Here is a 71,938-nt window from a genome sequence, read left to right as displayed (position 1 = left end):
TGTTGTCTCCTTCATAAAGGTGAACTTTTTCCAGTGCCTCTGAGTCATGCTATTGAGTCCTCCAAAACCTGAGCTGTGACAGAATTAGAGATCAAAGCTGAAGAGTGGCAGGTACACAGACTGAACCAATCGCTTTTTGTGCACCCAGGCACAGAACGGCAGGGTCATATGACCCAAGGAGCAATAATAGGAAGATTTACATCACTATGACAAGAGTGCAAAAATAAAATCTAAGACCATGGTGAAGACTCCAATAAATAAAAATATGATGTCATGCTTGTTGGCATATTACATACAAAGAGTCATCGGCCATCAGGCTGCACACGTTGTGTTTCCATTATGTAAGTGCACAGTCTTCTGCAACTGCTAACATTTCGGTGCTAATACTGTGTTTTCAGTGCTCTATACGTGTGTGAGTGCATGTTCCATTACAATCTGTACAGTCCAGCAAAAAGTGGATATAGAGAAACATCGAAATTGCGAGCAAAGCTCACATCAATCCAAACTACATAAAGAGTACCAATCACACAAAAGAATTCACACATGAAGACTTTTTATATTCAGTGCTGTCCCCTGGTGGTTAGACATGACATTACAGGATGAATTAGACCTTAACTGTTATGAAGGCAATAAACCACAAGGTGGAGGGAGATGACAGCATCAAAAAGATATTTGCCATGTAGCTGTCTGAATCTCTGCTAGCACAAAGGCAAAAGTGAATTGAATAATGATCACTGTGTTGTTTTTCTTTCACCCCAATCAATCAGATACAAAATCTCTGACACACTGATGGAGGGCTCCTATGAGGGTACTAAAGGGTTAGCTTGAGGTCACTTAAATATTCTGCCAATACAATGCATACACCATCACAGGAACGACACAACACACTGCTTCAGACTCTGCAGCAAATGTATGAGCAAAAGCTCCTCATCTTACATCTCCTTCATTATTAGTAGAGTCTGAGTCACTGGCAGAACAGGAGGCAGAGTTTCATACTCTGCTGACCTCTGTATTTATATGAAAGACAAAGCAGAAAGGTGCTTATATTCTAAGAAGTCAGCAGTATTAGGATATCTCCCATTCTATTCAGCACATTTGTCATAGTGGTAGTTTAATTTTTTATCTGGTACATTTTGATTCCAAAGAAATGATGGATGCATCTTAACATCCCATCGTTATGGGGCTCTGTACTGAAACTGACTACATTTTTTTTGTCAGCCAAAATGTGTTCACTAAAAAAAGGTTTTTATCCCTCAAAGTAAGGTGTTGAAAAAAGAACTGTATAGGTACTGTATCAGCACCAGCATAAAAACAACACCTCACCCTCCCTAAGACAAAATATACTTTAATATGTTGATTATATTTGAACAAACTACTTCCAACGAACTACATACAGGAACTAGCATTAAACAGACAATTAATCAGGTAGCTCATCAACAAAAAATTAATCTTTAACTATTTTGACAAAAATACCAGCAACTTTCTGGGCCCAGCTTTTCAAATGGGAAGATTTAATTCATTTATTTGTTGTACATGACAGGAAAGTGAATATCTTTGGGTTACGTAGTGTCGGTCAGAAAAAAACAAGACATAAAGATGTCACCTTGAGCTGACATCTTTAGAAGCCAATTATAAAAAGCTTTTCTAACATTTTATAAACAAAATAATTCATCAGTCGACCACGAAAATAATCAGCAGATGAATTGATAATGAAAACAATTGTTAGTTGCAGCCCTATTCGCAGGAGGCATCTGAATTCCCCTCGGACTATGATGAAGTGGCTTGTATAATTCATACTTCCGATCAGGCTCCAGGAGTGTGCAAAGTAGAGGAGGAAGTTGGCGAAGTCACGAGGTGCATTGTCTTGGTGTGTGTTTGCCAGACCCTGCTGTTTATATTTCCAATTTGTTGCAGACAGTTAACTTGTCTTGCTTGTGAGTATGCAAACATGAGTGTGTCTGTGAGTCTGTGTGTGTGTGTGTGTGTGTGTGTGTGTGTGTGTGTGTGTGTGTGTGTGTGTGTGTGTGTGTGTTAGGGGAGAAAGTGGGACTGTACTACAAGATTATGCTCTGCTTAGCGATTTTACTGCACTGAGACAGTTTGTTTATGTGTGCAGCATGTGTATAAATACACTAATGAACACCATCTGTGTTTCTGTGCCAGTGTCAGTGTGTTTTGAGGAGCTCATTTATTATGGCAGAGTCTGCTATGATGACAAGAGATGTTTCGCTGTCATGGGGGTGATTACCCAAAGGGTCAGGGTGACATGCATTTTAATCTTTCCATTGTGTGGTGTGTCCCTGTATGTGTGTCTATGTTAAAGTGAACTCTCTTGGTCTGGTTATGGTCTGAGTCTCACACACATCACATTTAGCTCTGCAAAGTGGTGGTCCCCCACAATGTTTCAACATTTCATAGACTAAACAATTAAATATTAACCCCCCCCCCCCCCCCCCCCCCCCCAAAACAAAAACTACAACAAGCTAAGTTGGCTAGCTTGTGAAGAAAGTCTAACATCGAGCTAGCAGCTAAAACGCCTATAGCCTAGAGCTAAAGTTATCTTGTAGGTTGAGAACAAAACAGGGATACATACAGAGCAAATACTGGACTTACGTTTATCAGATTTCAGAGAAGACGACTTCAATGGGATGATAAGGTTGCTCCATGTCTGCTCACTGGGTTGTTGAGTAGGAAAATGTTAGCTAAACGTTAGCTTAACAACTTCAAGAAAAGTCAGAGGCTGCGTTTCTTTCAGCTGATTTTGTTGGATTTGTCATGTCATGATCTGCCGCTTCTCTGGGTCCAGGCCCAGGTCGCGGGGGCGACTACCGCCCAGTCCACAATGCACCCAAATCCCACGGCACCTCCCACAGGTGGTGGACCCATGTGAGGCGGTGCCGCCCGGAGTGGCGTTCAAACCCACCACCCCGAGAAAGTGAGTCTCGGGCTCTACCAACTGAGCAAACCGGGCGGCATTTTGTTGGATTTGTTTGATTTAATTTTGTGTCTCTTATCTTCTCCTTTGCAATAAAGTGTTGAGGAGCTTGCATACAGAGTCTGTTTGGATCCCCCAAATCCTGCTTAACTTGGTCGTTTTTCCTTGTTTTTTCGTTTTAATCTGACCTCTAATCAGCTAAATCCTGTGGATTTGGAAAATATTCTGCCACCTCAGTAATTTAAAGATTTTTTCCCAAAACTTTTCCCACTGGCCCAAGCACTGGAACCTGTGGTGGGCCAGCAACCCTAAGCATTCTTGCTCTTGAATGTCATTGCATCAGCTTACCACACTGGAGGAATCAAAAGCACATTAAGGAAAGCAAAGTCTACTAAAACAGTATCTTCATCATGTTTATCAAGAAAGAAATAATCTTATATACCAGTGTTTTATTATTGAGTTGTTTGAGATGCCTCTTGCCAAGTGTCTTTGAACCCTGGACGCTGAATCACAGAACACTTACTTTTGGTTTATTGATAACCACTAAAATACAAATGTCTGTCCTGGAAGCCCCACATACTAACATATTCATCAGTTCACTATCTACTATCTACCCGTTCTGCTATATTTAAACACTTGGTGACAACTACAGTAAATGCTTTGTTTTTTTGCTCCTTGTCCTTCAAATTGGAACTTTGGTGTAATCTCCTCCACATTGAGATGGGAACATGTTCGATACTGAATAAGTTTTGGTGAGTTGGTTCTTATTTCTGAATATGGACTAAGATGCAGGATAAAACTAAGATTTAGCTCAGATTTTTCCCAGTAAATCAATTACACTTTGTTTACAAAAACAGACAGGTTTTAATTAAATACTCCAAATTTAAAAAAAGAAAAAGAAAATAGGCAAACAATTTCCATTTGTTCTCATTGTTTTAGTTTCTATTGCATTTGAATGACCATATTATCCACAGCATAAAGGCATTAATCTACATTTTAGTTCTATCTTTTTCTATCATTCACGCATGGCATTACAAACAATAAAGTGCTTTTTAAAATAACCTTCTCTTTAACCAATCTAACATCAACTGTCTCTTCAAGACAGTGGAATTTGTCACATACATGTCCAAGTACACATTTACACACATATACTCAATCCCACACATGAGCAGGCAATATTTTGATCCTGCAGTTCACATACAGTGTATGCTTAACTCTGTGCTTTATACTGTAAATGGTCTTAAGTGCACAGGTTGATTGAGATTATCTTTCTGCTAAGTACTGTTTAGTATAACTTTGTCATTTTTATTCTTTTTTTAAAATCATTATTATTATTATCTGGTGTTATCCATCTTTTCTGTGTTTGCATGTGTCTTTCTGGGCAGTTTTTTTTTTCCGACAGCGCCCACATTGCTGATAGATACTGTTTCCATCATGTTGAGAGCAGGTAAGAGTCAAGCTGAATCTGCATACAGGCATATGAGCATACACACACACACACACACACACACAAACACACACACATGCCAGCACACAAAACGCGCTCATCAAAACCTGTTTTGACCCCTGTCTCTGGACAGCTTGCCTCTTGTCTCAAGTGTGAGCCGTGTGTTTCAGTCAAACAGAAAGTATGCAGAAAAGCTTTGTGTACTCTAGGTTCAGTCTTGAAAATCTGCTATGCACATTATAACAACTTAAAAAAAAAGAAAGAAAGAAAGAAAAGAAACATTCATGCTGGATTCTCTGGGTTTTCGTGGCACTAACATTTAGAGGCTCCTGCAAAAGACTTTTTTTTATTCTTGAACAGATATAATAAAGTCCTAGAATAATACTTGAACTATACTTAGTGTGCTATACAGAGTAAAACTACAGTGTAGAGTTGTCCTCATGCACTGATTATAAATTGTGAGTACAGCCCTGTATTTTCAGGGTTAGTGCTTGAGCCAGGACTGACTTGAATGAGTGCCACTTTCCACTATATCATGGCCGAGAATCACTTGATGCCTTATGAGCAATTTCTTTTCTGAGTCTCTGTCTTTACACTGACCACACACACACACAACACACACTTGCCCACATCATGAGACAAGGGGACCATATCACAGCCCAGGGGAAATAAGGAATTTCAGAGACAACACAAATTGATTTCTACTCCTTGCACCCGTTTTCCCCACTGTCTGTCCACGGATGGATCATTTACGCTTCTTGTGGTTGAATTGAAAATGACACCAGGGTGGAGTAAAACAATGATTTCTCAATACATCACGACATCACTCTGATAACTGAACAGGTAAAACTGCAACAAAATAAAATTAAGGAGTCTGTTTTATTTTCAGTTAGTTGTCTTCATAGATGATTCAGTGAGACTGTCGAAGTTATTTTCATCTTCTTTCGCCATGACATGTAATTCTGATCTCACCTTTCCCATACAATCCAGCCCATTGTGCTCTATATCTGCCACATCTTTGATCAGCTGCCCAGTCCCATGGCAGGAAAACATTACATCACAGCCTGTGACGCGAATCTGACAGCTGGCAATGTAAGAGTGGCATGGCGCTGCAGAGATGACTGACAGTTTAACAGTGTCTCCCTTTATGATCACGAGGTCCATTAGCAGTTCAGGAAGGCACATAATATTTCAGAGTGCTCTCCAGTGATTAGATGAGATTTATGTCTTGCTGTTTTGAGTGACAGGCACTTGAACACCTTTCTGTCCTGTTGCTATGGACACAAGCATCATAAGAGAAAGAGATTATTAGACACATACAATATTAAGTTGCACCAAGTATAACCAGAGGCCATACAGTGCATAAACATGACAGGAAAGAAACCGATATGAGACGATGACTGTGAAGAAACATACCCAATCTGTATTTCTCTTTAGCCTCTGCTCTCTCTTTGGCATCAAAGTACCAGACTGTGATGGCATAGCTGTAAGGCACAAGAAAGGGAGAGAGAAATAAGGCTGAGACAAGAGCTAACATCTTTTTCAAATATATGATATAACTCCATTTCAGAAATGAAATATCTTCTACTCTAAGAAACCGACTGGGTTTTGGTTTGAGTCAAAAACGCCCTTGAAAGAGCCATCAGCTAGCTGTGATATAAAATATAAATATATAAAAATGACGCTGATAAGAAAAAAGTTTTGCATTTAAACGTCTCTGAAAGAAATAAAGCCACTGTTTCTGAGTCTAGTACTGACTAAGCCAATTTCTTTAAACTTCTCTGACTGAGAGAAATTGTCTGTCTTCATTATTCTGCTAAAGTGATGCTTGAATAATCTGTCAAATCAAAAAAAAGAAGAAAGACCCGAAAAACTCTTCTTAGTGATTACGTTTTAGATGCTAGTATGCAGCTGCTGGATGAAAACAAACATGGACAAAATACCCCCAAAACACATCAAAGGGTCAAATTTTGATTTTAAAAGGGTTATTTCTGACCCAGAAAGAGAGAGCAAATTATAAACAAAGTCTCATTAATCAGGTTGTAGTGAGTCAACAGCAGACTGGGCAGCAGAGAGTTAATTTCTACGGTTTCTAGTCTCTCCTGTGGGGCTGTGTTGTTTATTCCTGTCTCCCATGTCTGTGCCTCTCCAGCACGAGTCGTGCAATCGAACCTTCCTCCCCTCTCCCTCCCACCGACCCCTCAGGAAACACATACTTCCTGCCTCCGGCCCCACCTCGCCCCCCAGCAGTCAGATGGAGAGGAGAGGAGACGAGAAGAAATGCAGGAGTAAAAGGATATGCATTATACTCCCTCAGTGGAATATTTGGTGTTATAATTTACAAGTGCTTGTACCAGTGTGCTTACGTACAAAGCAGGTCTGTGAGATGGTTTTTCTATATGATTGTCAAATCAATTTTAATTCTACCTCTTTTTAACTGGCTGAATTTCTAAGAATGCAAACAACACTGTCAAAGTTTTTGAGTCTGGTGGTTTAGAGCAGGGAAGGCAGCAGAGAAATGGAAGGCGAGGCGCGATACTGAAACACAAACAGATTCTTCTTTGTCTCCTGCTCTGTTTGTGTCTGTTATCTTCATTTAACCCACTGAGCTTGTTTATTAAATATTTATAATAAATCTACTTGTGTTTTGTGGGCAAACAGTGTTCAATTATTCAAAAACTCACTGAGAGTTTATAGTAAATAATTTTAATGATGATAATAATCGTTTCGGTACTATGATTGTGCACATATTTGCAATTTTTGGCAATGTTGTGAGTGTGCCCTGTCTGTTTTTATACAATACAAAATCACAACCTTATAAGAATTTGTGTGGGTGTGTGCATGAACTGTGTAGACAGTAAAAGTGTTACTAACCGAGTGGAGTAGGCTGGCTTCACTTCATGTGGGTTCCTGCGGTCAGACCAGAAGATGAGCAGCCGGTCAAACAGAGGTTCGATGTTGGCTACAACATTTTTGCCTTCTGGGTAAATCTGCAACAACCCTCCTTGTTTCTACAAAGACAAATACACAGAAAACACACAATTCACTCTTACTTGCAACATACTTAAAGTATATATGTGAAGCCATATGAATTTTGGAAGGATAGTAAATACCTGCAGTTGACAATGAGTATTTTATTTCTTTTTGTTGTGCCACATTTTAATCAAGTTAAACTCAGTTACACTGAGAAGGCATAAAGTGTAATAAAACTGCACTGGACATACAGTTTTTGTAAAGATCCATATTTAGCTATATAAATTAAACTGATATTGATAATAAATGTACCTTCACATCCCAGTTCTTGTTAAGATAGTAGATACAAGTGATGCAGCGTCCATCACCGTTAGGGTTGTCAACATGGCGGACATACCCTGCTCCGTTACCTGGGTAACAGGCAACCATGGCCTAAAAACAGAGGAAACAGGACCATTAGTTGTGCATTTGTGTCAACTTTAGACCATGAAAAAACACTTTTGTGCAGCATCATGACAAAAAAAACACATGTTGACATTGACTTAAGTTATTTATTCTCTTTTCAAGATACTGGCTTTTATAAAAAGTGAATTGTGTCATGGATTATTTTACAAACACAGAAAGGAAAATGTGGGAGTCGAGTCCACCTGTCCTGAATGGCTACACTTTGAGGAACTACAGGTGATCATGAGTATGATGAGCTCGAGGTGACCAATCAGCATTTACAAATTTCAGTCAGTACAAGGGAAAAACAGCAGACACTTTGGTGACTGTCTGGTCTACATTCCATCTTTAGCTGGTCCATCTCTTGCCATTTGGTTTTCCCTCTACTCCACAGTAAACTTTTTTTCCCGGGCGGACTATTTGCATATTCAGTGTAACATCCCATAATGGAATTTGCAAAACACACACACAATCATGAGAGGGAGAAGCAGAGAAATGTGTCAGAGTTCAGCTGTTGTTCCCAGCTACGAAACGATCTGCAGATAGAGTATCCATGTTCAAACAATGGTCTCGCGCTGGTATTTCCCCTGCTTGACGTCTGTGTGTTGGAGGCTGTGAAGCCGGAGAGCGCTGCTTTCTCTGGAGAGTCCGAGGGAACCAAGACCTGCGTGAGAGCTCCTCAACCAATGCACACTGCAGGCCCGGGCCATTAGAAAGCCACGTGACTGTAGATGTACTGTAAGCTAAGAAACAAACCTACACCTGGGTCAAATGAAACGAGTACAAGACTAGGTCAGTTGAATCATGCTCACGTTTCAGGCTGCAGTTAATAGTTTATAAAACCGTCTTCATCAGCTCTAGCTTTCAGTTTCTGTCTCTTCAGTAAAGCAAGAAAAGTGTGCAGCTGATTCACTAACTGACATCAGCCTGTACTGACAGAGAGAGATTTTAGGTGATAATAGCTGGCAGCATGTAGAGTAATAACTTCTCTCTTATGTCTCCAGGCTGACTACAAAGGAAGATACTGTCACTCTCTTGACTTATATTGTTGTGCATGGGAAGCAAAAGTTACAATATCAGAGTCAGTGCATCACTTCAGCTCAGCTCTGGGACACTATCATTCATGACTAACAGGTTCTGCTCTGCTGCAGTATCGATTTAACTTGCCTGACGCTATCATTTAAGCTCTAGTACTACACCGTGAGAGTCTTAACCCTGAGGAAATCAAAGAGCACTCACATAGATTTCTAAGACAAACGCACCTGTCCTCGTGTAGTTTGTGAAACTCAAATAAAAGTGACGGTACGTTTTGTGTAGGAGGGCTGTGGTTAGAGAGCTCATTGCCATCCTCCTCCTCCTCCTCTTGTGGTATTTGCCTCTTCATTCACAGCCAAGTGAGTTTGGTTGTACTGTGTGTGACTCTGCTCAGCCGCCATTGTCAGCTCTCATTACTGACCAGCGCTCGCAGTCAGAGCTCATTAACCTCCGGACCTTTTGCTCCGGGCTCCAACTGACAACCAGACCTGCTGAGTCAAAATGAACCAAATGTACGTGAAGAAAAAAAAAAAGAAAAATATGTGTATGCACATAATGATCATTAGAAACATTAATGTAATCCGAATGTGATTTAGAGTAATTGGAACTTGTCACAGGAAACCAGCAAATCACATTGTGAGCCAGCTGTCAGTAATGGAGTTATTAAAAAAAAAAAAATTTATTCCTTTAATGTCAGAATTTTTGTCATTTTGTCTCTTCCTTTGTGTGTTTGTGTTTTGCACATGACTATGGATGTATTTCATATTAGCAGTTCGGATGAAGATACCCTGTGGATTTTTCTTTTAAGTAACAATACGGAGCAAAGTGATACATACAATGAATTTTGATGAGGAAAAGTGAATGTAAACATACATGCATTTGTTTACATTCACCTGCATTTGAACCGAGATGACAAAGAGAAAAAAATGCGAATTCTTGCCGACTATGCAATATCATCACAAGTTGTAGCAGGAAAAAGTACTACAGACAGAGGCTTGCTTTTAGATCACGTTTATATGTGACCTGCTGTTGTTCATCTTATACAATACTAATAACAGCTGATACACTGTCTTGTAGGGATTATAAAAATGTATGCAGATGTTCATTCTCAATATTTAAGAATCACAGTAAAATGCTATTTTCATATTTGTTTCAAAAACACACAAGGATAAATGTCCACTCTTATCATGTTTGCTGTCATGAAAATAAAACTTCTTTAGTATTAAAGTTCATTAGATTATTTCAATGCTTCCACATTACAAAATGTCAGTACTAAGGGTGAACAGGTTTTATTTTCATGCCAGAAATCATTGTATCAGAGTGAATATACAGGCATTTGACTCTTGAATATTGAGAGTGAACAATTCCATTAATCTTTTGTTAAATTAAACAAAAACAGTGTGGAAGGGCAGATTTTCTCTATGCACATATAAGGATGAGAGCAATTATTTTGGGTGTGCATGTATTCAAGGGGCTGTGTTTTCCCAGCAAATAGCTTTTTTCGAACTGGTAACAGTCTTAGCAACTGCAATTAACCACAATTAACATGTACTTTGCCACACCAGACAGATCAGCCCTAGCCTGCAGCATAAACACATCACACACACAAACACACACATAAACATATACAATGTCTATATCAAAGCTTACACAAGACAGGCAAACAATTTAGGAGGAAGGTTATGATATTTATTCTAAAAGCACGAATTAAAAAAAATAGACTTACTGCCACACGGTTTCAGTCTTCTATACACACACACACACATTCAGACTCAGACTCACACACACACACACACACACACACACACAAAATACTCAGGCACGCGGCGTGACACAGCATGTCTCGATCCTATCTGTCATTTCTGCCCTCCTCACTCCTTCATCTCTGCTGAGATCTGTGCCCACAGCAAGCTGAAGTCTAATTGGCACCAACCACCTGTCTGCCAGGCACCAGCATTAACGCCCTAATAGCAGCACTGGGTAGATACCCGGGCTGTCAAGGTGATGGCTGGGCAGGCAGAACAATCTGTTCTGGACAAGAGCAAAAATAAACTCCAATGCTGCACGCATTTTCTGATAAGAGGAATGATGGGGGTGTGAGGGGTGAGGAGGGGGAGAGGGGCTAGATAAGCCTGAACAAATACAGGCATTCGAAAGAATGAGAGAGAGGGAGAGAGAGAGAGTATGTATATGTGTGGGAGGGAGCTGGGGTTGAAACAGAGATGAGGATGTTGCTGGCAGACTGTGACAATGGCAGACAGCGAGGAGAATTTTAGAAACAAAATTTCTCAGTGTGGGGTTTCGGTGGCAGTTTTGGTTCTGTGATCATTCCAGGATTAGAACTGAGAAGTAGATATGGCAGTTTAAAGAACATCATATCTAACGCACACTACTGTCAAAGGGAGTTAAGATGTTAAGGTGGCTGTAGACTGTTGGTGAAATCTTGTTACTGAGGCACACAGAGGTGTTTCTATAATAAAACGAAGAGTTTATTGTTCTTTTGTGACGCTCGTAATTTTGTTTGATTAAATCAGATGAAAACAGATCAACATGACTTTGCGAAAACAGAACAAAGAGTTAGACAAAATGGTAATTTCATAAAGTTTGAGAGCGGTACAGCCCCGAGCCCTCGTGGGTTATTCGAAAGGTGCATCAAAGTCTGAGAGTCCAAGATCTTCCTCAAGGACAACTTTAGCACAACACAACAGATCTTTGTCATTTCCAGGGCTGAAACCAGTCAAGTCACTAATTGTCAAGCAGCACAGCCATCTTACTTAACTTCCACAGCTGATTACTCATACGCAGCCTGGATGACACAGGATGTGATTTAAAGCAGGATCTCTCATTATTAATAGTTTGTAACAGATTGAATTTGAGTGAAGCGAAGGAGATAAAGATCTTTGTGAATTAACTGAATTATGATGAACTGCTTTGTCACTCCCGGCTTATATCTGTGCGGTCCTTCCTGGTTCATGTCATTGCCCATTATTTCGCTAGGTTCACCTCTACATTATTGCTTCCATGGACTGGTTAATAGTTTTCTGGGCATAGGATATTCATTCCAAACTGACAATGGACTGTTTGTGTGTGAGATCTGGAGTGACCCTGGACTGGGTGAGGATATTTGATCCAAGTGACTCTATCACTTCAACGTCAGCTAACATCTGTATCCAGCCCCTGGGTTTACTGCAACATAAACAGCAACGCTGGACTGGTTTGCACTGACAGAGAAAACTGATCTGTGTTTTTTGATAGTAGGTGTACTCTTTACCATGAGAGGGTTTCGTGACTAAGGTTGCAAAGTATCAGCCAACAGCACCAACTAGAGTGATATCTGCTAGTGTGTATGTGTGTGTACCTCTGTGATGTCCACAGTGGAGATGTCACGAGAATACAATAAGCACAATAATCTGATGTCAAAAGCAAAGGGAAGAAGAAGGAAGACAGACGCAGTAACAATAACCACAAATATGACCAAATAGTCAAACGTCATCTTGTATTGATTACTGCAGTTATGGCCCTCATTATGCATGAGTCACCTCGGCACGTTAGGAACGGAACGCTGAGTTATGGTGGGCGTGAGAGTTTGTATGCAATATACTTGTTTAGACTGATAGAAAATGAGTAGGATGTTCATTAATGCTTTACACATATGATGCACATACTGTAAATGCTTTTTGGTGGACATCAACAGCACAACACAGTGGAAATAAACATAACATCAAAAGGAATATGAGGTAGCAAGGACCACACCTTAGACTAATGTTAAACATGTTTGAGTATGAAGTGCATTTGGAGCTGCAACTAACTATTATTTTCATATCCTTTCAGGGAGATGTGTTAAATATTTATCTGTCCATCTATCCATCCATCCAAACAAGCTAGCTAGGAGCTCTGTAGCTGTATTGTGTGTGTGCATGACTTCTGACTCCTGGCTGCATGGTGGCACTGCTGAGCTTTAGGAGGGGCATCTGAGGACATGCTGCTGCAGCAGACATTCTCATTATGCTGAAGCTCCTGCTGCATCGCCTCTTCTCACTCTTGCTCAACACCATCCTCCCACTCCTTTCTCCCTATCCCCCCCATTCCCTTCCACTCTCACCTCCAGTCAGTCCCCTCCCCCTTCATGTATCTTATTCCCTGCGCTGAGTTGTTCAGCTCTTCCCGATAATACAAGACTTTCCCACCATCACCTTGCACCATATTAACTGAACTACTATGCCTTTTGTTAACATTATAATCCTTCTTACTGTATGACTCACAGGCTGCAAAACCTTGCTCCTGCTGACTAATGGGAGTCAGGGTACAGAAATATTAACCGCTGCTGGTGAGGCATTATTTTGGGCTTTGCCAGCCCCTCTGTTTCTCTCTCCATCTCTTTCATACACAATGCGCAGATCGACTCTGTATGGGCCTGTTACCAAGGTAACGGCTGGGAAATATTTTGTCCAAATAGCGAACAAGGGGGTTGATAAGACAAAGGAGAGGGGGAGTGAAGCAAAGGACAGGGGAAAGGAAAAGGAGGTCAGAACAAAAGACAAGAAAGAGAATGGAAAAAAAATGAAGGAACGGGTAGAAAAAATAATCTTCGGTGGACAAAGAGGAGAAGGACGGAAAAGACGCAGTGACCTTCTATCTAGCTGTTCTCCTCCCAGATCCTCCTCTTTTCCTTTCCTATCACTTCCTCTCTCTCTCTCTCATGTACACTTCATCACTGTATCTACCACTATGCTGTCTCCCGCACTTCTCCACATGAACACCCAGCCAGAACATTTTGTACTGTGCAGCACTGAACTTTTTTTTAAAGGTACCAAGGGCAAATCAAATAATCTGGCCAGGTAACAACTGGTGTTTGGCAACTTAATATTTTTTTTACCTGGGAATCACTCAGTCATTGCCACGCCAAATAAGAGAGAATGAATAACTTATTAGGCAATAGCTAAATACAACATTGTAACCTATAGACTAAAACAGTGTAAGCTAACACTATAGTTAAGAATAAACGTATCTACTGTAATTCTACATCTCTCATAATCTGTTTCTTCCCAGTAACTATTTCTATGCACTTCTTTTGTCTGTTTTCTAACCTCATATAAGCACCCCACCAAGTGAAACAATTACAGAAACATGCATCAACACACTTTATATTCACCTCATTACAGTCTGCACTGATGAACAGCATAGCAGCAATCACATAAAGTTAGAGTGCTTTTCCTCCGTATTCATATCTTTTCCTCAGAGACGTTGTCTGTGCATTCTAAAAGAGCAGGCAGAGGTTCCTCTAAACTGAACAGATTCGCAGAGGAACTTAAGTATAAAAGCCGTCTGTTAACTCACCCGTTCTGCAACAGTCACTTAACTTTCCCAGCTTGCTGTCATTTTGTCAGAACTCAGACTAGGCATGACTTTGACTTGAAAGCAGCACAGTCAGTCCATGTGCGAGAGAGCAAAGGCTACTGACGTGAAGTAGACCCAACCAGCCCCTGTTTAAACACTGCGTAAAACTTATGTAAAGGACTAGACTTGTAGACAGGACAAGATGCTACGTATGACGTTACACAGATATGATGAAGGTTGTACGGCAAGTACATTGGGAAGAGAGTAAATGAGTCTAGCATGGAGATGGGTAGAGAGAAAGACACAACCCAAACATGATGGGTAGTAGTTTTAGACACGTTATCTGTATGTTAATTCAGGTGTAGCCATTTAATATAAATAACGGCCACTTCGCTATAAAAAAAATTGCTGCACATATATTTCTAAACATTTCCTCAGTAGTCTCATTTATAGCTGTGTTGATAAAGAAGTAAACCTGAGGTTGCCAGCTTGCAGGTAACAGCTTTCTCCTAATTTCCCCATGGGGAGCAATAATGTTGTGTCTTCTTTTCAGATCAGATCAGACATGGCATTCATCAAGAGCCCTCTTGGATTTCTTTTCCAAATGGGACATAAAAGTTTGACACAGTTTAACCTGTGTAAAACTGTCAAACTGCAGAGTTAATGAAAGTAAAACATTACTATACAAATATTTCACAATTTCCACCACTTTTTTGAGAGTTCATTTCGAAATTTACAATTTAAAGTTGAAAGCTGGACTAACATTTATTAAGATCTGCGGCTGACAAATGTTTAAATTCAGACCAATCTTCATCATCTGGATCTGTTATACTTTAAATCTTGACTGAACAAGGGGTGTGCTGAAACACTGAGAAGATGTTGGGTAACGGTCTAGACAGGCATGTAATGTTTAACTCAGCTGTCAGGAACCCAGGCCATGACACCACAGTATATCTCAGAAAACAATATTATTGTCACAAAATACAAAGAGACAGACAGAAATCCTGACAAGTTCTTAATCAGTTTTTCTCTTTTCTCTCACTGTTGCACCATTTTTGCCGTGTTACAAGCAGATTCAGATTGAAGAATAACCCAGATTTCAATGAGCATAGGTCACTGATATTACCTGGCTCATTATCTGGCTCAGATAACACAGGACTGCGTCACTGAAGGGGTGGGGGGTAGGTTCTCTGTCCTGGACACAATGTCCACAACTGTGTCCAGGACAGTGAAAACGACTGCCTACCAGGCCATCTGTGGACTAGAACAAAAAGGGAGTACAACAGCTAGTCCGTTTAGTGATTAGATCACTACCCTCAGTGGTGTGTGTTGTAATTTTTCACGGCTTTAGAAAAATACCAGTGGAAAAAAGAAATGGAGGCATGTTGTGTAGTCATGGTAAAATAAAGAGAAAACATGCAGCTCACAAGGCATGAGATATATGAGATAAAGGAAACAAACAAACAAAAACACACTTTCCTACCACGCGAGTGCCATGTTTGTATGGGTAAAAGTAGTGATAGAAAAAGTCTTCAAAGGCAGAGTTATAGCGATGGCAGAGGAGATACAGCCCCCAGAGTTTTTTTTTTCCTGGGTACAAGTGGTATGAAGGCAGGGACAGGGGCAAACTTAGGCAGGCCTAAACCCAGACACAGATACACACAGCGCCCCTTATCAGGCTCACATGTGCCAAATACACAGCAGCATCCTACCTGACGCTCTGTTCGCTTTCCCACTGAGGTGTGAGTGTGTGTGTGTGTGTGTGTGTGTGTGTGTGTGTGTGTGTGTGTGTGTGTGAGTGTGTGTGTGTGTGTGTGTGTGTGTGTGTGTTTGCTTGCCTGCGTGTCAGCATTAGAGAAGTAAAGATGGAGCAGAGCAGACATGACACAACCAGCCACACACTCAAAACTGAATGATGTTGTCAGGCTAACACTGCCTTTTCTGTAGCCTGTGTTTTCTCTGGCATGTAGCTTGATAACAAACATATCCTGTCCCCACCCTGTGCCTCCTCTCACCTTAGTGCGTCCATTGATGACACAGTCCCCCAGCTGTCCATTGGCAGCGCTGTACATGACGGCCTCATCGATGTGAGCCATCAGCGCCCCGATGCTCTCGCACCCGGGCTCGCGTCCCTCCACCCAGGCTATCTGGTCGCCCCGGATGCTCCGGGAGGGAATGCTCTTCTGGCTCACTAGCTGCCCACCCCGAAACTTCCCACTGCGGTTTAGGACCTCCACCTCCTCCAGGACCCTGTCACCCAGCTGAGGGCCCAGGAAGTTGTCCTTCACACAGATGCCATAGTATTTCATGCAGGGGACAATATATTGCAGCGCTATGCGCTCTGCTGACCAGCCAGCCCCTGCAGGGGGTGGTGGGTTCGGGATGCTGTTAGCCTCCACAGGGGAGGTCTGGCTGGGTGCAGCTGGCAGGCCTGAGGAGGCCACCTTGTGTCCGTTGTGCTGGACAGTGTGAGGGGCTGGAGGGGTGAAGGGAGACTGGGGTGTGACACAGTGCACATGACTGATGGCCATTTGGTTGCTCTGGGAACTGTTGCTGCAGTTGACAGTGACCGTGAGGGGGGCAACTGCTCTGGCCACCCTGGAGACCTCTGAAGATTTGTGGGCAGCACTTCCCTCTGCCAACCTCCTTCGCTTTAAGTCTGTGTCTCCCGAAGCAAAAGCAGGATCCACAGAACTTCCTAACCCCAGTGACCCTGTCATGAGTCCATTAACAGTTTCTGACCCCGTGTCCCGGTTCTCTCCACCTCTCCGTTTCTGTTGTTGCACCTGCCTGCCTTTCAGGTCACCATTGATCCTCCGCATCGCTATAGGGCACTTGTCATGAGCTGTCCGGTCCCCATTCTCCACCAGACAGGCTCTGCTGGTGAGGGGGTACATCGGGCCGCCAGTTGCTCCCGCTACCCCCTTCGTTTGTGCCGGGTAACCGTTTGGTGTGTGCGCCAAAACGCCTGCGTGACTTCCCTCCACGGTGGCAGATGGAGACACCACCCCGCCGTTGTAGAGCGGAACGCCGGTCTTGGACTGCTTCGTCGGTGTTGTGATTCCAGGGGAGTCGGTCTGAGAGGCCAGCCCCGCGAGTAACTCCGCGGCCGTAGGACTCCCGACCGGCGCCGCGCAGAAGCCGTTGAGCCCCATGTCCGCTCGATACGTGTGGTGAATGTCTGGCTGCTGGCCGCTCGTCCTTCCCTCCTGCGAGGCAGAAACAGCGACGGGTCCGCGGGAAGAGCTTGGGTTTAAAAGGTCCGTGTGTCCCAAGCTCTCCATTTCATCTCGTCATCTGCTGGATGCGCACGTAGCTCACGTCCTCGCTTCATTTTCTAGCTCAGCCGCTGCTTTCTCTGATGGAGAGGAGCTCTGCCACAGAGAGAGAAGAAGTTTCATGTCCAAGTCCTCTTCTAGTTGCTTTTATTTCACCCACTACAATCATTTATTACTCTCAAGCTGTGTATTTACTTGTATCCGTCTTATAAACATTTTGAGGCAGTGTAGGATATCTGTGGAGAGTAAAACGATACACTTTAGGCCTATTAATAGCACAGAGCAGGCCACTTGTCACGGTGGGCTGAAGTAAATAAATCTGCAGTATTTAATGGTGTAACAAATTCCAATACAGTATTTATATAGGCCTACTGAAATCATTTTAAGCAGGACAAGAAGACAGTGCCATGTAAAAGGGTTGTAGCCTATATAATTACAAAACTCTAAGACTGTCGTTAAATCAAAGCTACAGTATCTATTGCGGATTTTCAGCTGAGTTTTCATCTTTAAAAAGAAGGGGAAATGCTGAGGAATCAAGCCCTTACTTTTACTGACAGTTATTTATATCGAATTAGACTAAAATTAGAAATCAGACAACATCTCTACTTTAAATATAGTCTTATACAATTAAAATTCGTATGGGACTGCGATGAAACGGTCATTAAAACACTTCTATTTCGTCTTTGTCAGTTACTGATTCCCAACTTAGCAGCCTAATTCTTATAGGTCCCTCCATAACAATTTAGAATAACATTACACGAAGGCATTAACTCAGTTGAGAAACGCATTTCAGAGTGTAAAATAAAATAAAATATGCAGATAATAGCGAAAAGGGGGTGAGAAAAAAAAAAAGCAAGTAAAATTTTCTTCCAGCAGAGCACAGTCTACTGCTTACCTACGGCAGCCTACAGCAATGCAAATCCTCAGTGAGCGTACGTGACAGGCTGAGAGTACGCATGTTATTTCCGGGATTGTCTTGCCCGTGTGCGCGTCCCATCCAATTTTCTTGTCGGTTATAAATAATATCCAGGGGGGGGGGGGGGGGGGGGGTGACGGCCAACCAACGCCGGCCTGACACATTAAACCCAGCAGAAGGACAGAGGGAGATGCTCGGAGCCACACGAGGTCCCCTCAATCACCCCCCCAAAAAAGTGCTCTCCGTTGTGTCGATGAGTGTCCCCAGTTTGCGCTCTCTCTCTCTCTCTCTCTCTCTCTCTCTCTCTCCCCCTCCCCTCCTCGCTCCTCCCCCTCCTCCCACAGCCCGCTTTCTCCCTTTCTATCTCCACTCCCTCCTGTCATTTACACGCACACAGGCCATGTGACCACTACTACTGCCGACCTGAAACTGCACCAACAGACACCGCCCCATGACATTTTCTATACTGTTATTTAGCATATTACCGTAGTGCAACATAAACATATATAAAAAACTGTGCAGTAACACAGCTACCATTATATTCGTATTTTTTTCTGCCAGGGTGGTCTTATTTATTCGCTAGTGTACTAATCCATAAATCCGTGTAACATGAGCCCTTTATTTTACACATAATCAGCACGTTTCTGCATACTGTCAGCAGAAAAAAAAAAAAAAAAAAACACGCTGGAACGACTTGCAATCCAATCCAGTCCCTCCACAATAAATTCGACTTTTTACATGAGTGCAGGAAGTACTCACATCCTTTAGTTTAAAAAAAAATCCTCTCTGAAACCATGCTATAACAAATAAACGCATAAATACCATATAAATACACAACGTCTTAAAAAAAATAAACATTTAAGTAGGTTTTAGATAAAATTCACACTCACACATGCCTGTACAGCCACATGTGCATACATTCATGCCCTCACGTCTTTATACTGTCAGTGCAGACACAGTCATGTACAATACATATATACACACATATGCATATTCATATACATATGCAAAAGTCTGCTGTATCTGTTCTGTTGTTCTTCTTAAAGTCATATCCATGTGTTGGTTTGGTTGGGGTTTTTTTTCCTGAATTTAAAAGTGACATCTAATTTGTTGCATTTCTTCTCCTTACACAACTTTTTAATCTGTATTGCATTTGGTACTTGTATAGTTTGTAGTCATTTATCACATATCACATATTTGATGTGTCTGTTGCTTAATCCATGATGTCAAACGTACTCAGGTCTGGACACTAAACCCCAGGCTTGCTGACCTTTACTTACATTTGACACATTTTTGTCCACCTATATGTTTGCGTTGCAGGAGGAAGTGAGGTAATGTGCTGTGATAAAGCCAGGACAGGGGTTAGAGTGCTGGATTAGTGCCTCACCCTGAGGGATTAGGGACAGAGTGTATTGACACAACGCTGGCACGCCACATCCATCCCTTGCATTCACTTCAGCCCCATCACAGCCTATAGATGGACCCGGAGAGCAGCCATGTGGCGTGCTGGGGGCGGTCACACATCAGCAGGTATGCATCTAAGTATGTTGTTTATGTAAATGCCCATAGTAACACATACCAACATACAAACACATACAATGGCATGTTAATAAAATTACACATTGATCATCAGCATGAGCAGTTGCCCACAACCAGCCATAGCATTCAAAGGCATTCACATGTATTTTACACATATTTAAAAACTAAAGAAACATACATATACAGCATATGTATATATATGTGTTAAACTAAACTAGCTGACTGATAGCTGTATCATAATATCTACCGTACAAACGTGACAGCGGTCAGTAAATATACGTATTTCTCAAAATGTTGAACTATTCGTATTTCACAGGAAGAAGGACAGACAACATGAAGTAGTGGTGACACTGAAGAGAAGATGGGGTTAACAGACCCATCAGGTCTTGGATCGATTGGGTCTGCTTGTCGAGCCATTGAACTCAGTAGAGCAAAGAGCACTTTACAGTCAGAGATCAAAAAATAATTTCAGATTTTATTGTACCACTGAGGGTTGCGTCAGTCTGGGTGAAAAGATCATCTTTTGGTCAAAATGATGGTCATAACAAGATGCTATTACAGGACGGGCATTTTCCTAGAACACTGCATTCACTGCTGTCAACAACATAGCAGAATTCAATAGTAAAGTAAGCAAGGGAAAATCTGTTGACGTAACATTTTGACTGAGTGTAAATTTGATAAGATTTCTGGTTTCTCAGATTCTTAAATTAATCACAGGAAACTACCAATGATTCATGAGTCATGAAGAAACTGTCACACAGTATTAATACTTGTAGATTTAAATGGGTTTCTGGTTTGTGGGTGGACGCAAGAAATAGGAACAAATATCTTTGAACCACCATAAAGAATAAGTTGTTGTTTGGCTTCAGCAAACAGGGAACTCGTTTGGGTTTCATCTGTGGGTAGCAGATCATGTTTCTGTAAATCACCTCAGAGGAGAGAAAAAGTAAGCTTAATGGAGGCTGCAGTCACCACACAGTTCTATCAGTGTTTAAGTCAAAGGTCATTTTATAACCATTTTATTGGTATTGGAGCTCATCTGAGACCGGCAAATCAAGGACGCATACCACGCACTGTGTGTGTTATATTTGCTGATATGGAGGTGTGACACATTTTTATTGCAGATGATTTGGAAAAACAAGATGTGACCAGGTTTAGTTTGACTCTAAGACAGCTTTTCCACCAGAACAAAGTTGGCCAAAGGTTGACACTACATAGGGGTAGTGTGCTTAAAGGGACAAAGGAAATTCTTACTCTTCAATATTTGCTTAATGAGTTCATTTCCAAGTCACACAGCCTACATGGTAAGTAATACTGAAGAGAAATAACACGATCCCTCTCAAGCTGGCCATTGCCAAGTAACCAGAGCAATCAGATCTTAGTGTAAGAATGATACCATTGTTTTCAAAGCAGTGAGAGATGATAGATGATTCACTGTTTGGCTTTTATTTTAGAGAAGAATATGTACCAAGTTCCCACATTGCCCAAGGTACTGAACAGCCCCCAAAATATTAAATGTCTGGCACAGAACTTAACTTTGACTTGATTAGAGCAGACATAGGTGGTGATATAACACGCATAGAAGTGCACACATGTGTAAATCATTAGCCCGTGATGTAGGCTCCAACAATGTCATCGACGCAAGAGTTATGGTCAGAGAAAACAAGTCACTTCAAAATAAATCAGGGCTCCTGTGTACCAGGAGATCAAAAGGAAAGCTGCACCATAATTAAAGGAAAAAATAAGCTTGGAAACACACACATTCACACACCTGCAACATTAAATAACCCCGACAGCTTCCCATCCTGTATCCTGTACTGTTGGTACATCATGGTATTTTCCCTCAAAATAACTTACAATGCATAATTTACGTAACAGAATGTGGCAGAATTACATAAATGAGTTGAAAACAGCACACCTGCATATCCATGAGACATTTTTGATTCGTTTTGTATTTTCTTCAAAGTAGACGACGATTTTTTTATGCAGTTACTTTTCTCTTTTTATTAATGTCAGTAAATCATTCGCCCGCTGACCAGTTGACACTTATATCTAACACTTGTTTGTCCCAGGGACTGAAAAACAGTGTACTCTTTGCCAAGGTCAGTGCTCCCAACGCAGCTGGCTGGAATCCCCCAGACTGTGTAACACAGACTAGTGCAGCTCTGCACGTATACACATCTCCTCCTCCTCCTCCTTCTCTCTGTCCCTCTATCTGTCTCTCTCTCTTTCCTCTTTTCTGTTGACACCACAGGAATCAAGCAGAGAGAACAACAAAGAGTCAATGGATAGTTGAGGCCTATAAGTAGACTTGCTTATTTTGTGCTGGTCAGTGTGGCTTAAAAAACATTCAACACTTCTGGTCTACATTTATGTTTGTTCACTGTTATTGTGAAAACAAAAAAAGATTCTCAACATTTTTGGCTGAAATTGTATTTGTGTTCGGGTTATGTTCTAGAAGAAGAACATTACAAACAAACTGAATTTTGTATATTTCACGTATGCTTATTTTTGCAGAATTGAGAAATTCCCAGTGCGGCTGGATGCATGACAGCACAAATGATGAAGGTCATGCCAGTCAGGTGACCACTTCAAAAATAGACAGCAGCACTTGGGTGTCATGGACAATTTTTTTTTTTTTTATCCATTTAACAAGAAGTGGGGAGACTGTGGCGCAAGAGAGAAAGAGAGAGAGATTTAGGTAAAGAAAATGCATAGATAAGGTGAAGTGTGTGAAAGAAAAGGTGGGATGGGAAGATCCTCATGTGAAAATAATTTCCTTCAAAATTGGATGATCATGCCTCTCTTTTGTAAACAAACAAGCAAACAAACAAAAAACAACTAAGAAAATTTAATTACACAAAAAATCAAAAAGCGTCATAAGACCCAGCATCCGGACTTGCACAATGTACATCAACAGAGTTATAAGGGAAGGACAAAGAGGATTTGTTGACTAAAACTGCTGAAATGAGAGCAAAGGGAAAAGAAAGTGAGTGATGGCAGAGAAGACAGAGAGTGATAGGGGTTAGAGAAGTGGAAAGTCAGGGGAATTTGAGGATCAACTGTGCTGCTAACCTTCCTTAAAATAGCTCAGAGATATAGAGGAATTTTCTGTCTGCAGTTAAAATGCCTTAACTGTTCTGTCCACACTGCGCTTTACTGGAGCATCAAAAATGACCCTGAAATTACAGTTAGTTCATGAAACAGCTTGGATTAAAAAAATCATTAGTAGTATCAACACTATCTTATTGAAGAATCTTTATAACAGGTAAAACCCAGAGGGACACAGATTCAGAATGTGATGCTTAAAGTTTATCATGTTTGTTATTTCCTCTTTAAAATATGATTCCAAAATTTGTTTGTATACTCTCTTTTACTTAACTCACTGAAGTATCAACATGCCCTATGATTACAGCAAAAGCATTACTACGGTTTACAGCGTTTATTTGGTGCATTCTGATGTACAAAATATACATATCCCACAGTGGTCATTACATAATGGCACACTGTTTTCAACCTGCATGTTCATGTGTATTTTACTGTGCATTAATGTACCTGATGTAGTTATTTTAGGTCCTATTTATAGAATCATTATATTTTGCCAAGTCATGTTGTTACATGACTCTTATCAGTACTAAGTTACCACCACATGCAGCCACTGTACAAATGCAAAGTCCAGTCAAAGCAGATAGAAACAGAATTTCTAAGCTGAGTCTGCTGCTACTAATCTGATTCTGTACTTAGCAAACATCTGTCTCTTCATCAAGGCTTGCAAACAAGCAATGTTTCAATGCAATGACAGATCTTCTGTCAGTGTGAATTTCTGGTGAGTTCACTGACATGAAAAAAACCTATAATGGAAAACTCTAATCCAAGAGAACTGAAAATGTGCTCATCCTTTGGTACGCAGAAAAACTTACCTGTGTTTAAGATAAACTGCCACATGTTCCCAGTTAGAATCCTCCTCCTCCCTTCACGGATGCACACAATTCCACATACGTCCACCGAGGCTTTCACGTGATCAGGAAATATGGCTTGTCCTGGACAGCATCCTGGAAAACCTGGACCACACCCAGTGATAACACCCAGTGTGCTATCACCACATGATAAAAATAAATAAATAAATACTTTGGACATGTTGGAAAGAAGCACACAAATCAAAGATCTTTGCTTTAGTGACACACATTCAGAAAGGTGGAAGGCCTTTTCTTGTTAAAGTTACAGGAATAAACATAACTTTGAAAAAGGCTGATGATCCTTTCAGATTATGATAAGAATCACTATTCAGTGAGAAGCTGGAAAAATCAGATGAATCCTATGTTTAACCTCATGTTCCAGAATTTAGAGAAAAAGTTAACCAGCTCATAAGGGACATGGAGCATCTGTTGATATTCAGTATGTGACAATTTATAATTTATAACAACATATTTTCATTATTCCTAAAGAATGATACGGTATGATATATGATGATAATAACATGTGCATCATTGAAGGTGAGGTATCATCTTCAAGAATATAGTGATGTTGCATATAGCAAATGTCACTGAAATAATCAGACTGTTATAAGCTGGATCACTGTTATCTGTATATGTAAGCGCGTGCATGTGTGTGTGTGTTTGTATGTGCGTATACAAACATCAGTCTCCCATTGTGTTGGGGGACAGTAGCGTGAGAGCGACCAGAGGGTCAGCTGCTCATCACATCAAAGATTTGGCCGACTGTAAAAGACCTCACTGTCAGCACACACACACACACACACACACACACACAAATACAAACTCCCTTCTGAGACCCCTGTGCAGCTCTCTATGCTCCTTACACTAAACAATCAGGTATGACAGGCGTGGTCTTTCTAGGTCCCGGCGGGCCAAAAAAGACAAAGGGCCCTCAGGAAAAGGCTGTCCACTCATCCTCACAGAGGACACGTGGGAGCCCAGATCTCCTGCTCATAAACACACACATATCCTCACAGGTTCACTAAGTATGCACACTAGGTTATACAGTATCTGTGTGTGTGTAGGAAGGAGGCGAATAATAACTCTGAGTTTAAAACCTCAGATTACCTCACAACATAGCTTTCCCAAACCTGTTTCGTCCCTTCACTGTCACATATTTACTGTATATTCGGTATCTGCATGTTCCTCTACTACAGAATACAGTTCTTATGCTTTCTTCAAATTGAAATATTCTATATGTCTTATGCATGATATTTAGACGCATTTACACATTTATTTGTGAGGAAAAAAAATTCCCAACAAAAATTTACAGTAAAAGTCAATGAATTTAAACAACATAAGTTTACAAAGATGGATGCACCCTAGCAGAGTTTAAGAGGTTATTACATGTAATAACCTGAACATGTAAAGAACATGTAAAGCACGTTTTCTGTCACTTTTATCTTTGGTGATTTTTTTCAGATATGTCAAAAAAAAAAAAACATGTTCTAGGTTCTGCTTTTTTACTCTGTGACCATTTGAATGCGAAAATTAGATTTATATGTTCTCCATTTTTGTTTCAAATGTTTTAAAATTATCATTATTATTTTATTATTATTTATTATTCTCTATCTTGATATTCAGGCCTCTATTTTATTTTGTTGCCCCCGTCTGTTTTGGGCTGTTTACAATTTGAAATAAATTAAATAAATAAATGTGAACATGTCAGAAATCACAGCCTTTGTGCTCTGACGCCCTCGTGTGGCGTAAATATACAATTGCATGTTGTTTTACTTGATTAGGAGGGGAATTGTCAGCATGTGCAAACATACAAAACAAAAAAACAAAAAAAGACAAGTAAGATAAAGTTAAAATAATCTCTGTTAGTCGTATTATTACGCCGCTGTGTTTATTTGTCGTCAGTCGCATGATGGCGCTGTGTTAATTCTGCCTACCTTTTCAGGGGAGGTCTCTTTCCGAGATGTCGTTGACCGTGAGAGAGTTCACAGAGCATGCAGAGGTCGTGTTGTGCTTTTGCCTTGAGCTCCTACTTTAGCTAGCCAGGACTAGTGATGTGATGGCTTTCCTGAGTTTGTTCATGAGAAGGCAGCTGCCGCAGGCCGTTTCCCACTTCGCCCGGGTAGTGAAGCTGGTCCGGCCTCCCTGCGCCGGAGCCCCGCTGCGGAGGCTGCACGGCTCAGCCCGGCTGAGACACGGAGAGAAGGGACCGTGGGGGAAGAGCCGGGGGCCGGAGCCGCAGCAGCAGTATCAGTTCACAGACCTCGACAAGGCGGACGCTTTGGTAGGTTCAGATCCAGGGAGAATGTTTTATATTCATAATCGTGGACTGACTTTTTGTTTGTTTGTTTGTTTTGGAATCTAAACCGTTAAATATCACAGCTGCTGCGGTTGCTTTCGCTTTTCCTCTGAAGAAAATGAACAACGGAAATTGAATCACACTTTGCACATTTCAACCGGAAATGCCATTTTATGGTCTTAATAGACTATTAATATCCTAAAGGGTAAATGGTTCAATCAGTAAGTGGTTGATGTTGCTAATAAGCTTTTCTTTTCTGATTGTTGCAGATGCTGAGAAAGTCCCACGAAACAGGTAACTTTAGAATTACACTTCACTTTTGCATGGGTTAAAACTTCAGTTTATGCACCAGAGTCTTTCTGATTCCTCCCTAACACTTCCTCTGTAGGCATTGTACATTATGTACATTATGCATGTAAACAGTGTGTTTGGTTCTGGCTCTCTGCACAGATTTCTGGTCAGGCTGTAAATGTGTCAGCTGGATTTCTGACTTTTCCTGTTTTGCAGGATTCCTCTCGTGGTTCAGGAACGGCCTGCTGGCGACTGGGATCGGAGTCATCGCGTTTGTCCAGAGTGAAGTGGGACGGGAAGCCGGATATGGTACAGGCTTCAACAAGTACAGCAGAGCTGGACTGTTAGCCCCAAGCTCTGTGGTAGTTCAGGAACAAACAGTAGATTGTGATGGAAGTTTAGTGAAAAAGGGCTGTGAATGCCCATGAAATAATTGGATTTTTTTTTTTTTTTTTTCTACTGGAACGTCTAAATGTGTCAATACCCCCCTCTCTCTCTTTTTTGTCTGAAAACCTATCAATTTCTAAGAGGACCTTGAATAGATTTTATTTTGTGGATTCACCAGCAGGTTCAAGATGAATAATTTCGCAAGGATTTCTGTAATTGACTAAAATCATCATGAGTTAGGAAAAAAACAAAGGAGATGAGAGCCGTGATATCTCGCTGTTATCAGTGTCAAAGAAGACCTTCACTAACTCATTTATAATCAATAGTCACTGAGTTTGATGCACATTAATGTGTAAAAAAGCTGAAAACAAAACTTACCAGCCATGGTGTTAAATTAAGTCATGAGGTCAGTATTATTGACGCCAGAGTAAAGGCATGCTGTTCTATTTCTAACATGTATTCTCAGTGTTAAATCATTGGCACAGCTTGTATAATTATTTTCTGTAAAATAAGACGGAACAGAAAATATTGCGCTTCATCTTTTATTTTCCCCTAAATAATTAAGAGAAGGAGCAGATCCAGCCCGCTTCCATCCCAGATTTCATTACAGTGAGAAAATTAATTGGATCTCTACAATAATACCATGTCAATCTGTTTTTCCTCAGCCTTCTTTATCCTGGGAGGTGCGTGTGTCTCGTTTGGCGGTGCCTCGTATATTGGCAGCCTTTTTGCCTTGCGGAGGATGATGATGCTCTCTGTGCCAGCACTGCTGCTCCAAGGCGCTGTGGTGGGCAGCGTCGCCCTCTTCTGGCTCTGTGCGGTATCACTGTACATCGGCCGCTTGGAGGTTGAGATCATCCACGAGGAGGAGGAGGAGGGAGAGGATGAGGAAGAATGCCGGGAGTGCCGAGAGAGACGCGAACTCCGAGGTTATCGAGGCTCCCATGACAGTGAGGACAGTGACCATAAGAGGCCGAAGAAGTAGAGATCTTCCAGGGATGGAGAATGGAAAGGGTGTGTGTTGCTTTGATTCAAGGTTTACCCTTATTTGTATGTGTGTGTGTGCGTGCGTGCGTGCGTGTGTGTGTACATGCACACAAGCAAACAGCCTACATGTTCATATGCAGGCTGTGTGAGTTTATAAATACAAACCTATTATCCATTGTTATACTGATGTAAAGGTGAAGAAAGACTTTTAAAACATTTGGAGAACTGATCAGAAAAAATGATGAACATTGCTGATAATTTGGTAGTTTGACTACATTTACTTTTGGTGAATAAATCAGCTTTTTTGTAAAAGTTGTTATAATCACATATATTCAAAGCTGCTTCACTTGTGTTATCAATCTGACTGATAATTGTATTGATTTTTTTTTCTATATCCGCATTCAAAGACTCATTGAAAATATCACATATATTCAAGTTTACTTTTCAGGGAACTGTATGCAATCATTTTTAGAGCATTTCATCAGATTTTTCTCAGCCAACTGTTACCAGATGCTGTTTGTCTTAACATCTTGTTCAACATAATTAACTGTGACTGACAACTTCAAGTTTTCACAAAAGTCTTGAAATGAAACAGTGGTTCTCAAACACGGTGTGGTGTGGATCTTTTTTTATTAATTGCTTCCACTATCAGTGTAAATAATTGGGGTGAGAAGGGTGTGGACGTTTTTTGGCTTCTGAAGGGCAGCGTGCCAGGAAAGGTTTGAGAACCACTGAAATAAACCAGGCTGGTTGTGATATGCTGTGAGATGCAGAAAGAATGGACTTACTATATGCATGTTTCAGGTCTCTTTGATTGCAAATTGATGAGGGCTTAGAATTTATTTTTACAGACCTTTAAATTACCTAGTGAAGTTGTTTTGATTTCTAAGGACAAGAGCACTTTTGTCTGTTTTTGTTTGTCACGATAATGACTCTCAACTTTTGGAAACAAAGGGTGTTTTTTTTACAGCCTCTTCTGTGGTTATATTATGTTTGCTTTGCTTTGTTAATATACATGTACAGTACCTAAATGTAACCATGAACCATTGCTGTTTTAACTGATGTAAAGATTAGCTGATAGAATGGAAAAGTTGATAATATTGAGTTTGTGTGTGGAAATGGGGTTCACTGTTGTTTACTTTTGTTTGTGTGCACCACTTTTAATGCACATCTACTGTGCGTACAGTAATAAAGCCAGAAGAAATCTGTGCTGAAACAGGCTGAAAACATCAGTGTTTTTTTTTAATATTTAAATAGACAGAAATACAAAGAGTTACACAATACCATGAAGAAGTATTTCAGTCCCACTTGAAACTACTAAATTACTAGCAAGGAACTGCCAGTCAGTAGGAGCTAGCCCCAACTGATTAATCTGGCTTTGGTCCCACCAATACACCCTTCTACCACAATCTGAGAATACTGAGCAGACGCCAAAGTTCTTCACTTTTTTTTTATTATTCAAATTTTCATATTTCATTAAGTTTATTGTTCCCTTATATACTGAAGGTATTAATGTTGTTTCAAAGCCATCTTAAACACTACCCTCCCACCCTTTCCCAGATAAAAGAAAAATAAATTGAATCAAAACTTTATCGGCACATATAAAGGCCTCTACCTTGTAACCCAATACCTCATAAGAAGCTGTCATATTTTTAGGATTATGCAAACAAGGCCCAACATGATTTAGAAGTGCTGTCAGAGTCAGTAGTTACTCTCCCTGCAGTAAAAGCTAAAAGATGTACAAACTGTCCACACACGCTGTACATGCATAATTTTTTTAATGAGCTGCTCGTCTGCAAGTATGTCTGAATATATGAACTAAAAAGAGCAGCATGTGGTTTTGTGTGTGTGTGTGCGTTTACTTCTGTCCTTGTGGGGACCAGTTTGAGTTACAGGCCTTACAGAGTGAGGACATTTTGGCAGGTCCCCACTTTATGACACTCACACACACAAAAGCCTGTTTGAGCATTAAGACTTGGTTTTAGGGTTCAGGTTAGAATTATGTTTAGGTTAGGGTTTGGGATGGGGTTCGGCATTTAGCTGCGATGATTAAGGTTAGGGTAAGGGGCTAGGGAATGTATTATGTCAACACAAGTGTCCTCACAAAGATAGAAGTACAAGTTTGTGTGTGTGTGTGTGTATGTGGGAGTGTTGGAGATGGGGGGCTCTGTCTGTGATAACTATCGCTGACTGGGTTAGGGCGAAGGTCTGTGATATCTCTCAGCCATCGACACAGTGTTGCTGTTGAGACTCACCTCAGAGTCACCCTCTCTTCCTATCCTCCTCTCTCCTTTGCTCTCCCTCTCCCCTTCTCCTCCCACCTCTTCTTCGCTGATTCCCAGGGCGTTTCAGTGCAGCTGTGTTTCACATGCAGGGTGTGTCCGGATGGCTGCTGCAGTGTGACCAGCACCCCACCTCCTCCCCTCAAGCCCCTCTCCTCCCTCCTCGACTCTCTCCCTCAGATCCTCTTCTACCCTTTCGCCCTCGAGTCCTTTCTTTCTGGACTCCTCCTCACGTTCGCCTCTCCTCCCCTCCCTTCTCTCCTCCGTGGCTGCATTTGACTGCACAGGTCTGTTTGGCATGCAGGAGGCTCCTGAGGCCTGGCGCGTCTAAAGGGCAGGGCGCCCAGAGGCAGGAGACGCACCCTCACTGACAAACACCATCTACCCCAGACACCAAGCAGCTACAGAACCCACAACACCTGCCATAGCTCCAAGTCCAGGTCTAGCCACATACGTCTCCAAAACCCTGGTTTTTCACATCTACACTGCAAGCCCTGAAAGTACGAGCTGTAACCTCTGTTTATTTTGAGCCGAGATTGCTCATCTGCTCTCAGGTGTTAAATGCCATACGTACGGATCAAAGGATTTGCCTTGAGAACTGCATTAAATATGGATTGGCCTTCTCCTGGCTGAGAGGAGAAAGGAGAGATTGTTGGGAAACAATGACAAAGGTGAAAATAGTGGAGGTAGTAGAGGAGGGATGGAGGAAAGAGAGAGTTGTTGAGGTGTAGTAAGCCCATGCAGGGTGGAAGCTGTCTGGGTGTCTTCCTCCATCCCTCACTCTATTATTCCTACCCATATTTTTACTCTTTCAAATGCATTTACATGTGCTAAGGTATTTCCCCTGGGAGCGCGACTCCAATTCAGGGGGTAAGATAAGCCATCAAAGTCAGTGACAGAGAGGGCGTATGGGTGACTCACTGACAGGCTGAGTAGAAGACAGTGAGGAGAGCTGCGATGACTTGTGCGCACACGCACACACATGCACTTTGACACAAATAGCGCACAATCATTTCAACTGTACAAGCAACGCCTTTGCTTTGCCATACAAAGACAGTACTCCACAAGAAAAGAAGAGATAAATAAGAAACCAGAGGTTATTTTGCCGCTCTGTTCACAGCACATCAGTGTACACACGCCCACTTATACAGTACATACGGTTTTGCACGTACAATGGCATTTTCTCCCCAACAACTGCTCTTGTTTAGTATGCGCTTCCTTTGGTCTTGAGGAGGAATGATCCTCACTCTAATGAACTAGGGCCTGCCACTTGAATGTAAAACAGGATTTAACCCGTCTTCAATGTCAGAGCCCCTCCCTGGGGCTGCTTCAGACAACACACACACACACACACTCACAAATTCATGGAGATGCACACACACAGACACACGAGCAAACCACCAATGTACACACACACACGGCGATGCATGCCCGCATATAGTTTTTTATAAGTGAGACACTCTCCATGTACTCCCTGCGCTTTTGTCTTCATCTCAGACCAATTTATGGCAAAGTCTTCATTGAATCAGACACACTCAGGTGATGACCTGCTTCATGCCAGGGTCGGTCTCACCTGCTCCACACTTTACTGTTTATTAAGGATCAATAGTATTAATGTGTTATATTGTGTAGCATAACTATTTGCAGTGACACAGACATTTTTTATGTTTATTCTACCACTGATTTGTTCCTTGTGTTTGTTACTCTTGGCTGTGTGTTTTATGAATATATGTGTCTCACACAATGAGAAACACATATATTGTTAAATACCTGAAAGGATGCATGTTAGTAACTTGTTAGATATTAAGACTAACAAATCTAGTGTATGCAAATGTAAGTGAAGAACAAACTTGTTGAACTTTTTGAATCACATGTGAAACCCCAATTAACTATAAAACAAAAAAATTGAACCATACCATTTAATCTATCATGATAGCTGAATTTATGTGTTGCACAAAAGCCAGAAAGAAACAACAAGGCCTTGAGTTGTGCTCCTCTACTGGAATATTTTATTGTTATTGTCATCTGTATCACTGTTTTTCTTTTTACATTTGTTCATTTTATTTGATGAGTGGGTGGAGTATTCACAAAGATGGCAGGATAACATTAGATTCACAGTGATGGGCAAGGGGTTAGCTATTTAATAAAAAAAAAAAACATACACACTTACGCACAAGCAAACCCACACACTCGCATTCATACGCACATATTATACCATTAAACACCCGAGAATATGTGCACTCACACATGTTGGTATGTGACAGCTACAGTATGGGTGTGTAGTGCACATCGGATCTGAACAATTAAAACGTTTTTCTTCCTTCTTTTCCAGAACATCTGAGATTTCCACATAAACTGAGCCCTCAGATCAGACAGTGAACCATAATCTTATATTGGGGGTGAAGACCTGTAACAAATTATATAAATCTAGGTGTGTTTTGATTGGTTTGAAGAACTTTATTTCAAAGTGCTAGAACTGTGTGATGTTTATTTCTGAGTGTTTATATCATTGATAACTATCGTTAAAAATGTGACTATCCTCGCAATTTGTTAATACTTTTGTCTGCATTTGGCAAAAAAAAGGGTCATATTTTCAAAGGTTAAATATTACATTTTGGAATGAAAACCAAATTGTTTGTGACTCACTCCAGTTTAAATAGGAGATGAAATATTCTGAGCACTAAACAAAACAAAAAAACTATTTTTTCTCCATATAAAAATGCTTTGTTTTTTACAGTCCTGAGAGGAATTCCAATCGGTCAGTGTGAAACAGAAATTTAAAGTGTTTTATATTTCCACTTTTTTAATTTAAAACTTTATTTCCAGTTGACTGAATTGAACTGAAACCAATGTCAGAATAATCCTGGTTATTTTTATTGACCTCCAATGGTCGCCTTTTAATGACCACATGTGGTCTGTTCATTTACCTGCCTTTTTAGATGAGACATTTATCCCCTCTACTACACTGTGGTCAGGCTATGATATTAGTGACCACTCTTGCATTGTTTTCTGTTTTAACAGGAACACACAGCGAGTGTTAAGTGATGAAGTGCTTTGAGTTCACACCGGAACAATTTTCCCGTAAGTGCTCAGAAAAACACAGAGGTTTAAATGATAATAAAACACTTCTGTCCGGCGCCATTTCCCCTCCTAAAAACATTTTCAGAAATATCACTTTTTTTAGAGAATAAAAAAAAAAGATTTTTGGATGATATTAGGCATCCAGTAAAACAATGTTATTTTGTCTGTCTAGACACATTTTTCACATCATTTTCCCATCTGTTTTATCTGGTTCAAAAATCAATACAAACCTTAAAAAGATAAGAAACAAAAATATGGCTTTCATACACAAACACAATCGCAGCATCATACAGAATGTACTATAATTAATACTCAGTTAAACAAAATTAACTTCCTAAAATCAAACAACAGAAATAGCATCTAGTCTGCATTGCATTTTCTTCCCTTATATATAATGGAATGTCTGGGACTACATTATTCATATTTTGTCCCAACAGTGTGCTTTAAGTATGGCTGATGAATACTTGAAAGGTTTTTTTTTTTTTTTGTTCTTTTTTTTACTATTTTGAATCTCAATACAAAAACACCAGAGGGCTGTCTCCATCTATTTTCACCTGGATCTCAGTGTCAGAGATGATTTGTATTATACTGCAATAATAAAAATTTAGATTCCAAAGTCACTTTCATTCCTACAGACATATGTCCATCTCTTTCTACTGTCTTTAGGGTTAATTGGGTTAATTGGGGTGACAGTGGAGAGGGTGTGAGCTGAGGGTTTTTATGGTTTTGTCTCTATATACAATATGGCTTCTCTGAGTGGAAGAGACACAGAAATCAACACAGTCATCTAGAGAAAGACACGGAGCAGAGTTCATTATTGTTGTAGAGAAGGAAAGTCTTGAGGGACAACCAATCAAAAGTTTCCATGCCCCGTTTTCTTTGAGGATCACTGTCACTTGTCCGCAGAAGGCAGACACAATAATTCCCTATGGCAGCGACTTGTCACATACTTTAAATCTCAGTTATTCAACTCATTGTCCAATTAGTAACGTCCTTAGAGGCTTAATGTCCTGCCACTTCTGTCTGTCCTGCCCTTTTCAATGTCTTTCTATTCTGTCACCCCGCTCCGTCCTTCATTTTTATCTTCTCCTCTCACCTCCTCCCTTTTGACTCTCAGTCCTCCTCCGAGCCTGCAGCCCCCCTCAGTCCATTCATACAGAAGGGCAGGCCGGAGGAGAAAGGGCTGTCAGATGGGGAGAAACCACTGAAGGGTGGCAGGCCAGCCAGCCGCTGTAGGTGGGGGAAGAAGGCCGGTGGGGGTCCCTTGTGGTGGTCTGAGCGTAGCTGGAGGCCATCGCTGTGTCCCGCACTGTGGTGATGGGAGGGAGGCAGCTCAGGTGGAGCGTAGCGGATAGTGCTGGGGGCATAGAGGCTCTGAGGGCCCTGTGGGCCGAGGGCAAGGGGGTGGAAGAGGACCCGCCCGGCAGCGCCGCCTGCAGCCAGTCTCTGGAGCAGCTCAAAGTCAGGACCGCTACCTGCCCCGCCGCTGCCACCACTGCCCCGACTGACCACTCCTGATATAGCCCTCTCCTCGCGGGGCAGCGGGGAGGACACAGACATGGCGGGAGACAAAGCAGGGGATGGGGGTGTGAACAGACCTTTTGGAGGGGCTTCACTGCTGGAAGAGGAGTCAGGGATCGGGGTGGTAGGGCTGTCTCCGTTGAGACTGCTGGAAGGTGTGTGTGCATGTGAAGGTTGGGGCTGTGTGGTGTGTGTGGTGGAGGTTTGCGTGTGTGACCCCCAGCGCCCCCCGGTGGTCAGGGAGTCATGTTCAGTCTTGATGCTGGGGTTGCCAGACAGGGGAGATGGGGTCACTACACTCTTCAGCTGCTGGATCACAGCCCGGCCGTTGTGCGCCCTCCCCCCTCTCTCCCCACTAGTCGGGGTGTCTCGTCCCCTACTCTGTTTACCTCCTCCCCCACCATCTTCCTGTTTCAATCTGTCGCCTTCTGCCCCCTGGTCCCATTCAGTTTCTTCCTCCTCCTCCCCCTCACTTTCGCTCGCCAGGTCTGAGGAGGCTGACACACTCTCCTCAGCATGACGGAGCTCCTCCAGTCTGCGACGGGTTTCGGGAGGAGCACCCTCAGGGTCGGACCTCAGCAGGCGCTTCCTCCTGTCCTCTGATTGGATGGCAGCAGCAGTAAATTTCTCTCTGCCTTTAGTGTCGGGGTCACTCTTCCCCACTGAGCTCTTTACTGGCTGTGAGCCTAAGGAGTAAGGGGGATTTTTATGAGAAGAAGACACATAGGCAGGTGTTTCTGTGTGTCAGTGGGCATCATGGGAAGGTAGTAATGTAATGTATGTAGCGTCCTACCTCGAGTCTGTGGGGAGCTGTCGGTGGGAGAGGAGCTAACTCTAAGTCTCTCTGCTCTTACGCTCTCTGGTAGCTGCAGTAGATCCAGGGGAGTGTCGGGCAACTCTGTTCGACTGGATGGATAGATGTGAAAATTGAAAAAGGAGAAAGAAAGGGAGGGAGAAAAGGTGGACGTATACCCAAATGATCATCTACCACTTAAAGCCACTTACAGCCTTAAAAAAACACTAGTGCCATGCTGATTTCAGTGAATACTTAGAGATGGAAACAACATATAATCAGCCTAATGACAACCTCCAATAGCCAAACTGCCTCACACCCTTCTAACCTCCACCTATCACACACCCAGTCCTCCAAACAACAGCCTTACAACACATACACAAGCACTGACACATGCAAACAGACACATAGGCAGGCCCCGCCCTTTAAGACACACACACAGAAAAAAAAAACACACACACACTGTGCCCCACTCAGCAGCCCACCTATGCAGAGTTAAGCCTAGACAAGGAGGAGGCTGTTGGAGAAGTTAATGAGCTCTTGTAATTACAGCACTAATTAACTAAAACACCATTCAGCCCCAAAATTCTGACATCCATTTGTTGTAATTATATAGCTTCAGTCCAATTAGCATTGAAATTCAGCCTACTCCTCTTGTTTTTGTCTGACTGCTCTGTCGCTGCGCACACATTTTTATGTTCTGTGTTTATGCATGCTGGTGTGTGTGCGTGTATAATGTGTGCATGTATCTTCTGAGTATATTTGCACCAGTGTCTGAGTGAATACATGTGCGCGTATGCAAGAGGGGAATAAGGGAAAAGCACACTTTGCAGAGGTTACCTGCAGTTGCTGTGTCTGTGTAGAAAATAAATAAAGCCTTAAACAAAAGTAATATGACGTTAAGACACTGAGGGTAATTTGAACTTATACACAAACCAAGAGCACGCACACTTAAATTTTCCGTAATCAGTTTCAAAGCCTTATCATAAAATTGTACCTGCCAACACAGAGAAATGACATTAAAAAACTGCTGTTTACATACAGCTGAAGGACATTACAGTAGAGGTGAAACTACTGAACTCTCTGAAAGAGCAATGACATTTAGTCTGGATAGATAAAATTTTATTATACTATGGATAATAAAGGAAATAAATTGAACATCTGACTGGCCAGTAAAAAAAAGGAAAGAAAGTCTAAAAACTAGGCTGCCCATGATAAAGTTATGCAAAGTGTAAGCTTATTAAAACTCTGGGTTATGCCTTATTATTGAACTACTTTGAAAAAATGTAAGAATTTGCTGTATGCTGATGATAGTTGTAGTAATTAGAAAAATTGTAAGCAGTAACGTAAAGAGGATTCACTGACTATATCTGTATTCAGGGGAATGAAAAAAAGAAAAAAGAAATTCATTTAAAATCTATAAAACATAATTTGACAATGAGTAACACCTTTGAGTTATCTTAAACTTAAATAGTAAAATAATTATATATTATATAAATAAATAATAACTTAATAAAATACAATTTTAGCTATCTTCAATAGTTACATAAAAATTTAATACACCTATTAACTTTAATAGGCTCTGGTAATGTTCTTTGCTTTGATGTCACTATTTTGAAAGTATCCTCATCAGTTTTCTCATATGTTGGAGGAAGTGAAACTGTTCCAGTAATCCTCTGCATTTCATCATCTATCCCTTCAAAGGATCTCTGTACACAGCATGGTGCCTGCACATATAAAGTGCGTTCATGTCAGAAGTCCCGGAGAGCAGACTGTGGCTCTGCTGTGGTTGCACTGACCTCAGGACATAGTTGACCCAGATGACGTTGCGTTCGTGGGGGGCTTTGTGGTTGATGGAGACAGTGGCAGTGGACTGGATCCACAGGTAGCCTCCTCTCCTCTGGAGCCAACGATAATAACCTGTCACTACCTGTCCTTTCCTCAGCACTGTGAGAATACCGGTCGAAGGCGGAAAGAGAGGATGTACAACATGCAGAGAGAGGAGAGAGGAAGGACAGAGAAGAAGACTGTTCGTGGTTTGGCAGTTCATGATGATGGCAGCAGAGGGCGCCGATCACAACAGGACTGAATGAGATTTCAACAGGCTCTCCTAGCCCTCAAGTTCAGACAATGTATAGAATGAAGAGGGTGGGGATTAATTTCAAATACAACATGTGCCTATGGACGTGACTCACAGTCCTCGTGGCTTTGCCGAAGGTTTTCCAGGTCTTCTACATGGATGAAGTGATAACAGGTATGTCCCACTACCTCTGCTGGGGTCAGATCCATATACTCTGAGATCCTATAAAGAAAAGCCAAAAAAAAAAAAAGTAACAAACGCATTCGTCTTCTAAATAGAAGCAGAAGAGTCTTCTTAAACTGGCAGGATGCTAAACCAACTACTCATGAAAAAAATAACCTTAACACATTTTAAAAATTTGCAGTGACATTCCTCTGACATTATCCATACACAAAACCCTTACCTGTTCTCACAATATGTGACCTGCAGGTCCATGTTCACTCGGAAGACAAACATGTGGCTTTCCATGCGGACTTCATTCAGCGTGGAGGGTGGGAGTGTGTGCGCCAGTGCAACCAAACCCATCGGTCGACGCACTGAACGCGTGGAGCCCGGCACAAGAGCAGGACGGCAGCGGATTCGTCCCGTCACATGGATTACCTGACAAACAGAAGACAACAGTATGCACACAAGGCCATTTTGACAGGATAAAATGAGAATATGGTGGAATTTTAATTGGTTGATGCACTGCAGGATGAAGAAAATAACTGTACGAATAAGACGAACTCTATATAAATATAACCTGTTTGTCTCTATAGCTAAAATATAATGTTCACCAATATACAGTTCACATAAAAACAATACAAAGTCATATTCTCAGCTAAAGAATACAGCAGCACCGGTGTTACAGCAGCGAGTGCAGTAAACTGTCTGTGTTACGTGCAGCAGTCCAGTGTGAAATAAGGTCACAGTCATAAAACACACTGAAAACGACCACCTTGACAGTGCTATGAAACACTGGCAGCACAAAACAAAATGACAAGGGTCTGCTTGTTATTTTACCAGCCCAGGAACAAGCAGGTGAATACTAAAGTATGCATAATTCAAGGTATGTGTTCAAATGATGATAAATTCTTTTCTCAGACATTCAGTACCTTGTAGCCAGAAGACTTGACATGCAGGCCTCTTTTAGTGAGCGTGGACTTCATGCGGATAAAGAAGCCGCGGTCAGGAGGGTCGTCAGCAGGAGAAAGGGGACTAGATGGAGCTGCTGAGGATGAAGAGAAGGAGAAGAGGTAAAACAAAAATATCCATCCAGCAAAATTTGTCAGAAATTCTTTTTTTTTTTTTTTTTGTTTTTGTGGTTTTCATGATGCAAACTGAATTCAGTGAATGTAATGAAAATAATTGTCTTTTTCCTTATATTTCTTTCAGTCTTCTCTTTATAGATTGACAGTATAATCAGTACCAGGCTCAGGGGTACCAGCTAGGGAGGAGGTGGATGCAGAGCTGGAAGCGCTCTCAGGGGCTGTGTGGCAGCCGGCCTCGGCCCTCAGATGCGGCCTGATTCCCAGCCGCTCGGCCATCTCGACGTGGTCCGCTGGGTGGATATAGTCGAACACACTGCTGCCGGTCAGCTCCACCTGAGGAGAAACACATACGCTGATCAAAAACAGAAGCTTAGAGCACAAATACCTACACATGAGCAAGTGCACACACACACACACACACACACAGGAAAAATCAATAGACGTTATGACAGGAAAATGAAAGCGCTGCTCTGGGTTACAACTCAACAAGGAGTGTGGAGGTTGTAAGACATTCCCACACACACACACACACGCATACATTTAAGTCCTGTCCCAGAGGACCAAGTGACTACAGTATTACACAAATAAAACCAGGGGAGATAAAAATCAATTGTATTTGCTGATTAAAAACAGGTGAACTCCAAGTATCTCCAAAGGTCACATTACTATTCTTCTTCCTATTCCCCGTGTCCCTCCCTGCTCCTTCATTCAGTTACAGTCTATCCCAGCAGGCATAAAGAGCAGTGCAACAGCTCTATATGATCCTATCATCATAATGCATCATAGTCGCATGTTTAATCATTTAAAAGTAATAATGGCACTGCTCTTGCATGGCATCCATAAAAGCAGCACAATTGGAGCAGGTGTGATTCCATCTGAAGCTATATAAATGAGTGTGTGTGTGTGTGTGTGTATGTGTGTGTGTGTGTGTGGGGGGGGGGGGGGGGGGGGGGGGGGCAGAAAAGGAGTAGAGACAGCATGCATGCTTACACACATGTATGCAGCTTCTATTACATCTGTGAATGAGTGTGCGTATCTGTGCATGCGTGTGCCAATACCATTCCATCTGATAAAGCCGTGGCTGCAGCAGCCTCACACCCTTGTCTGTAGGACACAGCCATTTATTACCGGATTAGAGCCATTTACTGCAGGCTTTATGGGAGCTTCAGCAGGCCCTCAAGGACATCACAGCCGGGGAGATGAAGAAGGGGAAGGTGGGAGCGGAGGAATGAGAGCAATGCACGTTGAGTGAACAGAGAGGGGTAAAGATGGAGGAAACCCCACCGGGTGAGGGAGGATAAGAGAAGGGATAGAGGCTCTTAGTCCCAGACATGCTGGGCTTAATCTCTTGAGGGATGCCCTGTTTTTTGGGGGGATTTTGCCACCTGCAATGAAGATATTATTAAATACTAAATCTGATAGGCACAGTATGGAGTAATTTTCCTACATATTGAAAAAATATGCTACTATCAGACTTTGAAAACAAGTGGAAATAGTTATCTACTGACCTATGTACCTATTCTGGTAAACATTTAGGCATTTTAAAGACCGTCATTCACGTTTCAAAGATATTTTTGTCATTTTTTTCTTTATCTGGTTGTGACAGTAGAGATAAAAACAATAAATATAGGGAACAAGAGGTGAACAGGATCCAAAAAAAAGGATCTTGGATGTAAACCAACTGAAGACGTTACAGTCATATCACATACTTCTTAACTACTGGGCCACTGGGCAAACATAATACAATAATGCAAAAATACAAGTTTACAGGACAAGTTTTAAAGGCCACACCAGTTCAAATACTGAACATGATATGCACATGAAATGTATGGTCAAAATGCATGTAATGGTTTAAAGACATGTGTTATGAAATTATTTTCTAGTATAATTTCTCTTTTCTCATCCTGTAAAGCTATATAAATATTTTTAATGTCTTCTCTTCGTTTGGGAATGTTACAGATATGTATTAAGTCAAGTTTGTGTAAGATGAGATTGAAAACTCTTAGTTGTTTACACATCCTGCAGCTGTGGAGCAACATTATCATTTGGAGTTGATGTAAGACCAACAGCGTCTCTCTTTTAGCTCTGTTTTTGGTCTCTACTGGCTCCTGAGGTAAATATCTGGGTCTAGAGCTGCTTAATACTCCACTATGTTCACCAGCTACACTCTAAAAGTGTCTGCCTGCCGTTCGGTGCTGAACCCATGGAGCTTTTTCCACTGACAACAGCTTCCCGCGGTGCCGGTAAGTTAAGCTATGAGAGCGGTGAGAGTGAACCAAAACAGGAAAATTGTGTACTGAAACTTGAAATGGAACTCCTTAAAGACTTCGTGGGAGCTGTAGATTCAAGTGATAATTCTCTGTAGGTTCATCACCATAAGTGGCATCTTTCACATTTCAGATTGTCATTTAATCCATTGTTATTATAAAAATAACAATTATATCGACATTAAGTTGTTCTGACAGTTATTACAATGAATTAAAGTTGATGTGATTTCAGGAAAAAGAAGAAAATTAGCACTGCAACTCTCAAACAAAAGAAGAAAAACTAAGCTGGATTTATAGTAGTTTAAATGCACTGGTCCGTATTATTTAAGGTCCTGAAAATACATTTGTATTAAAGGGGCTAGATGGAAAGCTTAAGCTTATAAGTGTTTTTTTTTCTGATCCCTCTTCTCTTCACTCTGCAGATATAACATCAGCAGTGTAATTACTAGGTGCTGGATTTTTCTGCCGCATTCCTTTTGATTCTGACATCAAAACTGACTCGTTCATTATTGTTTAAAAATTAAGAGTTCACATCTATGCATTAAGAAGCTGGATATCTGACAAGTAAATTGACTGGGATTGGTTTCTAAAACTCTGGATGAACCTTGCTTTGGGCATCATTTATTACTGATTATATACCAAGATATCTGTGTCTGTTTGTCTGTCTATCTATCTGGGGTTAAAGTGTCTGCATTTCATAAATAGCAATTTTTCTGCAAAGGGAATTCTTGTCATTTTTAAACAAGGACTAAATTTACCTCTGCTCTGAACACTGGACCAGCCATCTGAAAGAGACACAATCCCATGGCCCTGTGGTATTGGAAAACAAGGTAGAGAGACAAACAGGTCCTTATGGGCTTTATCGGTCTTAAGACCTATCCGAATAATATCACTCCATCACAGGCAGGAGGGAGGGAGTGAAAAAAGATCAGATAGAAATGAGAAGATGAGAAAGAGAAGGAGCGATTGAGAGGATGAGTCAGGCTCAGACATAAAAACAGGTATAGAATGTGGCGCGAAGGGAGACGTGAGGAGAGACCGAGATCATTCAAATCTCTCTGAGTGTGTGTGTGTGCACCTCTGTGTGTGAGTGTTTGTGTTTGTTGGTGCGTGTTTGTGCGTATGGAAGCGCACGGCATGCCTCTGTTTCTCTGCGTATGCGACTAGACTGTCTGTTTTTGTGTCTCCGTGCGTTATTGTGTGTCACTGTTTGTGTGAGTAGTTGTCTGTCAGTGCATCTGCGTGAACCTGTGTGTGTGTGTGGAGACATGCACGTACATGTATGTATGGTGGTGTGGTGGGGATAGGGGGAGGAAGGAGGAGGGCAGCGAGCAGGGGAAGGAGAGACATGATATAAATAATAGCAGGGGGCTTTAATATGTATGAGGCATCCGGGCAGTGGTCCACAACACACTCTCAGCCCTCAGCCCTCACTGACTGATGGGAGAGGAGAGAGAGAGGGAGGGAGGGGGAGAGGAGGGGAGGGGGAGCGGGGGCTGCATACTAACCATTCCCAGATCAATTCTCTCCTCCTTCAATCTACCATCCTTCCTCCCTTCTCTTTACCCCATTTATCCCTTTCTTTTTTCCTCCCAGCTCCTACTCTTAGTTCTCCATCCTTTCCATCTCTCCTCCCTCCGATTCTTCATTTTCTCCAGCCTTTGTCTCCACTTCCACTACTCCATCCATCCTTCTCTAGCCACCTCTGCTCCCTCTCCCCCTCATCTGATATGTGGCGTTCCCAGGTTTATCCCCGTGTTTCCGGCCTGGAGACCCGGTGAGAAGAAAAATTATACCTGCAGGCGCCAGGGGAGTGGGCGGCAGGCTGTGCCCTTGGTCAAGGTGTCTGACCTGGGCTAAGCCGGCTAAGCAACCCCCCTGTCTGGGGAGCAGCCCAGGGTGTAAGCCAGGGCAGAGGGGTCAGACAGGGAGGACAGGAGATGGCAGGGCAGGGGCGGTCCACAGGGGCGACATGCCCTCTAAAACAAACCACAAGTTACACTTTTTCACGTAGAACATCATTTGTTTGTCTGTCCTTCCTCTCTCCCCTGTGTCCGCCTCCACTAGCCAACAAAGTCTATCGAAGTGTTTTAGTCCTCTCCATCCCACCTTTCCTTTCTCTCTTTTTGTGTGTTTTTCTTTCCCATCATTTGTGTCCATAAACACACTATATGCTCTCTCTCATCATATATCCTCCAACTCTATCTGCCCTTTCTGGCTGGCATAAACCTCTTCCATCCCCGCCCACCCCCATCTTTTCAGGGAAGGTAAACGTGGCGTTGTATGTTCAAGGTTTTGAACGTAATCTTCGATCATAAATAATTTCATTAGAATGCTGATGGCTTAGGCCCTGTTTGAGTAGATGCGATGGGTTAGGCCATCTGCTCAGCTGATAAGAACAGCTCTGTTTTATTAGCATCTCCACCAAAGCCTCGGCTGCCTTGTTTACCTAGGCAATCCCAAGGCGAATTTCATTCCTACTGCACATTTAAACTCTATTTACACACTCAGACTCTCTCTCTCTCCTCCTTACCACTGTCTCTCTTTCTCTCCCTCATTGCTCTCCTTTATTTTCTTTCTCTTTCGTAATTGTCTGTCTGGTTCTCTTTATTTCTCTCTGTATCTTCCTCTTTGTTCTGTCCTCTAGCTTCCACAACTCTGTCTTATTGTTTTGGCTGTTTGTCTTTTCATTTTTTTTGCCCTTATATTTTTTAATCTGTACATGTGAGTGTACATGTGTTTATTATCCATGTATGTGTCTTTGCAAAGTCAAGACCCAAGAAACTCTGGTCCTAGTCTTACACACCTATTGACTTCACGTCAGCTTAAAGGATAGGTTTGGATTTTTTTTCAAGTCTGACATACATAATACAACACTCGCATGCCCATATGTTATAGGTCGCTGTATTCATTCTTCCTTTCCACATTACCTGTGAAGCAATCTCTTTCTAATGTGACTCCAGTGTTAAGCTGTATTTACAGTTCTGCACCTATGTCAGGGCATATGATTCCACATGGAGACTGCAAGAAGTGCGATCAGGCCCCACTGGGTGTGTGTTTTCTTCTACAAGTTTCTTATGCTGATGGAGAGACTGTTGGTAGTGAACATAAAATTAAAGAGTAACTTAATACCCCCTGAAGATCTTGTTTTTGCTGAGGTTAAACAGGCTTAAAACTTTAAACCAAACAGGACATAATAACACTGCTTTCAGCCTGGTGTTTGCTTTTTTTGGCAACAGACATCTACAGTGCATTCAGAAGGTATTCAGACCCCTTCCGTTTTTTTTTTTTCAAATTTTGCTATGATGCAGTCTTATGCTAAAATAGTTCATTATTTCCCCCTCATCAGTTTTTCTCTCTTGTAATTTTCTGTTTTTTTAATCATTACGGTACCTTGTAATGACAAAGCAAAAACAGAATTTTGCAAAATTATTAAAAAGGAAAAACTGAAATGTGGATTTAGGGATTTTCTGCCATTCTTCTCTGCAGATTCTCTCAAGTTCTGCCAGGCTTGATGGTCATTTTAAGGTCATTCTCCAGAGATGTTAGACTGGGTTCAAGTCAGGGCTCTGGCTAGGCCACTCGAGGACATTCACAGAGTTGTCCCTGAGCCACTCCTGCATTGTCTTAACTGTATGATTGAACCTTAGTGAACATTCGCGCTCTGGACCAGGTTTTCCTGAAGCATATTTTCTGTGCATTGCTCCATTCAGCTTCTCCTCAACCCTGACCAGTCTCCCTGCCGCTGATAAACACCCCAACACCATGATGCTGCCTCCACCATGCTTCACCACTGGCAAGATACTGTGTAGGTACCTGGTATCCTACAGACGTGGCGCTTAGAACTGAGGCCAAACAATTCAGTCTTGGTTTCATCAGACCACAGAACCTTGGTCTCTCATGAGTGTCATAGCAAAGGGTTTGAATATTTCAGATTTTCCTTTTTTAATAAATTTACAAAACTTTCTAAAATTCTGGTTTCGCTTTGTCATCATGGGACACTGAGTGTAGATTGATGAGGGAAAAAAATGAATTTAATTGATTTTAGCAACATGACAACATGTAACAAAGAGGAGGGGTCTGAGCATGCAGTAAACCTGCATGCTGTGATCTCTGCTCTCTAGAGGAGAATGGACAAAAGCCACTGTGGGTATAGAATTAAGGAACCATACGGCCTGTATAGTATATACATGTACAATACATCTACCTGATGGTGCACTGGTACCATCAATGATTGAAGTGCAAGGTATAGGTCTATAGGAAACCTATGTTGTCGATCTCTATGACAGGTCTCCCCTGTGATAATCCCTCGTTCCAAGTATAAATAAAGCACAAGGGAAAGGGCACACAATCCACAGTCTTTATTCTGTGCAAAAATACATTCTAAAGCTCAGCTGAAAATAACATGAGGTTTCAGTAGCTGAGTTGTCCTGAGAATACTCAAGTTCACTTGGACCTATAATATCTGCTTCATGTCCTGGAATCAAATCCGACTGTGGCTGCCAGGAAGCGCTGTCCATATTATATCTATACATTACAGTTATTTCATATTAAATGACAAACTTTGGCAGATACCCACTTGACTTGTCTGCTCTACACTACTATGAATTTTTACAAAAAGTGAGGATTGTGTATTTTGCTCTCCATCAATCATGGCGTAGTCTTGTCGGGAAGGGACTGCTTCAGAGTCAGAAAAGACGGGGGGCATGGTTACAGTGACCGGTTGCCTTTTCAATGTGCATATGGCATGTGAGTATTGTACTAAGACAGAGAGCAGAAATTCTCAAACTTTAACGTAGACTTTCAATCACAGCAAATTTCCACATTTAAAAAAAGAAAATACTGGATTAGTTCTGTTATTGTGGCACCAACTTCCCTCTTTCTCTCTCATGCTGTACCGATTCTTCTTACTTCGAAACATCTCTCTCTTATCACACCTCTCCTCCTTTCCTCCCCCTCTCTTTCTCTCTCCGGCTGTCTCTATCTATCTTCCCATCCCCCTTGGTGTTTTTCCCCCTCCCTACAATCAATGTGGCTTTTAAGATGCCTATCGATTTGTTCCCCTAGACAGGCCCAGCGCGCTGGGGCGACACTTTGATTGCTGGGCCAGTAATTACTGTTATTATTTATGCATCTGGGCAAAATGGCAGGACTTAACATTCACAGTACAAGAGGCCACAGGCAATCAACAGAGGTGAGCACCTGGAGAGGGAGAGAGGGCGGTGGAGAGAGGTAGAGACAGCGTAGCATTGCCCCCGTGAGAGTTGCACTCCAGAGATGAGCGCAAAGAGTGCAGTCAAAGATATTCACACACACAAACACACACACACACTCATGGGAGAGGATATGAAAGCGTAAGCAGAGGATAGGCACATGTGTGCAAACGCACTTGTATACAAAGGATTATTCTAGTGCGCACGTGTGTGTGTGTGTGTGTGTGTGTGTGCAATGAGGCTGTCTTACCTGTGAGAGTCCCAGGTAGATAGAAACTGTCTCTGAGATGTAGAGGAACCGTCCCTCCTGACTGACCACGAACACAAAGCCATCCAAAGACTGCGTACATAAAAAAAAAAAACACACACACACCGCACACACCGACAAACACACATAAAGGCAAACAGAAACAAGACAGACAAATTAGAGCAATTAGTGTGTATCGAACAAATTACAATGAGCTAGAGAACAAACAACCCGTCACCCCTCGGCCTCTTCTCTTCTCTCAATTCACAAGTGCACTCATACACACACACGCGCTCACACGTACACACAGGCATGCATAAATGCGAACAGACATGAAACAACTCCCATAGATGCAAGCTGCAGCTACACACAACAGCTGTCAACAAGACCTGCATTACTAAACACACAGAGAGCAGCACAGAGACAAAAATGCCACATGTGCACACATACGCATGCGAGCGCGCACACACACACACACACACACACACACACAGTCAGACATTTAGACAAACACATACAAACATACATAAGCAAATAGAGCAACAAGAGATGAGAAAGTGAGCTTATAGGCTAGAGCTGTTTCAATCAAGTGTATTAAAGTGTGCTAAAGCTTCACCCCGTATCTCTGACCACACACACATGTAAACACACACTCCCAGACACCAGTACAGACACAGACACAGACAGAACCAGAGTCATTACAGCCTGCAGTGATTCTAATGAGAAGTGAAAGGTATACAGCCAGCCCATTAGAGAGGACTGCTTCAGAGAATAATATTAATCGTCATAACAAGCATCCTGAGCCGACACAGCCTCAGTCTCTCTCTCTCTCTCACACACACACACACACACGCACACACACACACACACACAGAGACCAGGGCCACTTTGCTCTAGAAGAATGATTGCTATTTTGGCGGCCCAGTGCTTAAAGTGGCAGTGGTAATTTATGCAACTGACACATCCAGTATGCAAATGTGTGGCCTGGGTGTGGGGCGTCGTGTGTCGTGGCGAGGAGAAACCAGCCGCCTGAATGTCGGAGAACTAAAGTGCAATTATCAGGCTATTACGGCAGGAGGACGGCTGGGAGGGAAGAATCATACAGTTTTTCTGGAGCGTTAATTTGATTTCTATCAGCACCGTTCCCTAAGCCTCCCTTCCTCTTTAAAATGCCGGAGGAGAGCAGACATATGTAACGCTTCTTTGTTTTACCACAGCCCTCACTTCTAAATTCTCAGCCTCTACTCCCTCATCTTTTTTCTCTCTCTACCTGTTCCCACTCCTACCTGTTTCCTACTTAATCCTTCCACGTTTTTCTTTATCCCTCTCTCCTCTGGTTTCTCTCCCAACCATTTTTTTTCCTCCCTCAGCCTCCTCCTAGTCTAAAGTACAATCTGCAGTGTTACCTTCTTTGCACTTCCTCTGAGTCTTTGTCTCTACATCCCGCATTTCGTTATCCCCGCAGCCCTCCTGCCCCAGAATCCCCCTCAGGCTCCATTCATCTGTCAGTGCAAAAGGGATGCATTCTTTGGCAGCCAACGATATCGTCCGAGCCTCTGAGGTTTATGAGGTGCGTGTGTCTGTGTGTCCATGTGTGTGCATGTGTTAGGAGTTTGCTTGGCAATGTAAGTCACAGATCGAGGGAGGGAAGATTTCAGCCGATACAAACTGTGGCAAAATGCAATCGCTTGTGAGACAAATGTGCTCGTCTGTCAAAGAAAACGCTTGATCAAACTGACCTTGTGATCCATTGTGACAAGCAAAAGTTTCCTTACAAAAACATTCAAGTCTAGATGTCCAAGGAAACCATGTATAGATTTTAAACTTTTAAGATAAACTGAAGGTTCAATGGATTGAGTAAATTTACAAACCTACTAGGTAGGCTGAGAAATTCAGACACTTTTTTTTCTCGCCAATCAACTGCATTGAATATTATGTCATATACATAATATAAACATGTGTAGTTGCATGTTGTCATTGTAATTATTAAAAAGGATGAACAAGGGTGTGGATGGTGTGGTCATTACCTGCAATAGGTGCGCCCCTAGGTGCTGCTCAAACATGTCAGTAGCCAGAGAATGAGATGGTCGTCTTACTGCAAAGAGAAAGAAGACAAACACACATCAGATGCAGAATGACATCAGCGTTAACTGTTGATACTTTCTCTATAAAGCTGATTTTTTTTTTTTGTCATAGTGGGAAAAACACAGGTGTTACTAGTAATGTTAAGCATGGCTCTGCTCTGTTCAGGTGTCCCAGTAAGGCATGACAGTGTGACAGGGAACCAGCGTACACAACACCTGGACGCTGAAACTGAGGCAGCTAAATGGAATTCAGCCATTAATCATTTGATCATTTACACCGGTGGTTTTCCTGCTGTGACATGTCAAAATGTCTTCCATAAAGAAAACCTACAATGCCGACAAACATCCATCTTTGAAAGTTTGGTCAGCTATAGCCATTGTGAAACGTCTGTTTCAAGCTTCCTGGCCTCTCTTGTTATGAGACACCAATTTTGTCTCACCACTTTGAGAAAAGATTCCAGACAGTATTAGTCAAAGTAGCACAAACTGTGGAAGCCACTCATTTCCCCTCACACTTAGCTAAAGTATTCAGCAATATCAGTGAAAGAATCCTGCTAGTGTATAGACTAACTGGCATGTAATGACAGTTCTTAGAGGCAACTTTGGGGTTTAAGACGTGGCCTAGTTTGAGTCCCACTGTGGACCTTTGTTACATGTTGTTCCCCAACTCTCTCTCCTCGGATTGTCTGTCATCTGTCAACTCACTAACTGAAGCATAAAATGCTGCAAGAAACACTTGTCTGACTTGTTTGTATCCCTTCCACTTTGAATGAAAAAGTGTAAGAAAAATTGCAGCATGAAAAGTGATGTATCCTGCAAAATGTGTGGTTTCTTTTATCATAAAGTTAAGCTCACTTTTCCAGAGGAGGAAATAACTACAAGAGGTGAAAAAAAACTCCAAAAAAAGCCGTGTATTGCAATACTGTGGACATTTACAGTGACTTGAAGGATCAGGAAGGTGATATTAATAAACTTGACAGTTACTAGACTTTTTAGTTAATAGATTTAGTTAATAAATCTATGTCAGATTTGTAAATATGACTTGTTCACTGTGAAGTTTTGTAATAATGTTGCATCTCTGTAATGTCTTTGAATCTGAACTGAACCGAAAAGTGAAACTTGAAGCAATCATGTCTGATAAACAGAAAAATCGACCAAAACGGCTGTGTGTCTAAGACAACTGAGCATAAGGAGGGGTGCTTTGTGACGCACACCACTCAATCACCGACAGACACGCAAACAAACACACACACACACGCTCATAGTGTCTGCATCGCCACTCTTAATGCATCCCAAACACAAGCTATCAGAGCTGCTTCAGTGCCAAAGTGGTGCTGTTTACCAAGGCAATTACAATCCAAATAGAGTTGGAGGTGGTTAGGTAGGGGAGGGTGTGTGTGTGTGTGTGTGTTGGGGGGGGGGGGGGGGGTTGAAGATAGGTATGAGAGGAGCCGAGAGGGTACGGCAGGGAAAATGAGAAAACACTAAGGAAGGTGAGAGTGATCACTTTCTCCTAAGCAAACGCAGGCACGAGGGGCTGCAGTGACGTGGAAGATTAATTTAGCAATCAGCCATATTTACTGTTTTATGTCAAAAAGAGGGTGTGATGGTGTGTGTGTGTGCACCTGTGAGTGTGTGATTGCAAAAGTGAGGATCATATGTGAGCACTAATCTCACTCCAACAGGGCTGCTTTTGAACACAATGTTCCCTATACGGCAGAGACTAACTCTGTTTGTGCGTATACGAAATGTGTGATTGTACAAGAGCATATGAATGTGTGCATGTGTGTGAGTCTGTGTGCGTGACTTTAAGGATCATCGGATATCTGTGTGTGTGTGTGTGTGTTGCTGCAAGGCTGAGGGAAATCAATACACGTTATGACAGGAAAATGAAAGCGCTGCTCTGGGTTACAACCGAACACAGAGGGAGGGTCAGAACACACACACACACACACACACACACACACACACACACACACACACACACACACACACACACACACACACACACACACACACACACACACACACACACATATTGCCCAGCTGCCTGCTTGTGATGTGGGTTCGGTGAATAGAAGAGGGAGGCATTCCATTAGAGCAATAGAGAGACACACACACACACACACACACACACACACACTTTAGGAATACACACACCAATGAATTCTCATGTACTGACTACTCAGCGGCAACATGCCCTCCGATTAAACAACACAAATACCCGCGCGCACACACAACCTCACACACACACATAAATACAGAGTTGCCGGACAAAGCCACAGTGGCATTGTGAGATTGGGGTCCCCCTGTGTGACAGAGTGTGAATATAAATAAGGCAAGTCCATTCAGGGCTATGAAAGGGGGTCTGGTGCTGGGACCCTTCAGCCTAGCCAGTTGCTGCCTGGAGGGGGATGGGGAGCCCATCTCGCTCTCTGCCTGCCTGTCAGGCTCCCTTGTGGGGCTGCGATGGAGCTGCATCACTGGGGAGCCTGGAGGAAGCAACCCCCATCGTGACCATATGAGAATGAATGAAAGGATACACACACACACACAAACACACACACACACAGTGATGTTAATATGTTTTGTGATTGCTGCAAGAATGAAAAGCAACGCACACAGAGTGTGTGTGTCCTGAGTTTCGTGCCACAGATCCCTGGAGGAGTGAAGGTGATGGTGGGCGATCAGTAGTGCTGAGTAGTGTCAGCGGGGCAAAGGAAACGTTGGATGTGACATGAGGCCAGGAGGGCTGACGGATGAGCTTACGCATGCACGCACGCACACACGCATGCACACACACCCACACACAGACACACACACAAATACACAGAGGACCATTTATTAAAGACTGCCAGGGTACAATAGGGCGGCCAGGAAACCCAAACACTGGACCTGGTGTGTGTGTGTTAGTGTGTGTGGACACATGCACGAACGTGTGCACATGTGAAGAGAGAGTGTCTCACAGCGGTGTTCGTATCTCACCCTGAGAACAAAGATCCTTCTGTAGTGGTGCTGTGAACCCCTACTTTTATTTGTGTGTGTGTGTGTGTGTCAGTGTGTGTGAGGGCCTTGGATGATTCTGTTTTTATCCTTAAATACGATCACCTCTGTAAAATCATGCCTAAATATAAATTAATGTGGCGGATGATGATAAATCATTCATAGTCAATCATTTAAAGGATAATTTAAATTTTTACAGCTCCAGTCTTTTTTTTTTTCATAGATTTGACCCTCATTCCTGTTCGGAATAATAACATTGTCTTCACCAAGTTAACTGCAGAGATCTGGGAATGTACATCCATGTTTGCTAACTTGCAGTTTTCTACTTTGCCTCTTTGCGTGATCACTCCACCAACTGTTGTTCAGTGTGATAGCGTGAAAATGGCGGCAGGAAGGTGTATTGCATCACCTGAGTGCGTTCCTGCGTGCATGTGCATTTTTGTGCACGTGTACGATACAAAACAAAGCACTCATAAAAACATCATCCCGTTATGTGGCTAGTGTGGTCAAAAACTCCACAGGGCGCCTTTAACTTGAGGGTAAAAATTGTAATATGCATTATTACTTCATTGAATCACGACATGCTTACAGTTTTTCCAGTGAGCAAATTGTGAAAAAATTGCTCCTGCTATCTGCCAGGCTCTGAAAACACCATTTATAGTCAGAGGATTTTGGAGGCACTTCAGCAGCTTTCAGACTCAACAACACCACATGTTGTACCTCACACAGCAGTACATTTTGGCCTCTCGAGACTTGTTTAAGCAGAAGCAGCAGGACATATTTTGCACAAACTTTACAGTAAATACGCCATGAATACCTTCATTCATTAGAAACTGGAAGTACTGAGAAATACAGTCCAGACTGCAAGTATTTGGACAGTTACATATTTTTTGTTCTTCAGGCTCTGTTCTTCAACACGTTCAATATGAAACAGAAAAAAATCCTATGTGCCAGGAATCCGTACTGGTGACCACTGAAGCACCGGCATAAAGGTATTATTACCAACTTTTCAGGTTGTGCTTACTTTTGGGTTTACCTTCAAATAAAGTGGATTAGATGGATCTAGATCAGCTGCTGGCTTGTTTACAACCTGTCTGATTGTCTGATGACTCATTCCTTGCTCTGTCTGACTTTGTTTTGGCTTTCTTGCCATGTTCCCACATCTCAGCAATTACTTCAGTGAGTACAGAGTGTTATCATGGATATAGTGGAGAAAAACAAGAAAATAAGACTCAAGTTGTAATAACTAACAAATTATTCTTTAAAATGGTTTATGTGAATATAGTGCACATTCACCTTTTGCACTTTTGCTTCTGTGTACATGCATGTACAGACCTGGATGCAGTTCTGTGTGCACACCTGAGATCTTTGATTGCTCCTTTCTGTCACACTCCCATTTCATTAGCTTCCCAGGACTCTGCCGCTGCGAGGTTTAATTTCATTGTGGGAATAGGAGACAGAATGGGACGGGGCGCGATCGGACACGTTAATTATAGTCTGACTCGCAGGTCAATTCTCTGGGTCTCCCCAGCGCTCCATGAGAAGAAAAGATAGAAATTTCATTTGAATGATTTTCATTATACCTCTGTCTAATACATAATTTAGTCCCAGTTAAGTCCATGAGTAATGGCCACACATACATGAACACACACCCAAATATCACCCAACCTATGTGCACACGCAAACACACACACTATTGCTTCCCTTCCTCCCCCACAGTGTCAACCTTTTTGACCAGGTTAAGATGTTGCCATGGGAACCAAACAGATAACAGACGCAGTGAACCCCTCTTTCTCTCTGTCTCTCTCTCTCTCTCTCTCTCTCTCTCTCTCACTGTCTTCTTATCTGTCTTTGTCGCTGAAGTTTGGCTCTGCCACCATAGTTTCACCCTTTCAAAACAAGAGCCTGATCACCTGCCAAGTTGTTTACTACCATACAAATGTGACGTTTCGCTTGTTCGACAGACAGAGAGAGAAAGAATGACCCAATCGCAGCGTCCTTCTCTGGCGCAATTATCTTCTCACTCTGACATCCATCCCTCCCTCCTTCCCTCCATCTCTCCTCTATCTCTCTCTGTCTCTCCTCCGTCGCTCCCTCGCTCCTTTTGCGGTCGAACATAATTTGAGTGCAATTAACTTCCCTTAAAAGCCCCGGCTGCTTTAAACGCTGTGAATTAAAGGGGAGGCAGGCGTAGGGTGAACGCAGAGGTGGGGGAGTGGGGGGGTGGGTGCACAGAAGGTAGGTGAGGGAGACGAAGGCAATGAAAGAAAGGAGAGGAAGGAGAGAGAGGGAGCGAGTGCAGGCGGAATGAAAGTCAATGTCACCAGCGCTGGGGAGGAGAGAGGTGTGTTTGACCTCACTAACACAGACAGTAAAACACTTCAGCTGGCCCTGTTGCTGGCAGTGAGTTGTCATTGTACTGTACCTTATAAAAGACTGAGGGGTTTTTCCAGCTGCCGTATTGCACCTGCTAAAGGTTGAGTTGCGAGAGACAATTAATGAAACCAAAAATTTGATTTAAATGTACATTTTACAAAAAAAAAAAAACTGATCCAGAACTACACTGCTTCATTTAAAATGCCACAAAATAGGGAAACGTGAACTTTACACTGGAAATTTATTTTATTAGGTAACTAAATTAAAATTACAACTTTTATTATTACTTTCAGATGTTCTGTCCACTGCGATAAGATTGTGTTCACCAAGTTATTTATCAATTTAGTGAATCATTGATTATAGATAATAGCTTAGCACAGGTATCCTGGTATTATCTAATGTGCATGGCTGATTAGTAACAAGAAAAAAAATGTTCGATGTATGTTCAACTGTCCATCAGAGAGCAATATAAAGGCCTGCGAAGCACTGCTTTTTAGCCTGGTGTTCAGTTACTCTTTAAACAAAACTTTTTCTATTAAAATAAAGTTTGTTTAAATAAAACAAAGGTGACAGTAACATTATTACTCAAACTTACGTGGTTAACATCCATCACAGTTTACAGACTGACTTTCTGATTCATGTTTCATCTAGTAGACTTTGCATAGGTTAAGTTAATCTGGTTAAACTGTTTCGTGCAGTTCCCAGATCTCAGCAATTCGTATAGCGAGTTTTCACAACCGGTAGAAATGATGGTCAATGCTACAGAATTAAGGGTCTGCACAAATAAAACAGAATTATCCTTTAAAAAGGCAGGGGGAAACAGAAAAAACAAAACAGTCCCCCAAAGTAAAATTTACTCAATATTGAGAGGTTTTGAAATATAAATCATTTCAAATAAAAGGGTCCAGTCCTTGAATGTGTTGTGCAAATAGGCGCACGCACGCACGCACGCACGCACACACACACACACACACACACACACACACACACACACACACACACACACACACACACACACACACACACACACACACACACACACCAAATGGGAATGAACATCATGGGTCATTTTACTTTTCCTCCCTTCAGCCTTTCCTTTCCGTTTGCTCCTTCCTTCCATAATCTGTCTCTCTCCTCCTTCTTTCCCCCCTCTCCTGCTCTCTCAATCTTTCTCTCTCTCTTTCTCTCTGTGAAGGTCATGCAATTGATTTTCCTCTGTCTATTCATTTTTCAAGACTGGCTTTGAAACGTGGGAAGCAGACAAAAGCCACGCCGGCCCCTCCCCTTCGCTCCATCCCGCTCCTCTCCTCCGCCCTCCACCTTCCTTCCCTCTCCGCTGCCCCTGAGCCCGTCCAAAAACCCTCGGACAAGAGGGAGTGTGGAGGAATGCAAACCTCCCCCCACCCTCCTCTCTCCGCACTCCTCTCCTTCCTCCTTCCACCCCTCTTTCTCCCTTTATTCCTTCTACATTTGTCCCTTCCCCTCCTCCCTGTCCTCCTCTCCCTTTCAGCTGGATCTCTGACCACATTCCACTAACGGAATTAAAGTCATGCATCACACTTAAAACCCTGCCAATGCATTGTGGGTAGACTTGTTCAAACTGATGTCCAAATTAGCATCGCATTTTCAGCCTTGGCCCTGCCGAGACTGTGTGACCTGCTTGTAAAAAAATCTCCAAAGATTTAATAAAATACACACATATCAGATCTTGATCCTCGTGGAAGAAATGTTGAAGATAATTCAGACTGTAATAACGTCCATAGCTGGAACGTGTTGCGCTTCACTGTGTTTGTCAAATGCCTGACAATTTTCTACGACCTTCGCGCAACTGCTGCAGGGTTCTATATATTAACAGTTATGGTCCACATTTGTGCGAGTACAAGTGCTTCTCATTGTAGTGTAAGCAGCATACCTCGCATCTGTCTTTCTTCCACCCTTCCAGTTCATGCACAGGACAGCGCAGCTTCTTGCACACCTACTTTTCTAAAGAGCAGATTTTTTTTTCTTTTCTTTCAAGGCCAAGGTAAGCCAGGAACACTGAGGCAAAACAATTCACTATGTGTGGAGCACAGTCAAGGCCACGGCTGTGTGTGAGCAGGCTGGTGTATGGATATCATCCAGACATTCAGATTCTTCAATGCTGCATAGTAGAAATCTCAGTAGTTTCTAAGTACAACGAGAGTATGTAACAATGAATTTTGAAAACTGTCAAGTATCAAAAATTGGCAGCTTAATTAGATTATTATGCTGTGTGCAGTTGTTATGCTACCTACCGACTGTGTACAGTACATACTTAGACTAGTTGTCATAGAGCCCTATGCTGTCCTCTTTCTGTAGTTGTCTAAATTGTGTAACAATCCTTCAGAACAACAGAAAACTCAAATATCAGAATTTTACGATTATGGATACTAATTTATTTTTGAGTAAACTGAGTTTTCCCACTTCTCCAAAATGAACACACAAATACCCCAAGCCTCCTTATATTGCCATTTACTCAGGTACTGAGAAGCTACTTCAGTTGAGACACTATTAAACACTGATGTACTGAGGTGTTTGACACACTTTGTAAAAAACAAAAACATGCTTATAGTCCTCAAATTAAAGGGGAGAACTCACAAGTGACAGATTAAAAATACAAAGGTCAAAATAGCAGCAGTGGAGGCATTACTTATAGTCCCTGTGCGTTAAGCTCCAAAAACGCTGGAGCCTACATTTCCCATAATGCAACCAATATCACCTTTTCATTCACTATGTCTGGTAAATGCCATGCCTTTCAAACTTCACGCCCCCACTATGTAACTCAGGCTTTCTGGTATAAATTTGTAGTCTCCAAGCCCAGCAGCAGATGTTATACAACTGTTTTCTACAGATGAGTACAACTAAACTGACCTTTATCTGTAAAATCAGTGGCATGCCCCTTTAAAGATTTTGAGATAAATATTGTTTTGGGATCAGTGCTTAAAGCACTGCTATACTCAGCCCAACTTACTATGGGCTACTATTAAAATCTCTATATCTTATCAGGAATGTGTGGTGAATATTGTGGTAAAGCAAACCACACAAGTCACACACAAACATACTATTAACATGACTGTATTATTTTTTTCGCTCACAGTTCTTCAAATTAGACAAGAACAGGCATGAACACACACACACACGCACACACAAACACACATCTCTAATTGTACTGTAGCTGCATCATTTCCCCTCAGTAATAGTGGTAATTAGACAGGCTGTATAATTACACTGTCCTCGTTATATAGTTAATTTCTGTAATTACAAATCGCACCAATAGTTTCCTCCCTCTTTGTGTATCATCTATCCCCCCCCCCCACCCCCCCCCCCCTTCTCACACACAAACTCAAACATGCACAGATGCACACAGCATACCCACACACACACAACACATAAATTCTATTCATACTCACACTAGCCTATGGAAAGTCTTTGTATGATTACAAACACATGTATGTTTACAGGTTTGTGATGTGTGCTCACATACACAGCAGCAGTAATTACTTTTGCTAATAGAGCACTGGATAATTGTCCTGGTCCGAGCTGAATTTCTGTGGCGTGGGGTGTCTCTGTGGGCGGGAGTAAGTGGGCAGATCAGACTGCTGAGGATTGCTTTTGATTGAAAGCGAGATGTGAGTTGAAACATGGATTTCAGCGGTTTGTGTCCGTTGGCAACACACACATCAGCATATTTATCTCCTCTGTATAATTTTCTTATAGGCTGAACTGCAGAAATCATCAGCAGAGAAATGATCCATCACAGCCATGTTTCATTAAACCTGCATACTTGCGTGCTGCCGTTGTTACAGTTAACAACTGTGAACAGCTAAAATAACACAGTCTAACATATTTATGACTAATCCATGAAAGGCTTAAACAATTAAAAATGTTCCCTACCAGGGCTGTAGCCAAGATCATAAAAATACTACTGTCATGAGTCCAAGTCTCATCCACCCTAATAAAAAAGCTTGATAGCAAAAAAAAAATTATTTTCAAGATTGTCATGTTTTATACAATCATTCATTACTGTGTTAATTTAATAAACCCAACATAAAGGCCTAAATACTGCTTCTAGCCCTCTCCCAGGAATGTAAATGCGGTGGGAAAATTGCAGTATAATTCCTTTCCTGAGCTAAAATCAATCAAATTTAAGTATGTTGAGTATAAAATATACTGGACTCAACCCATGGTTTTTAAATGCATAATGTTTACTCCCCACAGGGATAAAACCTCAAATTCTCAGAGGAAGTATGCGAGGACATGACCTCAGTGTCCTTAGTAGTAGCAATGGCCCTGTTTCCTACTAACTGTGTGTTCAGACAGAATGCAGAACACACTGGAGAGGTGCCTTGATTGCATACAAAGTCTATGGAAAGATGCGATTAGATGCAAGTTCACCCAGGGTGGCGCAGATTGACACAAAGACGCATCCGCACAAGTTGACAACGTTTCAACCTGAGTGAAAAATCTGCACGTATCCCGAGGCTTAATGTATCTGCTTCATAAATGTACAGAGACGAGAGGAGATGTCAGAAAGAATTGGAGTTTCTGGTGCGTTCTGAAAGCAGTCTGAGGCTGAGCTGAACACAAACACTCTGGCACACACTCACAGACACTGTCAATGCATCTACAGCTAACATAAAGTTGGGACATTGGTTGTTTGGGGCAATTAAACACAAATGGTCCACCAGTGAAATGTGTGCAAATGGACTGTGCCAAGAATTTGCTCCATTTTCCATTTGAACACACTTTAAGAATAGTTTAAGTTAAAAAAAAAAGGCAGTTTTACAAATGCAATGAAAATCTACTTTCATGCACACTGAACCTAAGTGAACCAATGCACTTTCCTTGGCAGTATTTCTTTACAGTATTATTTCTTTTTAGGTGTTTCCTTTAGCTCACCTTTGCTGCAGTTGCTGTCGCCCTCCAGCAGAGGGCTCCAGGGTGGGTCCCCCTGGCTGGCAAAGGTCCTCATGTGCAGGTAGCTGATGGTCAGCCGGATGACCGAGGCTTTGTCCAGCTGGCTGGTGATGGCTCCAGGCAGGGGCAGCATCTTAGCCAGCTCAAAGAACTCAAAATTCTCCTTACCCCGCCGTGAACGAGCCGCATTGCGAGACTTCTCTTTACGCAGGTTCTGGAGACTGGGGGTGGGGGTGTATTAAGGGTGGATAAGACAAGGGGGTGAGTTGGGTAAAGGGGGACAGATAGAAGCAAAAATGGAAGAAATATATAAAATGCAGGGAGGTGGAAAAAGAACACAAGGGTAAAGAAAATAGCCTGAATCAGCACTGTGTAAGATGGAAGAAAGCAGTAAGGAGTATCACATAATGGCCACTTACTGACCACCTGTTGATTGATTCATGGTCTGTATAAATGACCTGAACATCAATCTAGAAAACTCATTTCATAAATACATATAATGGTAATGGCTCCTGCAATTCAAGTGAAACAATCTCCATTCTGACCCGTCCCTTGCAGATTGTCGTGGTAATTACAGACAAACTCCCTTCTTCTATCTGGCAGAGCAGAGTCCTAATAATGCCATTTGCTCCAAAATCCATATGTGAACACACACACACACACACACACACACACACACACACACACACACACACACACACACGCACACAATCTCTTGTTGCCTATCTCTCACTTTCCCTCCCTCCATACAAGCCCTCGCTCTCTCCCTCTCCCTCTCTCTCTCATCTGGTCCCGGGCTAGTGAGCTGAAGCCGTGATTGAGGGATCAATAGGAGAGGGAGGGGCAGAGTGACAGAGGGGGGCCGGGGCTCAGGTAGCCTGTCTCTCTGATTGGGTATTGACTCTCCTCAATGAGGCCTGAGTGGTGGAATTATGTTGTCACAGCCACTTCACAATTTGTGTCGGTGCTGCGCTGGAATAAAGTATGTGAGTGTGAGTGTGAGTGTGAGTGTGAGTGTGTGTGTGTGTGTGTGTGTGTGTGTGTGTGGTGTGTGTGTGTATGCGTGTGTGAAAGAGAGAGTGAGAATGAGAGCTGGAGGCCTTTTTCCCTCGTGCCTGTGTTGTTGATTCTCATCCTAAGACAGACCACAAGTAGTGTGAGTGTGTGTGCGTGTGTGTGTGTGTGTGTGTGTGTGAGAAAAAGAAAGAAAAGCACATAGAAAAGACTGCACATAGTGTGCGTACATATGCTTAAATCTTAATCAGCTGACACAGCAGCTACTATTACACTGCTATTCTCTAATAAGTGAAAACAGTGTGTGTTTTTCTGTGTGTGTGTGTTGTGGACTCACGCTGCCAGCCTCTGTAACATCTCATTATTATACTGCCTCGACCCCAGCCACCGAGAACAATCAATACACACATATTGATTCTGCTTAGTTTTTATATCCGCCTGTAAATGACTGCCCATTAATAATTCCAGCCAAATTTACTTAATCTCCCAGTAAGGGGAGGGGATTCACGGCTCTGACAGGATTGGCAGGTGAGCAACAAAACATGTTATATGTAGCACCTTCTGGATTGTGTCTCCTTGATAGGAAATTCTTCTTGAGGGTGTCAGTGTGTGCAAGGGTGTTAATGCATGGATTTCACCTTGCAGAGATTAATTCATGGGCATGCACGCAGGCTTATACAGTATCAACCTGTGTGTGTGTTGTGTCTCACCAGGGCAGCGTGGGAGGCTTGGCCAGCAGTCCTTGTAGGAAATCCCACTCCACGCTCACACACTTCCCCTCGCTGACAAACGGCATGGTTGCCATCCTTCTCCCAATCACGTGCCGACGCCGCTGTTAACGAAGGCTCTGATTGGCTGAGGATGTGACGGACTCAGACCTGGAGATCCATGAGAGAAAGGAGTGAAAAGAGAAGGAGGAAAAAGAGTCATTTATGGTTGGTTCATCGACCAATAACAGCCATTACAGGGGAGAGGAAATACCGAAATGTTTGGGATTTCAAATTTAACAGGTTTTAATTTTTTTAATTAGCAAACATGTTTCTATCGATATAATTTTTCGGCATAATTTTTTTCGCAAAATATTTTTAAGCCTGGAGTAAGCATGAGGAGTTTCTTTCAATTATGACATTTTATCTCCATTTGCAGTTTCCATTTAGCCTCTGATATTTGATTTGATAGAATATAATTTGCATTAAAGTGCTTGGATGAAAACCCATCTTATGATTTCTTACTTCATCTTTCTGAAAAACTGCATTTCTGGAAAGAAAGAAAGAAAGAAGTATTGAGGTTGAGAGAAAGCAATTAGGTACTCTATGTACTTCCACACATAAAGGTCAGGGGCTGTTCCCAAGGTAATAGACATAAGACAAAACACTGAGCCTCCTCTGAAGTCACAATTAAGCCGAAAATCACAGATCTCCAAATGCCTCCCCTCCTCCCTAAGAGAATATCCAGTCTGCAGCTGGCGATTCAAGCAAATGTCTCTAAAGATGAAACACATGCTGTCCACTGTCTGTTCTCTTGTGTTTTGTTCCACCTTCTACAAGTCTCCTGCACCACCTTCCTGTAACGGAAAGTTGCCAGTATTCTTCCCTGTCCTCAAACCGAGCCCCGCTCCTCACCAACCCTCCTCCTCCTCCCCTCTGCGATGTGTTGACATTTAAAGGGCTAGTGTGGCCCCAAGCACCACGGTGTCATGCCCTTGGGCCTGAGATGCCCTCTCTCTCTCTTTCTCTCTCTCTGTTACAGCCTCTCACTCTCTAACTGTCTCTTTCTTTGGCCCGGCTGGGTCAGCACAATCAAGTCAGTAGAGCTTTGCAGGGGCAGTAGAAAATGGATTATGTCTCGAGTTTGAGCATGGTTATGCTGACCTTGGCTAAGAGGGGTCGGCAGAGGCTGGGCAGGTTTGGCAGATATCATTTCATAAATCTAGGCTAAAACAGCCAACATTGTATGTATGCATGAAAACTCCTTGGACCAGTTTCAAAGGCAGCAGAGTCAATGATGGATTCAACAAAGAGAGAATTGTTGTTAAAGGGGAGATCTGATCTTCCACCCACCTTTAGTGGTTTTATGCTATACTGGATAGTAAAGCAAGAATTTATGTTTTCTATTGCTAACATGAACCTAGGTCAGTGATACAAAGACCGGACACAGTGGAAGCTGAGGAAGTGGATTTACAATTAATATTTTCTTCCCAGTAATATGATAAACTTGCTAATTTGACATATCTGGCTAATTTTACACCTTAGATTTAACCTTTTTCCTAAGTGCTTAAGGCGTAAGGCTTAAGGCTAAGACTTCATTCTAACTATAGGAAACCTATATACACCCCAGCTTCCACCCTGCAACATTGACAGTCCTCTTTTCAGTGAGTCTGGTGAAGAGGAGACAGGGTCGAGCAGAGGGCAGCGCACCTCTGTCTAACAACTTCACCTTTGTCACCTTCTCTAGCTCACCTGGATAAATGCACTACATGCCAAATTAGACTGGGTACAGTAGGACAGAAAGATCAAAAGGAGACAAAGGCAGGAAACAATTTACTCTCAAATTTTCACCACCTCACAAACACACACGCACGTCTTTTTCCATCCCATATCTGTATGTTTATCTCTTAATTGACCCTATCTGTGCTTATCTAATCTCTCCCTCCATCTTTCTGTCTCGACCTATCTCTCCATCTCTCTCTCTGCGTCTCCCTCTATCTGGGCAGACACAGGGGCGTAATGGACAGGGGCCTCCACAGTAATTATTCAATCAGCCTCATAACCTTGTCACAGGTTGGGCGGCCCATTAATGCACTCACCCAAATAGACCCCACCACTTTGACTGCTAATGCTCCGGCTAGCTAGCTGCACAACCGGCTGAATGTCAGAAGTGTCATGTAGACAGAGAGAGTGAAACAATCCGCTCAACAGAACTGAGCTGACTTATTCTATCTTTTCTGCACAGTGGGAAATGTATGGAAAAGGAAAGTGTGACTTCTGAGAGAACTGAGAATAAAAATATACCGTGCTCACAGCTGTAGAGATCAACCTGTATCAAATGTGACCACAGGTGTTCACAATGTGTTGCTGCAGTGCTACATATTCATAAGCCTGATGTGTGTGTGTATAGGTGAGTGTGTGTTGGAGACCCCTAGCCTATGGAGCCATGCTCTCTTGGCACGGTCTCAACAGCAGCAGAGAAGAGGGCACTGCGGCGAGCGCTCACAGCCGCTGTTTGCCGGGCGTTTCTCTCTGGCTGCTCGCTTGGCTCCCGTTCTGTTTATTTTCAGCAGGGACATTTAATTAGGGCCTCCAGCTGTCAGAGGTTCGTTAGCGTGCCCCTCCTCTCCCCGAGCCACCCCTCCCCGCAGGGAGTCAGGGGCATCAGGCAAATGAACACATTTAAGTCAAACAGCACGCAGACAGACAATAGCCCCACTGCCATGCCACCAGCTCCCCTAGGTAGAGACATGGTTGTTTTATGCCTCATCTCCCCAACCCCTGGGGCCCAATACAGAGCCTGGCCAAGACTGCGAATGTGGAGGTGGAAGCAGAGGAGCTCTCATAGCCCACTGGAGATGGCATGCACACTGCGATCATGCAAAGGTGAAGAGCAGGACCGAGCCATGCAATGCACAGTTTAAAAGAAAAAGAAGTACAGAATAGTTCCAGTTCTGAGGAGTTTTATGATTTTTGATGTCCTCAAAACTACAAATCTGACAAAGATCCATGAGCCTGAGTATACAAAAACCTTTCAAAGGCTTCTTTCCTGTTCACTTGATAAACTGAAAAAAAAAATACAGCAGATTAGACTGCTCTCTTGCTTAAATTTTGACATTTTAGGGGGTATCCTGGCGGCCAAGGGATAGGGACGCATACTATAAACTGTGACTGCAACGTCCCTGAGGCCTGTTTCATCAAACCTGCAACATGAAAGCTGCAATTTGTAGGACTCACAAATTTATCTGCAATTTGCAAGTGACAGCCATTTGTGACAAATAATGCTGTCAACATCTGCAATGTGCTTTTAAGCAGAACTCAAAACATTGCCCCCCAAAAATGGTTTGTGTAGAATCAAACTGGTCATTTTGCAGGGTTTACTCAAATTAAAACCTTTAAAATGTTTTCAGACACGTCTCACTCTTTCTCCATCCCCCACCCACCTTTAATTAACTTCAACTAAAGGTAAAAGTGGAGTACACATACAAGAGCGGTGTAAGATATTCCTGTGAATAATATTTTATCAAACAGAGAACGTTCAATATCATGGAAGATGTAGAAAACATGGTTGGAAACAACATGAACAGAATTTTTGATGTAGCTAGTTTTCTATCTTGCCTTTCATGATGTTGAGTAGTTGTAAATGAGTGTCTGGAGTGTCCGGGAAGATTAAGTTTGGTATTCTGGTTGGAGGGCTGAAAACTACTTATCATGCATTACGGCCCTGGTTGGACCTCAGGATTTGGAAGTCAAAAGACTTTTTAATGTACAATTTTTCAGCCGCTGATCAATCGACAGCTGCTGGACATGAAGATCTCTCTCCCTGCTCACTCTCAGTATTCCATATTCCGACTTGCTCGGCATTCTGCTTCCGTATCAGAAGCAGAACGCCGACTGCGGTTGACCTTGACGTCTCAGGATCATTCCCAACCCAAGGTTCTCTACAACTCTCAAGGGTCTTGGCGTCCTCCCCCTCCACTCTACCCCCATGCCTCTCCCATCATCCTCACCACCCCCCTCCATCTCTCCTAACCCCCTCTTTGCTCCACCCTGGCCCCTGCCTGGGTCATTAATTATCTAATGGAATCAATACGGTGTTAGATTGGACTAGAGTGACCCCGCCCGACGTCAGGTATCTCTGTGGCGATGAGGAGGGTTGGGGATGGGTGTAAAGGAATGATGATAACAGCTTGTATGAGTGAACCAGCACCGTGCAGTCACAGCGTGGACCGTCCTTAAACAGGAAGAATACAGAATAAAGAGATCAGCGATAAATAAATGATTAGAGAGGGGCAGAAGGGGAGAGGGGGTGGATGGAGAGTGGATGGGGGATGGAGAGAGCGTAAGTACAGGCGGCGGGAGGCAAATCAGACAGTAAGAGGGAGAGAAATGATGGACGGATAAAGACACAGATGAAAAAAAGGAGAGCGAAAGAGATTTGCTAATGTTCACCCTTGGTAATCAATATCTTTCTCCTCCTCCTCTTTTATTACGGAGCGCTTTGGTGAGCATGCTTTGATGTCCACTTCTCACGGGTGTGGAGCTACGCAGAAACCAATCCATGCCTGTCATTATTACCGTCTACCTCGACATGCGTGTACACAGAGGAAATGCTCCACTTCACCTGCTCTGTATTAAATATGAATTTGAAAGTATGAGCACAGAATCTCCCATATTTACAGCATTTACTAGAAAAAAAATACCTTTTCTCTTAAGATTGTTCTCCAGTGATTTTTCTCAAAAAACAAAAAAACAAAAATGGGTGTCATTCCTCACTCAATATCGAAAGTGAACAACAAATTATTTAAGCAGCATAATAAGTATACTAACTTGAAGAAGGATGCAGACTTTATCATATAAGCTGACATTTGTGGCAAAGAGAGAAAAGGACTAACAAGGTAACAGCTTACATATCATGTCTTCATATGTTTTTTTTTTTTATTTGTGCAACTGAATAAACAAAATGATCTAAACAGAATAGGAAAGTGTGTTCAAATAATATTCAGTTTGAATGAGTTTAATTTTTGTTGTTACTATTTTGTATTTGTATTCACTTGGTATCAGAAGTAGTACAGTACATTCTGGAGCTTAGTAAAAGTAGTCTGAGCATAACGAGACACAAAATCAACAGGGTGATAGTGTAACAGAGATAACATTTCAACTTCGGCATGAAGAACGAAACATTCAAATGTTTCATCAGAGCAACTAAAAGGTACAAACATACATACAAAACATCTAAAGGCAAATAGATCACTTTGAGAATCCAAATACCAATAAAAAGAATAAAAATGTTCAGTGCATCATGAAGTTAACCATCCCTGACCCTTCTGATATCTATGCTAGAAAGACAAAACCCCGGGACAATAAAATAGCCCAAGTCAAAATAAGAGCTGCAATCTATTCTGAGGTTAAAGACCCCGACTTCAATGTAAGGCATGGCTTAAGGTGAAAAGTGGCACTTACAGAAAAGGCAATGGGAAAAACATCTTATTTTGAGCACTTTCACAAAGGGGATGCTAATGTGCTCACATGTAAGGAGAATACTGATAATATTCATATATAGTGTTTCCAATTTCCGAATGTTCCCACAATTTGGCGAACAAACAGAAGGGAGACAGAAACTTCTCCCCCTGACCGTGGAAGAGCCAGCCAAGTGGATGCAGCTCTCTATAAGGCTGAAGACGGTAAATCCACTCCTGCAGGCAGAGACCACATCAGCACTGACCTCCAAATAACCACAGGCCAAAGAACAGCACACAGGGTCACTCACTCTCTCCAACACACACACTAATTTGTGTACTGAACGCCAGGACTTGAAAGCACACTCGTTCTGCACACCAGCACAGAGACGTCCACATGCTAATACAGACACATCAATTAGCATGGTGCAGAGGTCAGAGTTCAGAGCAGTGTCAAACTCTTGATAACAGTTGCACAACTTGTGTAGGTGTCTTGGAGCACACTGGGGAAACAAGGATACCCACTGGCCTCAAACCATATTCCCACACAGTGCTTGGAGTTTGATGCTTTGTTTGAATATTTCCAGATACGTTGTTAATTTATGTAACTTCTGCTTTATGTCATGGCATAAATTAGAAAACGAGAAAGAAGAAAAAGAGATGGAAGAGTGACTAAGATGAAGATTTGAGTCTTGCAGACGGCACCTGATCTGATGTTCAATTTAGATGGAAAGTGACTGTGAGAGTGGATGCCTATACATCGTGTGTACGTCGCTGAGTAACTGCATGTGTGTGTGTGTGAGAGTGTGTGCACACACAGACGGGTGGATCCCTTCAGGCCGGTGTGTGAATGACAGCGGGGGTTATGTAAGGAGCCACAGCGGGGCCAGAGTGGACAGTCCGACCGGAGATCAGGTCAGCAGAGTGTGACACTAAACACATCTCCCTGACACCGCGCTGACACCCTCTGTCACAGACCCACACACTGTCTGTCAACGCTCTTCACACACACACATGCGCACGCACGCACAGCGAAGGCAAGAAGTGTGTGAACGGCTGTCTGTCAACACACCAGACACTGACCACCTTACTGTGTGTGTAAGAGAGCAACAGAGAGAGACAAAAATATCAAGAGTAATAGAAAGAGGAAGTGAAGGAGAGGTGAGGTGTACGTCTACCTGAGAACTTGTCAGTGAGTCACAAAAAGTGACGGCTGCTGTCTACCAACCAAGATAAATTTAAAAATTAAGCAATATAAAAAAAAGTCATTCTACTTTTACTTTTTGTCATGGTTGCTGATTTTAATATGCCTGAATTTATGACTATCTAACCATGTGATAATTCTTTATACGCTGAAGAATTGAGCAATGACGCACGCGCCAGCTCTGATCTTTGACGGGCAGAAAAATAAAAGTAATGCTCACGTGCCTGCTCTTAGAAGCACAACTCCAACTAGCTTTTATAACATCTCCCTCAGCTTCGTCTTGTGAGCAGTCTTTGAACGGGACACTGTGTTACCAGCATTTTCACTTTCACAAAGTCATGGTCTGTCACACAGTTGCTGTTCATGTTGGCTTGAACCGCAGCTCCTTAAATCCAAAGAAGAAACCTGCGTCTGGGTCTAATAAAAAAGGCCTGAAGGTAGGTCACGACCAAAAGCGTCCTGCATATGCAAGAACTGAAACGGATGGAGAAGCTTAGTGGCTCAGTGGGCCGGGGTATAAACTGTACCATGCACATGCAATGACACGGTCTGACCCTGTTTCGTGTCAGTGTTGCTATACAACGTTCCGGCCAGTAAAGTAGAAATATTCATCAATTTTTTTTTTAAATTGGGAAAAAGATTTTAAAAAATATCGCTCTGGCAGTGAGTTACTAAAAACTGCTTAAACACGTGAGAGTGGACAGTAACTGTTTTTACTAATAGTAACATTTTGACACTTCACCCTGACACTTTAAAGAGAGATCCTCTGCTGCAGGTAGTTATTTGGTTTGAATTTATCTGAAGCACCTGTCTGCTATCTCAGCAGGTGTGTGTGCAAATGATGCTGTTGGCAGTGTACGAGACACAGCACAATTTATAGCAAACACACAACATAGATTTTGGAGTGAGGCTCAGGGAGAGTATGCAAAATAAACACTCAACACAAGTATCTACACATATGGATAGACGCAGATGTGCAAACGCACACTCGGAATCTTGCAGGAAGTCATACAAAATACACTTATTGCATTTACACTTGAACATGCACATCCACGCACACACACTTTTCTTTTGTGAAAAAAAATCTTCCACTATTTTGACTGTCTGCTTTTTACTTCAAGTGACAAGACATCCAAACACAATACCTTAAAAAAAGAAATTATAAAAAAAGAGAAAAAAAAAAAGGAAAAAAAACACTGAAATCATTATGTGATGGTTTGATGTTGTTATTTACTTTACAGCAGCAGCGAACACTGTGCGTTTGTCACAGTCATTCTGCCAATTTGGACCACCTGCTGCAAGCACCCTGAAGGCAGTGAATGTTACTAAGCCAGTAAACTGTGACCAATTCTGCCTCTGCAGGTGGAGACGGACACGCAGCCGCTCACACACTCTGCTTCTAAATCTCAAACTCCAGCACACACACACACACACAGTTTACAATTTATCAGAAAGTGGTGGGCCATTATTAGTGAGGGCAGTCAGCACAGAACATGAACGTACATAATTATTTGGCTTATCTGAAAAGCAAAGATCGGAATATTTTCAGTGAAAATGTTAATCTAAATTGATGAGATGCCCAGTGTCTTTTCATGTTTTTTGTGAGCCCCTGACCTAAGACTTTTTTTTTTTACTACCATGTGATAGACAATAAAGTTTTTTGAATCCCTGAATCTTGAATCTTTAAGAACTGAGTAAAAAGCAATGACAGTGCCTTCAAGGGAGAGCAAACATTTAGTCTAATAATCTGATCAAATGAAACACATCAATATTCATTAATAATATATTTAAAATCTCCACTTTTATGCCAAAAAAATGCACATTTATCTCTATATTTCCTGTAATCAAAAGTAGATTCAAACAGACCCCGGTAAGTAGAGGTCAGTTTTAAAATAAATTCTTTTCTTTCTTTTTTTTCATTTTACCATTTATTATTTAAGCTGAAAATTATTTTGACTTTAATCTGCTTAGTGTACTAATTTAGTAAGATAAATAAAATGAATGTGTAACATTTCTGCTCTGTCCTAAATGAGACGGAGCAAAAAAGTTCACCACTGCATAAAGTACATGCTGATATTTTTTAAAAAAGTACTTTAGGATTAGATTGAACAAAACATAACCAAAAAAACAACAAAACTTTCACAAGATTTCTTCTTCATCATGATTTGTTAAAAGATAAATGTAGCAACAAATGAGAACAGATCAAATTCGTCAGTTTTAATGTGACAGCAAACATCTGACAAAAGGAGACAACTTCAGGTGTGTGTGAGAAAACCAAGCAAGAGAGTGAGAAAGTGTGTTTACACTCATGCATGTGTACGTGAGTGTGCGTGTGTACGTGTGTGTGTGTGTGTGTGTTGACCATAAATTGTTAGATCCATTATCTACTCACCTGACGGGCATTTCCAGCGTTCAGTCTGCTGCGGTTGAACTGATCCACTTTGTCTCTCTTCCTCCTCCTCCTTCTACTCTTCTTCTTCTCCTTCTTCTTCTTCTTCTCTCCGGTGCCCCTGCTCTGCCCTGGTGGTGCCCCCCACCACCACCAGCACCACACCACCACCTCCTACTCCACCAGCACCTCGAGCTTAAACACAGCAAACAAACACCGTGTGTGTGAGCCAAGGGGGCTGGGACAGGGGCAGCGTCAATCCCCTCACTTTCACAAAAGCCGTGGCCGCGCTGCCGGACACATCGTGGACTCCCGTTGCAAGAGTGTGAGAGCTAGGAAGAGAGGGAGTGTGTGTGTGTTTTTGTGTGTGTGGGTGTGTGTGGATCTAGCTGATGTAGCTCTCCTTGGCTCTCAGACTCACTTCACTAACACTCTGCTCCGCTGCTTCTTGGAGATGGACTCGGATTAGGACACAGCCAGTGTGAGAATCTCTTTCTCGCTCTCTCTCTCTCTCTCTCTCTCTCTCTCTCTCACTCCATCTCTCTCTCTCTCCAGCCGGCATGCTCCCTCCCACCCTTCCTCTCTCCCGCTCACTCATTCACTCTCCTCGCTGAGCTTCTTTCTTTTCATTTCCTCTTGGGAAAGCCGTGCACACCAGTTGTCTCTGCCTTCAGCTGCTCCCTCTCTCCCTCTCTCTCAGTCACTAGTAAATATAAAAGGCATGCTTGTACAGCCCCTCGCCTCAGTCTCTCTCTGGCTCTCCCTCCCTAACTCGCTGTGTCTCATGCTTTCGTTTACCCCCACCTCTCTGTGCCCCCCTCACTTTCTTTCTCACTGTCAAAGCTGCCTTTCAAATGCTGATTAGCAGCCAGAGTAAAAGCGAGAGAGAGGGAGAGAAGGAGAGAGAGAGAGAGAGAGAGAGAGAGAGAGGGAGAGAGGATGACTGAAACAAGTGGGAGATTCCATCACATCCAAACGTATTGTAAACTGTGACTCCCGTCCTGTAAAAACACACACAGACAAACATGTTTTTGTCACTTAGGAGGACACTGCATTGACTTACATGACTTACCCTCTACCAAAAAAGTTTTACCCCCAAAAATGTGATGTTTTACCTTGTGGGTGACGTATTTGCCAAAATGTAATATTTGTCATTGTCTTCCAAAGCAACCAATACAATGTTTGCATTAAATCCAAAGCTGTCACACAAAAATCATTTATATGACAGTTTTCTGATTTGTTCAAGGTTTAGAGATCAATTTATTTATCACTGAAGTCATGAAATGTGCTGTGCTCCCATCCTAATAAACCAGCACCAATCTGCCACCACTACTGATAAGGTTTGTGCATGTTTTCTGAACTTGCTTAAGTTCAGAGAAAGATTCTGGTCATGGTTAAAAGAAACCAGTGCTGACTGCCAGTAGAAAACAGGATGTGACCAGCAGTCATACAAATTTTTTGACCCATCCCTCCATAATCTATGACTCTGTCACGCTACTTCTGCTTCTGCTTCTGAGGCAAAGAAAGATATAATTCACAGTGCCACAAGAGGACCTTGTCAGGTTCACATAAACACAGGTTGTTGTAGACATTTTAACAAACAGTGAAGACTGTCATTTTTCTCATGAGGACAGTCTATTTTTATCCTCAAATGGAAGATGAGTCCACATAATGTGACCGTGTGAAAGCGAGTAATACGACTACCTGTTACTCACAACAGCTGCAAGACATTGTCTCACACACACACATTATCACACACTAAACAGCTATCCACATAACAACACTGTATGTGACCCCTTTACTTGAAAAAAAGGAGCACTACAATTTAAAAATCCTACTTTCAAAATCTTAAGTAGAAGTCTTATAAGCAAAGTATACTTAAAGCAAATTAACTCATAATACAGAAAATGTATTACTGGATTACTATTACTGATGGATTAACAGGTAGGCAGCAATTTAATGATTTCGCTGGTAAAGGTAGAACTTATTTTAACCACTTCATATATTGTTAATTTTTTTTTACAATACATGCAGATTCATTGATGCTGATATGTTCTGTGTGTAAAATATCAATCTGCAAAGTAACAATCTATGTCAAATCATGTAGCAGAGTCAAAACTAGCCAATCATACCAGGTTACTGCAGCTAACTGTTCAACTCGAGGTGCAAACAGCAGCGGAGACAGCCGACACCCTTATCCAATGACCCTCAG

At 42.2% G+C, this 71,938-nt stretch overlaps 3 protein-coding genes and 1 long non-coding RNA gene across 5 annotated transcripts; 1 reads left to right on the top strand and 3 right to left on the bottom strand.

Annotated features, from left to right (window-relative positions):
• Positions 1 to 3,775: 3,775 nt before the first annotated feature.
• egln2 (egl-9 family hypoxia-inducible factor 2) lies at positions 3,776 to 18,633 on the bottom strand. 2 transcript variants are annotated; one of them, XM_041046538.1, is made up of 6 exons: positions 18,345 to 18,633; positions 16,187 to 17,685; positions 7,668 to 7,787; positions 7,257 to 7,393; positions 5,799 to 5,866; positions 3,776 to 5,656 (listed from the first exon to the last, which is right to left on the bottom strand). In XM_041046538.1, the coding sequence occupies exons 2-6, from the start codon at positions 17,453 to 17,455 to the stop codon at positions 5,604 to 5,606; spliced, it is 1,647 nt and encodes a 548-aa protein (XP_040902472.1). In that variant the 5' UTR covers positions 17,456 to 17,685; positions 18,345 to 18,633; the 3' UTR covers positions 3,776 to 5,603. The 2 variants fall into 2 exon arrangements, with proteins under 2 accessions (XP_040902472.1, XP_040902473.1); XM_041046539.1 differs by having other exon boundaries at positions 16,187 to 17,545.
• A 2,446-nt stretch (positions 18,634 to 21,079) lies between these two features.
• Positions 21,080 to 25,929, bottom strand: LOC121187350. The gene is made up of 3 exons (XR_005894584.1): positions 25,795 to 25,929; positions 23,825 to 23,997; positions 21,080 to 22,143 (listed from the first exon to the last, which is right to left on the bottom strand). It is a non-coding gene; the product is annotated as an uncharacterized LOC121187350 (long non-coding RNA).
• tmem160 (transmembrane protein 160) lies at positions 25,917 to 29,039 on the top strand. The gene is made up of 4 exons (XM_041046545.1): positions 25,917 to 26,141; positions 26,426 to 26,450; positions 26,664 to 26,756; positions 27,500 to 29,039. Exons 1-4 carry the CDS (start codon positions 25,917 to 25,919, stop codon positions 27,817 to 27,819), a joined length of 663 nt encoding a protein of 220 aa, XP_040902479.1. The 3' UTR covers positions 27,820 to 29,039.
• A 4,908-nt stretch (positions 29,040 to 33,947) lies between these two features.
• Positions 33,948 to 69,763, bottom strand: npas1 (neuronal PAS domain protein 1). The gene is made up of 12 exons (XM_041046535.1): positions 69,730 to 69,763; positions 60,678 to 60,845; positions 58,936 to 59,174; positions 48,583 to 48,650; positions 46,559 to 46,648; positions 38,987 to 39,161; positions 38,673 to 38,785; positions 37,982 to 38,178; positions 37,694 to 37,800; positions 37,298 to 37,445; positions 35,492 to 35,611; positions 33,948 to 35,393 (listed from the first exon to the last, which is right to left on the bottom strand). The coding sequence occupies exons 2-12, from the start codon at positions 60,770 to 60,772 to the stop codon at positions 34,298 to 34,300; spliced, it is 2,448 nt and encodes an 815-aa protein (XP_040902469.1). The 5' UTR covers positions 60,773 to 60,845; positions 69,730 to 69,763; the 3' UTR covers positions 33,948 to 34,297.
• Positions 69,764 to 71,938: the final 2,175 nt, after the last annotated feature.

This window comes from Toxotes jaculatrix, chromosome 9 (genome assembly GCF_017976425.1).
Source record: "Toxotes jaculatrix isolate fToxJac2 chromosome 9, fToxJac2.pri, whole genome shotgun sequence".
NCBI lineage: Eukaryota > Metazoa > Chordata > Actinopteri > Toxotidae > Toxotes > Toxotes jaculatrix.
This window is presented reverse-complemented; position numbering and strand designations above follow the sequence as displayed.

Bases quoted from the DNA above. Each gene is read 5' to 3' on its own strand.
- npas1 (XM_041046535.1), bottom strand. From the start codon at position 60,772: ATGGCAACCATGCCGTTTGTCAGCGAGGGGAAGTGTGTGAGCGTGGAG. The intron at 39,162-46,558 runs GTAAGACAGCCT...GTTTCTCCTCAG, and splicing joins TCTACCTGGGACTCTCACAG to GTGGAGCTGACCGGCAGCAG. The intron at 35,612-37,297 runs GTCAGTGCAACC...CTATCCATCCAG, and splicing joins TGGGTCAACTATGTCCTGAG to TCGAACAGAGTTGCCCGACA.
- tmem160 (XM_041046545.1), top strand. From the start codon at position 25,917: ATGGCTTTCCTGAGTTTGTTCATGAGAAGGCAGCTGCCGCAGGCCGTT. The intron at 26,142-26,425 runs GTAGGTTCAGAT...TGATTGTTGCAG, and splicing joins TCGACAAGGCGGACGCTTTG to ATGCTGAGAAAGTCCCACGA. The intron at 26,451-26,663 runs GTAACTTTAGAA...CCTGTTTTGCAG, and splicing joins GAGAAAGTCCCACGAAACAG to GATTCCTCTCGTGGTTCAGG.
- egln2 (XM_041046538.1), bottom strand. From the start codon at position 17,455: ATGGAGAGCTTGGGACACACGGACCTTTTAAACCCAAGCTCTTCCCGC. The intron at 7,394-7,667 runs GTACATTTATTA...TTGTCTTTGTAG, and splicing joins ACAAGAACTGGGATGTGAAG to AAACAAGGAGGGTTGTTGCA. The intron at 5,657-5,798 runs GTATGTTTCTTC...TTGTGTCCATAG, and splicing joins TAAAGAGAAATACAGATTGG to CAACAGGACAGAAAGGTGTT.